The sequence below is a fragment of the Centroberyx affinis genome, unplaced genomic scaffold (genome assembly GCF_046629955.1).
Source record: "Centroberyx affinis isolate AG114_WGS23_722 - 3 ecotype Tasmania unplaced genomic scaffold, CSIRO-AGI_Caff_v1 ptg007228l_1, whole genome shotgun sequence".
Taxonomy (NCBI): Eukaryota; Metazoa; Chordata; class Actinopteri; order Beryciformes; family Berycidae; genus Centroberyx; species Centroberyx affinis.
The window spans coordinates 1-72,089 of NW_027283653.1; the positions used below are offsets into that span (position 1 = coordinate 1).

Sequence of the window (72,089 nt, forward strand, 5' to 3'; positions counted from 1 at the left end):
CCTTTGTGGGTGAAGAAGGGAACGATGAGGTTCCCAAAAGAAAAGGACACGCCTGTGGATAATGGTCGGACCTGGACAGGAGTGGCACCATTCAGATCTGCCTTACAAGAGAGGATAGCCACAGGAGAAACTGGTGAGATGTTTCCCCCTCTCTCTCTCTCTCTCTCTCTCTGTCTCTCTGTCTATGAAGCAGCACTGAGACTAGATATCTTCTCGTCTTTCTGATGTTTAGCCAACGTTCTGTTCTTCGGCTGCCGCTCGAAGTCCAAGGACTTTTACTTCAGCTCAGAGTGGGGAGGAGATGATGAAGGGCCGGGCAGCTAACCCTCTTCAATGCCTTCTCGCGAGACCAGGTCAGACACACACACACACACACACACACACACTCACACTCACCCTAACCCTAAGTCACACAGGTCAGACAGTCAAAGTTTTTCCACTTATAGAGGTGCTAAAGCTTTGTTCACTTGCTGTAATTTCCTCTTTCCCTTAATTATATACTAGCAATTCTTTAGAAATCAAGTAGGAGATAGACATTGCTCTTTACCTTCGTTGGTGTACCTCGAAACACCACAGGATGGTGACAAAGCAATACTCAAGCAACAACACAGCACAATATTAAGGCTGTCAATACACTCTTGGTGTCAAAACTCTCTGTATTTGAATAAAAATGTACTATCCATATTGCAGGAGCATCTTCCCAGTTTAACCACTAATGAGTCCAGTAGTATTACACCAGTCATAGCCTACAATCTCTTTACAGAAATAACATTTAGAGCTGCAACGATTAATCGATTAGTTGTCAACTATTAAATAAAATCGCCAACTATTTTGATAATCGATTAATCGGTTTGAGTAATTTTTAAGAAAAATAAGTTAAAATTCCAGCTTCTTAAATGTGAATATTTTCTGGTTTCTTTCCTCCTCTATGACAGTAAACTGAATATCTTTGGGTTGTGGACAAACAAGACATTTGAGGACGTCATCTTGGGCTTTGGGAAAAACTGATCCACATTTTTCACCATTTTCTGACATTTTATAGACCAAACAACTAATCAGCAATGAACACAATCGACAATGAAAAATAATCGTTAGTTGCAGCCCTAATAACATTAATATTGTTTTTAGGACGATGAAATTATTAGCTAGCTCACAAGTCACTAGACCATATTACTGACTGTCAGCAACAATAGTGACAGTAAAAATAGTGTTTCTGATGGTGTCAGTATATTTTTTTGACCATTGCACACAATAATTTCATACAGTGTCATCTGTTAACTCCAGTATGATAGCCCAATACACCAGGTTTTGAAATGTAAAAAAACTTTTAGTGGTAGAACAATAGTCCAGGTTACTGTTACCATCAACTTGGCCACTCTTCCTAAATATGTTAATGGTGGATTGCCATGGACACAATCAGTGGCAAAACAGAATGTAAAGATTTGTTGAGAACAAATTGTTTCTTGATAAATGCTTTCGGACTCCCTGGGGATGATGGTGAAAATGGCTGAATATATATATATTTTTATTTTATTTTAGGAGGACAAGATTTACGTGCAGCACCGTGTGAAGGAGCAGGCTAAACTACTGTGGGACCTGATTGCCAGTAAAAATGGCTGCTTTTACATTGCAGGGTGAGTCAAAACCCCCAAAAACCTAGCTTCTCCCTCTTTTAAGTATGTGTATTGTCCATCATTTTATGGAAAAAAACAGTATTGTATTGATTTTGGTTCATCACACCATTCAAACACAAATTACACAGAAAGCAGAATCCTCAACAGGGATGTGAGACAATAATAAATCTTCCACCATGATTCCACCTCCTTGAAAATGAGTAATAAGAACATCAGTGATTGTGAATATACATACCTTGTTCTGTTCCCCTCAAGCAATGCCAAAGAGATGCCAGCCAGCGTGTGTGAAGCACTGAAGGAGGCCTTTCAGCAGGAGGGAGGTCTGTCCGTCGAGGGAGGCAGACCAGATGCTAGACGCCATGGAGAAGACGGGCCGATTCCAGAGCGAGACCTGGTCCTGATCACATCACCTCAAAACAGTTCTCGCCTAAATTCACATTCAAGATTTGCGGGGCATATGGACCAGCTGCTCCCAGTGCAACAGTGCAATCAGGCACTATCATTTTGCATATGGACAATATGTGCAGTGGTATAAGTTTGCCTTCTCTAAGCAGATTTATATGGATGCAAGAGAAGCCTATTTGAAATGTTGTTGATATTGTGTAGATCAATAAAAGACATCGGGGTTTAGACATGGAGAAAAATATACAGGAAAGTAAGATGCCTGCATTGCCTAACTGATCTTCAAAAGTCTTTTAATTCCACAGTACCTACTTTGTGGACTTTGAATTTTAAAGTGCTGGAAAATGCTGGAGTTTACTTTGAGAGTTTACTTTGACCTGACAAAAACTTTCCATCACATGTTTTTATAATGCCTGAATGATCTATGCAGTAGATTCATCAGGTAGTGTTCCCAAATGTTTTTTTTTAAGGGGTATTATGAGATGCCAGAAAATAAACTATTCATCCACTTATTGAGCATAATAGGCATATGCAGTATGTATGTACCAGTGGGTTGGAAATGCCAGACTATCAAGAGAAGAAATTAAAATGTAAAATTGTACTGCATAACCATGATATGCAAAGTATTATCTATAAATGCTTATGTAACTGGTTGAATCAATAACTTGTCTTAAATTTTTCCTAAATCTTGGGTATGGTGGAAATTGGACCAATGAAGCTGCAACGTACACTATGGCCAGAAGTATGTGGACACCTGCTCATCGAACGTCCTCATTCCAAAAATCATGGGCATCAATATGGAGTTGTTCCCCCCCTTTGCTGCTATAACAGCCTCCACCTCTTCTGGGAAGGCTTTCCACTATGGAACATTGCTGTGGGGATTTGCTTCCATTCAGCCACAAGAGCATCAGATCTAGAATGAGTTTGAAGGGTTGGTGCAATATGGCACATTTGGGAAAAAATGTTGATGTTGCGGTGATACTGAGGCACTTGCATGACGTTAATGTGAACTGGTAAATAAATGCACCAAATTCCAAATGCCTGTGTGACTTCGACAGCCATGTTGTTTCTTTGTTTAGCAACATAGTGTCCATTTCTATTTTCCAGCAACTTAGGAAAATATGTTTCTATACAAGATAATCAAACAATCATTATTCAAATTTCTGGATTATGTCACTCAGACTATACAATATAAGTAGCTTTGATATTCAGTAATTTCCACTTTCATCCACAAGTTGCACTGTTCTATCAATAACAGTCAATGCTCTACATTTTTTGCCCTCAAGAATTTCAGATGAAACTGCACTAGGCTGCTGAAAGTGAAGAGAGACCAAAAAGTAATGTTGTGAAAAATTGGCTGTAAACAGTAGCTTCTCATTGCAGTTCAGCATCTCTGACAATTTTGGCAGTTTTTTTTATCTGAAGGAGCTATAAACATTTATTATACACAGATTGGATGAGAGGAGGCAGCTATATTTTATGATTTTATGGACTTTTAAGTGCTCCCTGCTGAATATTGTCAGCTCTTGAAGAGAGGGAAGCCCCCCATACAAATGCAATTACACTTTCTGTAAAGCTATATTTCATGACATTTAATAGCCCATTTTGTGGAAGCAATGAGAAAGTCATGTATTTCACATTTCCAAATAAATTAACCAACTTCTATTATACATACAAGTTGCATAATATATCATTACAACTAGGCATATGCATATTACAATTCATTTATTTAGAATGTGCTTTGGTGTGAAACAGCTGACATTTTTTGGCTCAGCATGTTTCAGAGGCCTAGACTCCATCCTAAAAACTTAAAACAGTTATTTCGGAAACATTTTCCATGATCCATCCACACACGCTGATATACAACAAAAGTAGACAAAACAACCTTATAGAACAAACACACACACACACACACACACTGTACTCTCCAGCTCAGTCCAGGGAGGCCTGTTAGCAGTGTTCCCTGCTGATATGTTAGAAACAACTTTTGGCAAGTGGAAACCTCCTCTTCAGCCCGGTTCCAGTCACCCAGGCCCAAATGCTCAGGTATTTTCCAAGATTTAAGAACTCTGGACATGGACAAAGTCTCCATTCAAGAGAGCAAAGCTGAGTAATTGCTCAACCTTAGTTATATAGACTTTCTTCTGTTATAGGCTAAAAGAGGACCAAGAACCTGGGCCCTCATTTATCAACGTTGCATAGAAAAGTTCCTACAAAAACTGTTAACAAATGTAATTTAGAGTGTCCGTACTTTACAATAAAACTGATATTGGCATTAATGTATGTATACTTGCCCTATGTAAACCTGTCTTGATAAATACCAACATGTCTAAACCAGCATGCTTGTGCAGAACCATTCTCTTTAACATAAAAAAAAAAATCAACTTTATCATTCACAATAAATACACAGTGAAATGTCAGACAATGTCCCTTGATTGCTGAATAAGGCTGAATCAAAGAGAATAAAGAGAGGAAACTTTTCAGATACAGAAACATCAATTCCATGTAATTGGAACGTACAGCCATAGCTAAACAGAAGCCAAAAACAGAATTTTATCTCAGAAAAGTTATTACAGTACTAAACAAACTTCCAAGAAAATAAAGGGTTGAGGGCATCCCATGACTGAAAAGGACATCTTATGAAGGAAGAAGTCACAATAAAAGTTTTTTTAAAAAGTTACAAAAAGGATTTCTGATTTTACTCTTTGACAGGATAGATTTTCCTAACCGGCAAAGCTCTCCTGACACAAGAAAAAAATTAACAGGTCTTAAGGATCGTCATGTAAATCCTTTCCGGTTTTATTTTGTTGTGCTATAACAGCTAATCGGTTATTACAAGATGGAAAATACATTATCGTGGTACAGGCAAGGATCTAGGATTTTAGGACTGAACTACATACTGTGATGAGTGTCATTTGGCTTCGTCAGTATAGAGTACTTCAGAATATCAGTGTTTTCATTTCATCTATAGACACCTGTGTGTGTTCGTTCGGCCTTGACAAAGGCCAGTATGGCTGAAACGTCTATTTTCTGCTACTTCGCTCTAGCCTAATATCTTCTACCTTCTGCACAAGTGTGCCTTTAAAATGGAAAAGAAGCCCCGACTATACATTGCATTCAGGTAAAGTGGCTCACTTTTCCACCTGCTTCTTGTAATGTATCTGTTAGCTTCCCTGAGGTAAACGAATCCACTCGCAACTTTGTCGATTCCGCCGCCGCTGACCGTGGTCGTCGGCATATGACCAAGCAGCCAATCAGAGTGACAGACAACAGACAGACAGACGAGACAAACACCAATCGGAACACTGGCATTTCATCCTTAGCAACACCCACGCCCCATAAACGTACCGAATCGTGGATAGAGACAGATTTCAAAACGGAGCGCTTACTCAAGAAACATACCGTTGAATGGAAGGGGGGGAAACCCTGGTGCATACCCAACGTTGATAAATGAGGGTACGGAACCGAGTGTTCCTCCATCTGCACTTCCCTCCTTCCCCTCCCCCACCTGTCTATCTATCTGAGGGCCAGCGTGTGCACTTGGTAGATCTCCTTCGGGAAGTCCATTTGCTGCTCCTCGTGGACGATGCGCAGGCCCGCCCGGCCCACCAGCTTGCGGACGATGTCCAGGTCGCGGCAGACGCTGCTGTCCACCTCGTCCGGCACCACGCCCTCGTACGCCACATTGTCCTTGATGACGACGAGGCCGTTGGGCCGCAGGGCGCGTTGGCAGCGCCGCAGGAACTCCACCAGGTGGTCGTCCGTGAGGTGGCCTGAATGGGGGGGGAAAAGGGGGGAGGAGAGGCGTCACATCTAGAACGTCCCGAGCCTTTGGTCTTACTCTTTGACCTCCGCTTAGCAACGGATTATCTGAATCCAAACGCAGGTACTCATGGGCAAAGGTAACGTAGACCTGTGCCATAGTGACCCAACAGTCTGCAGGTCTTCATTCCTACCAAACACTACAGCAGCTCGTTTCACTGACTAAGACGCCTTCAAACAGAGGAAACGATACGTGAAATCAGCTGCTGTTGTGATTGGTAGGAGGGTCATTCCGTGTCAACTCGACCAGAGCTCGGCGGCTCGAACTTTGGAGATCATTTTTCTCCTGGTGGAAGATATACATAAATGATGAAGAAAGGCCAAATATTAAAGCTCACTGATCATTATTTACTGAGTTTCCCCCAATTTTGTAGAGTGAGGGTCAAAACGATAATTTTCGCCTATGATTTGGAGCAGGTTTAGGGGTCTAAAAGCGACACCGAGAAAGGTAGCAGCTCCACTATGTTTCTTTTACGGAGAGACTTGGAGGTAGACTACAAGATTCTGGCAGATTCAGCACTTGATTTTGTGATGTGTGCCTATGGCAGCAGCCGAAAAACAGAAAAAACACACGAGTGAGTGTTTTTTCTGAAAGCTTAAATATCAATCACTCCAAAAGTATCAAAGATACCTCAATATCCTTTTCCTTCCTGGTTTAAAATAGAAATATCTCAGTGTCTATGCATTTGCAAGGCCCTGGGTGTTTTTTTCTCTTAGATAAATGACCCTTGCAAATGCATGCAGATATTTCTATTTTAAACCGGGAAGGAAAAGGATATTGAGGTATCTTTGATACTTTTGGAGTGATTGATATTTAAGCTTTCAGAAAAATCACTCACTCGTGTGTTTTTTCTGTTTTTCGGCTGCTGCCATAGGCACACATCACAAAATCAAGTGCTGAATCTGCCAGAATCTTGTAGTCTACCTCCAAGTCTCTCCGTAAAAGAAACATAGTGGAGCTGCTACCTTTCTCGGTGTCGCTTTTAGACCCCTAAACCTGCTCCAAATCATAGGCGAAAATTATCGTTTTGACCCTCACTCTACAAAATTGGGGGAAACTCAGTAAATAATGATCAGTGAGCTTTAATATTTGGGCTTTCTTCATCATTTATGTATACCTTCCACCAGGAGAAAAATGATCAAAATCAAAAGTTCGAGCCGGCGAAGTTTCTGAAATTTGGTTGATTTGACACGGAATGACCCAGGAATGAAAACCTGTATACTCTTGGGTCACAATTGCACATGATGGCTCCCATGAATGATCCAGCCCAGAAAAATGCTCGAGTACAGCAGTAAGACACATCATTCCCCCAAGTTTCATCAAAATCGGACGGCCCGGCGACCGCTGAGCCAGACTCACCGATGACCCACTGGATCCAGATGACGTCGTAGCGTCCGTCCTCCGGGAGAAAGTCCTGCAGGCCGCTGCAGAAGTAGTTGCCCACCCGCTTGCCCTCCTCGCCCAGGTAGGTTTTGGCCTTGTCCAGGAACTCCTGGGTCACATCCACCAGGTCCACAGTGTGGAAGAGAGGCAGCAGCAAGCGCTTGGTGATCCGCCCGATACCGGCTCCACAGTCCAGAGCGCAGGCTGTGCCCGTCTTCCCCTCGCCTTCCTTTATTGGAAAGACGGTAAACATGAAAATAGTTAACTAGTCCAAAAAGCTGTAGAATTAGGTGTTAGATTTAAGCGACTCCTAATTTAAGTTTTGTCTTCTACACCAGTGATTCTCAACCTTTTTCACATCAAGGACCCCTAATTTAGTCCACATTAGGGCCACGGACCCCCATTTGATGAGATTTTGTCTCTCGGACCCAAATCTGAGAATATTTTTATTATTAGATATGATTTTGTCCAGAATTCTATGACTATATGTATTGTAGGTAGAGAGATAACAGTGAAACTTTGATCAAAATAGTCATTCTTCTACATTCTCTAATTGTATTAACTTCTTGTCAATTAATAATAAAGTTTAACAATTCATCAATTTGCTGGGGACCCCCTGGAACCTCCTCAAGGACCCCTGGTGGTCCCCGGACCCCACCCCCACACAACTGAGGAACAAGGCTATTAAGGTTCAACCAATAAGGGCTTTTGGCGGCTGATACTGATATTTTGTCATCTTTAAATTTGAACTTTCTTCATGCAAAATTAAAAAAATATTACAAGGATTCAGTGTTTCCCCCAGAATTTTACTCTCATCAGGGTGGAAAAGCCTCTGAAACAGAATTTAGACCACGGGACACTAACACTCTAACTCTAACACTATAATAATAATAACACTACTACTAGTACTAATAACATATTCATGCAGAATTTTGTAGAATCCAAACAAAACGTGCCATTATCAATTCAGGTTAAGGGCTTCCCATGGACAACCAGTATAGGATTAATTCTACAATAAATATGTAATCAATCAACCTGCATCATATCCATCACATCAGAGGTGGACCACACTGACTGGACCAGATCCCATTTTTAGTAAAAGGCCAACATCAACCTGATATAAACTAAATCCCAGTATTTCTTTTCTTTGCTTGAGCTGGCTGGGCATCTCAAAAAGGAGTTTCTTACGCCAAGGAACTTCTGCAGGAAAGCCTTGGACCCGTTGAGGTCGATGTTGGAGATGCTGCCGTAGCCTCCCAGCATGCCGTCCACGGTGGAGGGGACATCCCTCCAGTAGTCCTCCGCATTGGAGTAGAAGCTGGCCTCACTCATCCTGTCAGACCACAGACTGAATATTTCAATCAAGGGAAAATTGAACCCAAAATTACTATTCAAGTTCAGATATATAGGGCCCTATGACATATCTTGTTTTCTTTCATTTTTGGATGTTTTTTTTTCCCATGGAGTTTTTGTTTTAAACTCAAAACCCGCAATCCCAATTTGGTTCTTTCAATCATTCCATGCTTACAGAAGACAAACACCTTTATCCTACAATATTTATTTGAACAAGTATCAGGGTTCCTACACATTTTCAATTCAAAAATTCCATACTTTTTCCCAGACCTTGATCTGTTTTGAAGATTTTGTCTGGTGTTCAATATGATTTACGCAGATAGACATCTTGCCCCTGCTAACTAGGTCATATCACTGTATAGATGGAGATTGTTCTTCACAGCGACAAATATCAGAATATGTGAGATGATTGGCAGGGTTCCTACACGGTTTGCATTTTAAAATTCCAGATTTTTCCCAGACCCTATGTTCCTGACCGGATTTGATTTTGGTGGGTATTTGATATAATGCATGCTGACAGCGGCTGGGTAATAAGAGCGTCCCTCTATCTGAACATTATTCTTCACATCAACAAAAACTGTGGACTCAAAATGTCTCTACAACAACATAAAAGCTAGAATTATGTGTGTATCGGACCTGAACCGCAACATTTTCCATACTTTTCCAGACACTTTTTCAAATTCCCAAACTATTCAAGACCTGGAAATGATCAAATTTATTTTTAATACTTTTCCAGACTTTCCAGACCTGCGTAGGAACCCTGAAGTATCAGTGATAGCTATGAGTACTGACATTTTGCGGCCAGTAGTGCTTCAAGTTATTCTTTGATTAATCCTAGACCAAAACATTTCATACATTAGAGGCACCATTTAGCTTTACCTCCAAATGTGTATAGTACACAGCACTTAGTTAGAAAGGGAACGAATTGGCAGAGTCTCAACCTGAGGGAAAGAAAAAATCTCCAAGTACTCTTTGCCTTATTATAATCTGTTTGTGCCATCACTGATTACTGGCAAAAATGTATGGAAAACAGAATATGTAGGGCTATAATGGAGTATAAGATAGGTAGGCCCTTGCCTCTGAATGCCAAACCTGTATGTTATTATCCACATGCCTACCTGCCTGTACTTAGCGATGAATTGCATAAACCCAACACAACAAATGAAGTGCATAAACACACACACAGGGTCTCAAATGTAGACCAGATCCCCATACTTGTGGCCATGATATTAAACACATGACCAAGCTCCACAAAATGGAAACTGTCAAATTAATACTGATCTACAATAAGGCCAAAGATTCTAGTGGTTCTATAAAGGTGTAGCATGCATCTCTATCCAATCGTACTTGACGTTAGAGACAAATTCTAATCACGACTGACTTAAAGGATAACACTTTACTTTTTCCTTTCTCCATTACTGCCCATGGAAAGTCTAAAAACCCACCAATGTGTTTACCTCCTAGAATTGATAGGCTCCCATTGTTTTCAAAAATACATTAAAGGATTATTAGCTTAGGCCTACTATGCAATCATGAATCTATTGTTGCAGCACAGGTATGACCGGTAGCAGGTTCAGTTCCACTGTTGAATACTACCTGAAGTCTCCCACCACCCCTCCCCCTCACAGCTCAGGCACTTTGTTTAAAATGGTTTAAAATTCCATGACTTTTCCATGACTTTCCATAACGGAGTCAAAGCTTCCTTGCCCTAAACATGTTCTTCCTTCCTGGTTTGTTAATGTAGTTTTTCTAAAGGGGTGAACAGTCTGGTTTCCACTACTGTTGGGCTAAATACCACCACCTAATGTCCTGAATGCCTGAAGCAAGTTGGAAAACACATTCTGGTACATACCTGTATAGTGACCCATTTGTAAAATTCCTTGACTTTCCCTGTCTGGAATGTCTGTAGTTTTATAGGCTACTCACAGTTCTGTGTGAGCTGTTGTTTACCCATTCTGTAAGCACTATGCTGCCCTGCTGTAATTATGGGGCATTCAAGGACATTCATTCTTACACCTATTCACTGGAAGCTGAATACGAAAAGGATGTGTAATCGAACTCCAAGCTGAAACGATGACGTGAGAGGACTGGAGGTCCCGTATCATCATGTAAGGAGCACACACACATACACACACACCAGTAGCAGCCAAATCTGGCTCGACTTGGCTGGAGTTCAGCTGTCACAGCCCGTCTTGTGACCAGGGCAGAGGGCATACATTTCCCCTGAGGCTCTGACCCCATCACAGTGGGCACCAGCAAATGCAGAATGAATGAGATCTTAGGCTTGAAAATTTAACATTTAAAAATGTTAGCTAAATAAGTTAGTTATCGGGTATAGGTTAATTGATCTTTTCTGCCATCATTCCACTGCAACCAACAATATTAAGCAAATTATTATTATTCCATCTTCACTTACCAACATGTAAGAACATGTAATAGGGCTATGTTAAAAGATATTAGAATTGGATATAGAATTGGAAGAAGCAACTGCCACAAACTTGGGAGCTGCAGATATTAGAATGGCCTTGTTATATAGTATAGACTGGCCAAGTGACTTTTATAGAAGCAACTGAATTTGGTCTACACATAGTTGTTTCTCTGCACAAGTATAACTGGTACAGACAACTTAGCTACTTTCAGGCTTCCAAGTGAACAGGGAACCTATTGGCCATTTAATACAATGCAATTAAATTAAAGTAGAATAGTGGCAAGTTGTTCATCTTATAAACACAGCCATTCACCGGTAAACTCTTTAACTTGCCACTACAGCTAATGAAACTAGAGAAACAAATATCCACTTAATGTCCAATATGAAACTTAGCCTATATATCACTGCTGTTCCCGACCAGACAATTTCAACTCTGAAACGTCAATGTGGAATTTGAAAATTGTGTGGTTATATTAGCACTACACAGTAATACAGTATTGCTATGTAGCGCTAATTTAAGTAACGTTAACGCTATGGCCTACCACGTGTTACATACTTTAGTTTTAGCTAACCTGCTACCGTCTGCTGTGTTTCCAGGGTAAAACAACAAGTCTGCGAATTCAATGAGAAAGTTTATAGAAACTTCTCTTCACAGCAACGCTCACCTCGTTTTGTCTCAGTGCCAGGCCCCACACCCTCCTCTAGCCTCCTCTCCTCTCTCGCCTCTCACAAATCAAGTGGCTCCGTGCTTCGGTTTCCTATTTGCGACCATCTCTGCACATGGAGCACGTCATTTCCTTATTTGGTTCCTACAACAAGAAGTGACAACAGCGCCCCTGCTGGCCGCTTCACTCCTGAGGAAAATCTCTATGCCAGTGATTCTCAGCCTTTTTCATATCAAGGACCTCTAATTCAGTACACATTAGCGCCACGGACCCCCATTTGATCAGATTTTGTCTCTCGGAATATTTTTTATTGTTATAGATATGATTGTCCAGAATTCCATGACTATCTGTATTGTATGCAGAGAGATAACAGAGAAACTATGACCAAAACAGTCATTCTTCTACATTCTCTAATTGTGCTAACTTCTTGTGAATTAAATAATGGTGAAGTTTAACACTTCATCAGTTTGCTGGGGACCCCCTGGAACCACATCAAGGACCCCTGGTGGTCCCCGGACCCCACGTTGGGAACCACTGCTCTATGCGTTTTCCCAGACCATATACACTGAAAAACACCTGAGCAGTATGTAGCCTAATAATAATAATAAAAAAAGATATATAATACAATACTATATAATATAATATAATATAATATAATATAATATAGCCTAATATACAAAAAAATAAGTAATAATTAAATTAGGCCTACATTTAAGAAAAACAAAAAAAACAAAATTCCTCATACACAATTTAAGGGTGTAAGAGTCATCCAATTTTTGAAAACTTCAAAGTTTGGAGGGTTCTTAAAAACAGATTATAAAGTACATTTTTAGATTCTTAAAAAGATAAGAACACCAGATAAATATCTCAAATATAATGTAAATGTAACTCACATTTTTTTTCTGAATCGCACCATGCTTGCTTGGGATGGCAGTTTTGTCTCTGATCACCACTGTGTGATTTTTGATAGGCCTGCTATTTTGAAGGCAGCCATTATAAACATCATGCTCTCACATCTTTAATGAATAATCTTAGAAATACACCAAATACAGATTATCCGCCTGGATGAATGATAGTACTGTATCTGCAGCCTTAAAAGGGACTGCAGAGGTGTGAATGTTACTAATGATCTTCTCATGAATGCAGATTTCGGACAAGCTCTCCACATTAGCGCTGCCTGACCTAAGCACAGTTGATACAATTTATCACTGATTGATAGCTTCAGTATTTGGGCTGGCATCTCTGGGACTGCCCTGAATTGATTCTCATCATATTAGATATAATTTTTCAGTCTGTATCAGTATATTTCTTCCACTGCATTGATTACATGTGGCAAGCCTCAAGGATCACTTCTCAGGCCGATACTGTTTAGGCCTATATGTAAACTCTCAACCTTAGAATTTGTTGCCGGAGCATCTTCTTTCATCGCTATTATAATCCCAGTAGGTTGACAGTGTTACATGCTGATGACCAGCTGATATCCCCAAATTTACTCCTAATGTGAGGCAAAACTAAGGTACTTTTTTTTAGGTATTTCATTTCTATCAGTGGTGGAATCAGTGGTTTCCAACCTTTTTGGCTTTTGACATCTTCCAAAAAGCAGTGTGTAGTCGGGGTCACATTTCAGATGTCTATGAGTTGTTAACAGCTCCACCAAATTGTGATTTTTCCCTCTAAACCTCACATGGTTTCATTTCAATAAATGTTCAAATGATCCAATATTTCAGCAAAAATCAAAGATTAGAGAAAAAGTCCAAAAACTGAAAACAGATTTGTGTATCAGAACTTTGTTTTTTCTTCTTTCCTCTCCCATTAATCATCTCACGACCCCTCAGATTTATCTGGTGACCCTTTGGAGGGGCCCGACCCCTAGGTTGGGAACCACTGGACTAAACTAGCTAACTGTATATAAAGTAGTTCAAACTAGCTCCACCTCCAGCAGCTACAACAGTAACATGCTGCTTACACACTGATGCTTCAGTATTAATAATCTAATGATGTCATATATAATAAAATATCAGTCAGAGGGACCAAACCACTACTTTTACTTTAATACTTTAACTACATTTTGCTGCTAATACTTATGTACTTTTACTTAAGTAGGATTTTTCATGCAGGACTTTTACTTGTAATGGAGTATTTTTACATTGCTGTATTGGTACTTTTACTAAGTAAAGGATCAGAGTACTTCTTCTACCACTGATTGCTATTGCTCTTGTTATTATTCCCGCTGTAGATTTTCTTCCATTTCAACTATGTTTTAATTGTGGAACAGCAACAGTCCTGTAGTAAGTACCTCCATGGTTAAATGCCACTTAATTTTTGACAGCAGTTACTAAGGCAGCGAAGAGCAATAATGAGGATCAATGAGGATCAACTTTTAACATTGTATGACAAGGTCCATTCAGTCAGCGAGGCATAATGTATGGAGCTGGACGGTGAGAGTCCAGTACTGCACTGGAACAATCGGATGGTAATTCATGCAAGTCTCGGAGAAGAAAATTTTGATACCAGTCACTGCCGCTGTGCGGGTTTCATTCTAAAAGAAGACTGAGGTACAGGAAAAAGTATTTGATGTTCCTGGTCATCCATTGTTACTGCTGTTTTTGATTAGAAAATTGGGATGAGCTGGCAGGCATGGAAAGGCACATAACCCACAAATAATGGAAAGACACATAATTCATATTTGTGTTATTTGTTCAAATGTAAAACACAAAACACTGTGGATGCCAGGATATGATGGAATGTGTGTCCATGATGATTTTCAAATGAATATCATTTAGTTAATAGGGTATTTCTTAAATTGAATAAGAAGGAAAAACTCAACTTATTATAGACAGGCATTTATATAATTTGTTTTTGCCTAGTTTTATTCTTATAGTAGCCTATTTGCCAGTTTTATTCTCATCTAAACTCATTTAAGTAATGTAATTTTAGCTCAGGGTCATTTAGGAATTATTCTGATTAACTTCTTATCTATTATTTTTTATTGCTGGTAAAGCACTTTGTAACACTGTCTTGGAAAATACTATGTCATTTAAGTTTATTTATTTTTATCTAGAGGAAATCAGACTAACATTTTCTACCATACAATCTAGAAAAAGTACTCAGACTACAATAAGCTGCTGTTGAAATGGCTTATACAATTGAATACTTCATGTTTTGTATCAGTGTATGAAAGCAAAGATCATTATTGACATTGTTTTTCTAGTCAAACAAAAGTCTATCTTGTCTGATTTTCAGGTCGTGAAAAACTCTCAAACTAGATCTCTCTGCATGTAATTTCTTTGAAAAATATCTAAATACACATAAAAAGTACTTTTTTAAAAACCTTTTAAACCCTTTTAGCTATGCACTAAAGAGACTATAAAATACACTACAATGTTACTATATACTATGTCCTTTATGAAAATGTAAAAAAAAAATCATAACTATCTATGTCATCAACTATATCATTTTATTTGACAACTCACAGGTTTGAATGTGAATAACTTTGTCAGTAAGAAACAGGATGTTGCTGAAAAAGGTTCAATCAAGCTTCCTTGGATAAAGGTTCAATGAAAACAACAGGGGGATATCTAACTTTTTAGAGGAGAATTCCAAACATATTAAGCTTTCACTGCAAACAAACAATGAATAAGCATCATGCTGTTACTGTATACCACCTCTAGATGGCAATGTTGTGCTTCAAGCCCTTCAGCTGACACAGCCACAGCACTGCTCTACTGAATGTGATGTGAGATGACATGGCACATGGGACGTTTTTAACCCCATAACATAGTGGCTATGTATAAAACTGAAAAGCCAATCCATGTATGTGCTGGATCTACCAAAAACAGTGTGAGGAAGGTCTGAACCAAAAAAGATAAACATAAACAATTTTCATGAAGCCTACAGAGTGGAAATAGTTAATTATAGGGCTTATTTATTATTTCATACCTTCCATTAGCTAGATCAGTATCTTATATATTTTTAACTACAGTAAATTGATAAATACATGTTCATATGAAGTAATAAGCAGGCAGCTTATCATACCAATAGACTGGATCTGATGTAATTATTGTTTATGCTATTGAACACTCAGCAGTTCAGAACCCACATTGTACAAATAATCAGAAAATGATGATACGACTGACTTGAATATACTGACTTGAAACAGCAGCATACTTAGCAGTGTTTCATCTGCAAGTCAAAGTGCTTTGGTGTCCTTCTTTTGAAACATAATCATTAAATATATACTCTACGCCAATGATTCTCAACCTTTTTCAAATCAAGGACCCCTAATTTAGTCCACATTAGAACATTAGAGCCAGGGATCTCCATTTGATGAGATTTTGTCTCTCGGACCCAAATCTGAGAATATTTTTATCGTTTGGTCCGATTTTGTCCAGAAATCCATGACTTATCTGTACTGTAGGTAGAGAGACAACAAATAATGGTGAAGTTTAACATTGCATCAATTTGCTGGCGGACCCCCTGGAACCCTCCCAAGGACCCACGGTGGTCCCCGGACCCCATGTTGAGAACCACTGCTCTACGCGATACCACTCTTTGATAATGACCAAATGCTGGTGGTTAACTGCAGACGCCCTGCGCAGGCCGCTGCAGGCCGCGCAATTACTGAGAGAAGAAGTGCGACTGCATGCTGGAAATCCTTCCAAGAGAGCTGCAGTGCTGCCCACAGGCCACAGGAGGGCACTGCACTGTGGAGCTGTGATCCACTTGTTATTTTCTGTCTTCATTCTTATGTCTTGCTTTGCGCCTTTGCACTGTTTGTGAGGTCTTAGTGTCCTTGTGAGAGACTAGACTCACTTACAAGTAGCTGGCTTGCAGACAAACAGCAGAATCAGGTTAAAAGTTTGGCGTGGATCAGAGCATATAATCTGTTTCCAGCTGTTTCCATGCAGCAATCCTGACTCGGTATATTCAGAGAGGAATCCCTATGGTGAACTTTAAGTGAAAGGCTTTTTATATTATTTATTGTTTGTCAAATAAAATTGCAGCCCTATTCTATTCTATTCTATTCTATTCTTAAATTGGGCGTACTGGGCCTACTGAACAATACTTGAAGACCCAAATTGTACTCTAAGAAGACATTATGACCTCTGATTTAAAAGTATAGATTCAGTGGGAACACATTTTTATTCAACCATAGTCATTGTATGTGTGTGTGTGTGTGTGTTGTTTTTATATTTATTTATATATTTACAGTACTGTGCAAAAGTCTTAGGCACCCTAGATTTTTTTATATAAATTTTGTCTTAGATGTTTATTTGTTTTCTGCATTAGTGTGTCAGTAAACTGCTCTATATAGATACATACATATATTTTTTTCTTATATTTAGAAACTTTTCATTTTATTATTTTTGAAAGCATCTTCGATTTACAGACTTTTTTTACATGTGCCTAGATTTTTGCACAGTATTGTATTGATTTATTTAGTTATTTTGAGCATCACATTACTGCTATGTCTGCTTACAACTACAGGACATATTTGTACAGTGAGCATCCTATATGGATTTTGATTGTAGGATGCGGTAGGAAAGAGAGAGATCAAACAAAAGTGTGTGACACGTGTGCATGTGGGTGTATCGTGTGTGTTTATATGTGTATACAGTGCACATACAAACACAGCAATATGCAGTTGTGGTCCTGGTGAACACATGAAAGAAAAGACATGTGAAAGAAATGCAACTTGGAATACAAAGTGGAACGGATTGTTATTTAAGAGGGGGAAATGTGAGTGGGACAGATACTGAAGGAGATGATAATAAATTGTATCGTAAATCTTATGACATCAGCATTAAAACGGAAGGGAAGGAAGAAAAAAAGAAGGAAAAAAGACAATGTCAGAAAATGGAACCATGTAAGGCCAAGTCTATTGGAATGATCTTTGCTTGTTTTTGGTTGTGTCTGTGTTCGATTTCTATGTTTTCTCTTTTGTTTGTTCGTTGCTGTTTTATCTATGTGTTAGTTTTTTATGTAGCCTATACATTATTTGTCTATTTATAAAATCTTCTTCCAAGACTTACAGAAATTCATTGAATCAAGAGAAAAAGCTATGGATTTCTGTCTTTGTTTTTCCGATTTTCTGCAGAAAGATACAAGGCTGTGTCTCAAAGGGAGTCAAAAGCTTCAAGTTGTAGGACTGTCTCATTCAAGAGGGAAACATAGGAAGCTTCCTTTTAAGGTACCTGGTTTCTGATGATTTTGAAGGAAGCATACAGTGGTTCCTTAGGTGGAGCAGGATATCCCACAACACCTTGCAACAGATGAAGAAGAATGAAACATCTGCTACATTAATGGTGGGCGGAAGTCCCCGGATTTTTCCCAGGAAAGACCTACCAGACACCGGGTGTGTAGCAAATGCAAAAGCTTTCATGAACTGGATATATTGTAGGTTGAATCACTGTTGTGTTATATCAATTCTTGACAGAGAGTAGCAAAACGGACATTTATTAATTAATTTATTAATATTAATTATTATTAACAAGTCGTGTTGACGGTGTTGTGCAGCATTACCATCCCATTCCATAATTATGGCCCAGAGAGAGAGAGACAGAGAAACACAGAGAGAGAGAGAGAGAGAGAGAGAGAAAGAGAGAGAGAGAGAAAAGACTGGGGCTACATCAAATACAGGTTCTTTTTTTTTTTTTTTTTAAATGTATTTGAATTATCTGCAAATAAAATCTGGCCAAACAATAATCAACATCTTCAATATCTGAAAGCATAAAAAAAAGCTTAAAAAAAACAACAACACATTTTCAAATACATTTCATATACTGTCAATGCCAAACACTGTAGCAGCTTTTATAATTTTTGGGCTCCATCTACTGGGCAGGAGGACTCAGGGCCTTATATAAGAGATAAAGAGAGGGTAGACAAAGGGTAGACTATTCATTTTCTTAAGACTACAGTGTATGATAGTTCTATGCATTTTTTTAATTTTTTTTTTATGTCTGATACATATGGTTGTACAAATGTCTACATTTTGGGTAAGGAGTGACAACTCTGCTGGCTGTGCCCATTGCTGAGAAAATACAATTTTTGCATTGACAAATAGAAAATAATTGCTCATGAATAACTGGTTGCATGACTTTTATCAGAACAGTCATCCTGGTATAGTTCCGGTTCTAAACTATATACACTTCACTGCATTAAAACACTATGAAAACTTAGTTTAGTCACAAGCACATGAAAATAATTACTACCAGTAGAAGAAGGTTTGTTTCTATGTGGAAATGGAATCTCTGTAATGTTTAAGTTCAGTGTAGTATAAAATATATACTAAAGATTCTATGGAGAGGTCAGGTTACATGAGCTTTCAATGCAACCACCAAAGGCCTTCCCCATAGTGACTGATACATCATAGCTTAAACAACTATAAACAACTAATTAACAGTATTCACTATGCAAATTATTGTAAGTTATTATTGTTTGTAAGAATTATTGTAAGTAATTGCCATGGATGATTCTCTATCTCTATCTCAAATTCATGAGCAAATGCTAATGTTCAAAGGGTCAACAAGGAGCCTTTCATATTTCTTATTCATTCTTTTTGATTATTAGAATCCTTTTATTGGCCAAGAATATTTGCACATACAAGGAATTTAGCTTAGTGGTTGCTTGTGTACTTTGTTAAAAGACAGAAAGAATAAAACAATAGAAACCAATAAAAACAGTATATAAAAAACAGTATATATATATATATATATAACAATATATAAATAAACCAAAAACAAATAGAAACAGTAGAAGAAGAAAAAAAAATATGATTTAGTATTATTATATAGTATATATATATAGTATATCATTTAGTATTATATATAATAGTATATTATTTAGTATTATTTAGTAACATAGTATTATTTAGTAATATTCAAACAGTGCAATTACTTAAAGTGTTAAGTAAAAAAGTGTTAAGTTATTGCACTGTTTGAATATTGCACTATGTTCATTTGACTGTATATACTGTACACACAAAAAACAAGATGCACATGGATGAATGAAGTGCTCAAGAGAATGGGATGTGGCCTACTGCAGTGTGTGTGTGTGTGTGTGTGTGTGTGTGCACATTTGTGATATTGCGAGTGCATGCGTGCGTATGTATGCAAGTATTTACAAGATTAAATAGGACAGAGAGTTACGCAATCTCTCATCCCCATCCCCTCTTAACCCAGCGTGCTTGCCTAACCCATTTCTCTCCGAATCCCCTCCCTCTCTATCGCTTGTTTTTCTCTCTCCGTCTGTTTTTCCTCCGCCTCTGCCGATCCCTCTCTCTCTCTCTTCGTCTTAAATGAAGTTTAGCGCCATGTTCGGTTTTTATGAAGTGATCGGTCGGAGAGGGGACACCAGAGTTTGTCCTATTTCTCATCCTCATCCTCTAATCTCACTTTCCCTCTACCTCATCCCATCTCCCTCTTCTCTCTCTTTCCCCTTATTTCTGTTCTGTCTCTTTCCATCCTCTTTCTCTCTCTCACTTCTCCATCTCCCCCGCCCTCACTTTCTCTCTCTCTCAGAGATTGGAAGCTGCTATTTTCTAGGTCAGAGGCAGAGGCAGTGAGGCAGCATGGCTGAGTAGGCGCTCCACTTTCCTGTCGCATCTCATCTGCCCAGTTCACCCTGATTACAGACATAACAATAAGAGAGGGAGGTGGAGAGAGAGAGAGAGAGAGAGAGAGAGAGAGAGAGAGAGAGAGAGAGAGGGAGGAGAGATGAAGATTGAGGGAGTGAACAGAGAGAAGATTTTAGGTGGATCTAAGTCGGGAGAGATGTGCAAGAGAAGAAACAGAAGTTGGAGAAAGCTACAGGAGAAGTTGGGAGATGCAAGAAGTGAGAGAAGAGGAGAAAGACAGAGGGGGAGAGGGAGTAGATGAAAAAGGGGAGAGAGAGAAATACTAACAAAGGAGACTAAAGAAATATACCAATAATAGAAATATACTTCTTACCAAAGAACATTGACATTAGTCATTTTAAAATGATTTCATTACAAGCTAAAGTCATTTACAAGCCAAAAAACTAGTTCAGTAGAACTTCAACCAGAGAAACATCTGTAGCTGACATCCAATGAACAGTTATTCAGTTTCTTGAAACATTTGAGTAGGTGTTCTGCTGAACCTTTTACTGAGGGGAATCCAATATCTGCCAAACATCACTTGGAGGAGTAGTTAGGAGTAGCAATCCTCCTCATCAGGCTGGGTGTTATCTGCCATCAAGCATGTGCTAAAAACAAACTGCACATACTGATCGCAAGATCATGAGGTATCAAGATATCAAGAGAGCGACAGACTCCAAGGCCTGGGCATGGTCAATTAATAAATAAACACAGGTAACACTTTACAATAAGGGTCACTAAGTTAAGGGTTAGTTAATGCTTAATAAGCATTAACTAATGTGTCTGGTAATCATTTACTAATGGTGTTCATGTTAACTAAGGTATTCATTTATACATTATTTAATAGTCATCTTTATAAACTATTAAATAATGTATAAATTAATACCTTAGTTAACATGCACACCATTAGTAAATTACACATTAGTTAACTGTTAAGCATTAACTAACCCTTATTAAGCATTAACTAACCCTTAATAAGCATTAACTAACCCTTAATAAGCATTAACTAACCCTTATTAAGCATTAACTAACCCTTAACTTAGTGTACCCTTATTGTAAAGTGTTACCTAAACACATTTAATGCATGCGACAGGCAAGATTCAGATTCATTATGACATTCGACTGAAATTTGAATATTGAAATGCGTTAGCTTAATGGCTGCAGCAGGACTATAACCACAGAAACATCTATAACTAGCATCCATGGCTACACTAGCAGAATTGTACCCATAGAAATGTCTGTAGCTAGCATTCATGGACTACACTGTAGCACAACTGTAACCAAAGAAACGTCTGTAGCTTTTGCATCCATGGGCTACACTGTAGCAGAATAGTAACCATAGCAGTAAGATTGCTGTTCAGCCTCTAACCAGCAATTAAAAGTCTTGTGCTCTTAAAAGTAATATTGGAAAAATCTTCTGTGTTTCTAACCTAGGTTAGCTGAATGTTTGTCAGTAACATGATTAGAAATCAACCAAATGGACCAGACTTCTTGACTGCAATCATGCCACAACAATCAAATGACATGGGAAAACCCCCATGTAAAGTCAAAAGCACATGTGCTTTTTGGTAACGTTGGAATTCATATGGCAACATTTTATTTCAGTTTATATTCCGACATCACATGACTCGTCACTTGTCACATGTCTTTATTTCAGATGTGAACATTTAAATTCAGAGCTGAAAAGTGTTTTTTCCTATATGTTAACATTTGTATTCATGTTTCCACCTGCCATCAAATAGGACAATATTTGTTTCACATGTGAAAATGTAATTCCCGGCTAAATGGGAAAGACAGCTGAATGAAGAGATACCAGAAAAGATGTGGTATGATATGTGGAAAATACACCAGACCACGACACAATCACTGAGATGGAGAGAATTTATTTGGAAGAATCAAATTCCAACCAAAATTAAAAGTAAACAAATGAATATTCAACAATCATGCTGGAGACTATCTAACCACATGGAACCAAACCACACACACATTTTTTGGAGTTGCATGAAAATACAACCTTTCTGGGATGATATACATTCTGTTCTGTGTGAGGTATTGGGTTACGAAATCCCTCGACCCTGTCTTGTTTTATACCTGGGTCATATGGAAGGAACTGTGAATATAGAAGACCAATACTTGGTCAAGATTCTCCTCGCTGCCGGAAAGAAGGCTATCACTAAGAACTGGCTCAAGACTGATGCACCAAATTACAAACAATGGCTGATAGATGATATCCTAGTGATGGAGAATCTCACATATAGGTTAAGAATGAAGGAAGAAAGTTTTGCAAAAAGTTGGGGAAAATGGCTAATATATAATAAAAAAAATAAAAAAAGGCATAAATAGTAATGTTGTTTAAATATGTTCCTCCCTACAGGCTCTGTTCACCTTTTATTGTATTGTCTTTCCTTTTCATTTACTTTCTCTTTTTTACCCTCTGTAAGTATACTCTAAAAAGAAAACAATAATGCTAAAGTTATAAAAAAAAAAGAAAATGTAATTCCCAACATGTTGCCAAAGTGGCAGACCGCGTCGGCCAATGCGCACCTGACTGCCCTGTCCCGGCCTGCATGAACTCAAGCCGCTGGTGGAACCTGTTTCTAAAACGGCGGATCCCCCTCGGCAGCCCACCCAACCCTGACTGCTGCATCCTGACCTGGCCGTGGAATCCAGATCTGCTGGTGGGACCTTATAATTCTTTCAAAGTGCCTCTTATCCTCCAGGGAGAACTGGCTATGGAGAGGAGCGTCGGAGTCGGCCGACCCGAACCTGACCGCCGCATCCCGACCTGTGCATGGACCCACATCAGCTGGTGGGACCTTATCACTTTTTTCAAATTTCCTCTAGTCCTGCAGGGAGAACCATGGATGCCATAGTTATATGATTAGATGTGAAACAGTGGTCTATTATTCAGAAATCCCTCAGAATGCGTTCATTGGCCTTTCAGAACAGAGTTTTCAACATAGTAGTGTAATAAGTCTAACTAAATTGGTGTAAGTGATGTGTAGGTGAGTGAAGATCCGATCAGTGCAGAGAGTAGGTCTAGAGCAGTGATTCTCAACCTTTTTCATATCAAGGACCCCTAGTGTAGTCCACATTAGAGCCACAGACCCCTTTTGAGATTTTGTCTCTCGGACCCAAATCTGAGAATATTTTTACTGTTAGATATGATTTTGGCGAGAATCCCATGACTATCTGTATTGTAGGTAGAGCGATAACAGTTAAACTGTGATCAAAACAGTCATTCTTCTACATTCACTACCTTCTTGTAAATGAAATGCTGAAGTTTAACAATTCATCAATTTGCTGGGGACCCCCTGGAATGCCCTCAAGGACCCCTGGTGGTCCCCGGACCCCACGTTGAGAACCACTGGTGTAGAGGTTGTGGCTCTGGGACGCCAAAATTTACTGTTAAGTGTAATACTGTGAGTATAAGAAGAACTCAGCATCTCTTTACACAGTTACGGCATCTCTGTTTCGACCCCGGGCTGCATCTCTCTAGAAAGAAAGAAAGAAAGAAAGAAAGAAAGAAAGAAAGCCCTCTGGACATGGGATATGGGATTAAAACTGCTGGGAGAAAAATTGAGACTGCAAATGTTGGGGCATGGTCAGAAACAAAAGCCAACGAGAAACTCCTGTTGAAGGGATGATGAAGGAACGTTAACATGACGAGCAAGCGAGAGAGTGTTGGAGAGAGGGAGTGTGAATGCAAGAATGTGTGTGAAGGCCGGTGTCGGCTGATGGGGTGAGAGAAAGGACAGTGTGTTTATGCCCTCTCGCTCACCTCATGCATATGGTGCACTAGTCATTCTAAATTCATTTACTCAGTCGTGCACTTATGGTCGTTCTTGAGGTGGTGCCTGACACAGCATTTCATGGAGGAACAACATGGCATCCCGACCACAGAGTTCCAGAGTTCCAGGTCACCGGTCCACCATGTCTGGACTCTTATCCCCGCTGGTTTTCCCAATGGAAAACCAGCTCATGTAATAATATCAGGATTTCATGATTAAACTTAGAAATCCTCATCTTCTACTGACCTATTTTCCCTCATAGTGGTGCGCGCTAATGCACGCACAGTTCTCCAAAACCATCCCTTTAGAGAGAAAGAAACAAGAAACGAGACATGGGACTGGTCACGAGAATTCAAATCTCCATAGTCAAAAGTTGAATTCATTTAAATACTGCATAATTTAAACACACGCCTTAAAATATCTCCAGCATTAGGCATTTCTTGTCCTTTTCCTGACTGAAAAAAACTGATCCATGCTTTTGTTTCTTCCAGAATAGATGAATGCATTTGGCTGCCCCATCTCCACAATCGCAACTTTTTCCAAAACTTAGTTGCCAGAATACTCTTTGAACCACAAATCATAATCGCACATAGTCCTAGTTGCTTTTCACTGATTCCCTGTAAATTACAAAGACCCATTCTCTTTCCTTACTCACAGGATACAACACTCCTGGCCCTGGATGTATAAAGCTGCTCAGAGTGAAAAATTTGGCAAATTTAACCCTACATTTATGTGGCAAATGGGGTGGGGATTGAGCCTTGGTCGAGGGCCAGGGAGAGCCAGGAACAGCCCATCTGGACACCGATCCTAATTAATCCCTGTCTATGTACTGTATGTGTGTTTCAGTAGATGCTCTTCATTGAGCCTCTGGACTGAACCACGTAGAGACGCTCATCCACAAGCCTTGTGGGAAGACAGCTTGAAAGGTCTGATTGTGTATAGACTGTTGGAATAGTTCCTGAAATGGGGAGTGTTGATTATAGTACTCAAGGTTCAAATTTGAGTTATTTTGAGTTTGGTTTAGCTTTCCTTGATGCCAAAATAGAAGCCCTCTGTAGTGTCTTTTCTTCTGTAAGAGACTGAACAGTGTAAAAGTTCAGAAGACAAAGGCTTATGCATGAGTCTTGAAAATACTCTCTCTAACTCCTATATTATTTAAGAGTGGTCCAGAAGTCCCCTAACTTGGTTTGAAGTGAAGAGCCTGGTCCAGAAGTCCTCTAACTTGGTTTGAAGGGAAGAGCCTGTGCCTTTCAAGTGAGGAAGCAATGTTTTTTTAATTTTTTAATTTAAAGAACAGCAAAACAATGCAGAGCTCATAAAATCACACTGCCTTGATCAAGGGTTTGTCACTGATTTAGTGAAAGATACAAGTACAAGTACAGAGTCTAAATTGGCTCTCACTTAGCTTCATTAACATGGTCGGAGCAGTTTATGAATCCAGATTAAATTTGGCAGATTGGAGGTGAAAAATATGTGAATTGCCGTATTGCCATATTTCGCATTTCTTAATTCATATACAACAATGAAAAGTAGAAAAAACAAAACCCCACAATGTAATCCAGTGGTTCCCAACTCCTGTCTTCAGACTACTGCTAGTTTTCATTGTAGCTGTCTAATCAGGGACTATTTTACACCTGGGTGAAGCCAGGTGACTGTAATTAGCTACCTGGTAAGGTAGAAAACCATCAGTACTCTGGGTCGAGAGGACCAGGATGGAGACTACTGCTATAATCGAATTCTTCAGAATTCAGAATATTCAGAATATATATTGGTTCGTAATCCACCACACAGCAACAGTCAACTTGCAATGTTGTACCAATACTGTGGAACAGTCTATAGGCAATACTGTGTCATATTGCAGAATATATTCAGCATAATCCACAAGATGAATAGTAGCAACTTTCGCATATTGTAAAACCACTAGGGTTAAATGAGATGGAATAGGTCCTTTTCACAAACATGGCTGCCGTACTTCCGCAAGGTTTAGCTCGGTTCTCACCATTGCCAGCAATGTTAAAAAGAAAACTTTCTGTCGTCCATAACTCTGTCTGTGTCACTTATTTTGTGTTTCAACATAATGTATAACACAATACAGGTGTTGTCACTGACATATCTTTCTGTTTCTGTTGTCAGACGACTGCACAAGCTAACTGTGATCGAGGGTCACAAAATGCTAACTGGCTAACCAAGGCTAACGCTAATTTCTGTACTGTTAGCATTTTGTGACCCTCGATCCAATCACTTTTTTATAGTTGCGCAGTCGTCTGACAACAGAAACAGAAACATATGTCAGTGACAACACCTGTATTGTGTTATACATTATGTTGAAACACAAAATAAGTGATACAGACAGAAAGTTTGCTTCTTAACAATGCTGGCAAACTACATTTTTATGTATGATGACTTTGATTTTGCTTCTGTGATGGTCATAGTTTTGGTTCTAGTGCAGGCTGATTCTGATTTAATAAAAAAAAAAGTATTGTTAGGTTGTAGTATTGTATGTAGTATTGTAGTATTGTTAGACCAGGGAAGTCTTTCCTAAACAGTCAAAGTTATTCTATTTCTGTTTGCCACACAAACTCAGAGGAAAGTGAAAGTCAATGGCTAGCTCAACGCCTTGAAGATGACCGACTATATAAATACCAAAAAAAAAAAAGAAAAAGAGTGAAGGAGAGAGGAAAAAACAAGGAACAAATGGGAAAACAAGAATGAAGGTGAGATGAGGCCAGAAGAGAAACATGGTGCGTGGGATATTCCAGGATGGATAAACGAGGCAAGACCTACAAAAATGAACTTCCAATGATGGTGAGGAGAGATATAGAGGAAGAAAGAAGAGGAAGAATGAGAAATAAATGATGAGAGCTATACGCAACAGAGCAGATAGAGTTGGGATGTGGCTGGGAAGAGGGGAAAGTGACTGATGAAGAGAGGGGAGAGGTGTGGTGAGGGTTGGAGGTGATCCATGTCTTTCTATACATGCTAACACACACACACACACACACACACACACACACACACACACACACATTCCATACTACAATCTATGGTTCTTTTTTCTATTCTAGCTTTTCATGTTGGAAGTGTACTTACATCATGTATCCAATACTGCACATAGAGAGAAAGCAAAAGAGTGAGTTTGGAGAGAGAGAGAGAGAGGGAGAGAGAGACTCAGAGATAGAGATTCACTCAGATAGAGAGAGACTCAGAGATAGAGAGAGAGACTCAGAGAGAGAGACACAGAGATAGAGAGAGAGAGACTTAGAGATAGAGAGACTCAGAGATAGAGAGAGAGACTCAGAGATAGAGAGAGACTCAGATAGATAGACTCAGAGATAGAGAGAGACTCAGAGATAGAGAGAGACTCAGAGATAGAGACTCAGAGATAGAGAGAGAGAGAGACTCAGAGATAGAGAGACTCAGAGATAGAGAGAGAGACTCAGAGAGAGAGAGACTCAGAGATAGAGACTCAGAGATAGAGAGACTCAGAGATAGAGAGAGAGACTCAGAGATAGAGTGAGAGAGACTCAGAGATAGAGATAGAGATAGAGAGAGACTCAGAGATAGAGATAGAGAGAGACTCAGAGATAGAGACAGAGAGAGACTCAGAGATAGAGAGACTCAGAGATGAGGAGGAAGAACAATTTGGAAAAAAAAAATGTAAGAAAAGAAAGGTAGCGAAAGAAAGAAGGGAGAATAGCATGAAGCGAACAGACAGGGAAACACTGATACACAGTGAGGAAGGAAGAAAGAAGGAAGGAGAGGGAGAGGAACTAAAGCCCCAGTGGTGGCTGCTGCGTGGTTAAAAATGCATGGTCCATTTTCTCATTAATATTTCAGGGAGGCAAACTCCCCCTCAACACCTCCAGCCTGCACTGCTGTGCTTCAGGACTGCAGCAAGGCAGAGGGAGAGAGAGAGAGAGATAGAGAGAGAGAGAGAGAAAGAGTTGGCCTTACCTTTACCTCAGCTCTGACACGGATTAAAAACCTTCCTCAAAAAACAGAAAGGGGAAAAAATCTCTCCGTTTGACTTTTTTTTATGGCATGGTAACCCACTTCAGGGGGTTGAGGGAGAGGAGTTGGATCTAGAGCCTATAGCAGTGGCTGAGTAACTAGCAGATGTGTGTTCAGGCTATTTAACCAGGCAAGTTGATAAGAGCATTTCTATTTACAGCAGTGGTCTTGGGGGTGGCTGCAAGGAGAAAGAGGGATACATACTAACTCAAATGAGGTAGCTTTGTAGGCACATTGGAGTTTTTTTTTGGAGTTCTACAAATGTTTCCCAGAGGCAGAGCTTCTGTATGGGCAGAAATACTTTCATTGGTTGGGTTAAACCTCAATGGGCGGAGCCAAAGAACCACCGTTTTTCAGAGCGCAAATTAAGGCAGCGACACAAAAGATTTTTCCAATCATAAACAACAATGAAAAGAGAGCAGAGAGAGCAGTGCACATTTAACTTAAATTTGCAAATTTTCAGTCTCTTGTCATGCACACACTTAAAGGATAAGGCTGGTGTTTTTAAATACATTTCTTATCGTCAACAAATCCTATGAAAATAACAAAATCAACAATGCGTTTGCTCTCCTCCTGTTACTTTCTGACTTCCCACGTTCCCTTTTTAGCCTTCAAACCAGAAGTCACTGGCTCCAATTGTAAGCTAAAAACCTTTAAATACAGCTCACAAAGATATAGTTTCCATTTAAAAATCACTAACTGTTACCATTAAAACTCAGGCTAGTGTAGTTATTACCAAATCAAATTCAAATGGGAACAAATTCTTCATTACGCCGGGGACTATTTTCGGTGCTACGGAACTACTTTCCTGAGATCGCAAACATGTTTACAGCCGACTTATTAAGTTGTTTGAGGAAAAAGTCGGCCGGCCCGGATCATCATGAAATATGCTGCAGAGCAGCAGCATGGCTCTGTGATTTAATGTGTTTTAATCATTTTTTTAATACAGTGGAGTTCTATGGCTGCTGAGACATGGCTTTATTGGGCACCGGCTACATGGACGAGACTTGTTGGCAAAACAAAATCATTGCTGATTTTGCTATTTTCATAGGATTTGTTGACAATAAGAAATGCATTAAAAAACACCAGCCTTATCCTTTAACAACAGCTGTCTTTGAGGAGAACAAATCTAAAGACCATAGACCATATAAAAAAGAATGAGAAAGCGGTTCTCTTGCGAGAATGTGGTTTTTCGTGGTATACCTGCACTCACAAGATGTATTTTGATACCAAAACAAACATGCAACCACAAGCCACAATTGCTGCAAGCAATTGTGGCTTGTGCTGGAAAAAAGAAGAAGAAAAGAGGGACATGACATTCACGGTTCTTTTTCTTTCTTGGCTCAGTCATTGTGCACGTTGGATCTCCATATTTTCCTCTTCCTTGGTCTGTTGCAAACTCCATTTTCATATTGAAAATTTCTGTTAAGATTTGAGTCTTTGACGAGTGCACACCACAGGATTATGCAAAGACTAGCCCTGATACATTCAAGCATGTTTGATTTAATTGTGACTTTGCTGATTGGGATCATACGAGAGAGACGACTCGAGCTCTCTGCCTGAACTAGCTTCGCAGGCTTCACCTCACTTAGTAGCGAGAGTGCTAGGCTTTATAATATTAGCTACCTCCTCTCTTACCCCTTGCCTCTTTCACTGGGCTTTATTTAGTCTCCACCTCGTCGTCATGGTAACAGCTTCTGCATTGAGAACCAGGTGCATTACAACTTCCTGTTGCCAGCTCTGGCCTTCACTAAATCGCTCCATAACCTGCCCAAAATTAACATTGGTAAATTACAAAGACTAAACTAGAGAAAGGCTAGAAAAGTTCTTCACCTCAAGTACTCCTTCGCAAAAATAAAATTGTTTTGTTACTATCTGTGTTTTTAAAAAGTGAACTGAACACAAAATCAGTCATTTGAAATCATTACCATCTTACTTAACCATCTCTATTGATGTTTGAGACATGAGAGACAATTCCCTTGACAGACTGAAATTATATTTTAATGATCACAATAATGTGTACATGGATAATGGGTACATGTGTTGATTGCAACTAACTTCATTATAGTCTGTCAAGGCAATTCTTTCTCCTGTCTCAACTACAGTAGATTCGTCTTCCTCAAGAAATAGATAGGGCTTGTTTCAGTTAAACAACCCGATTCCACGTGCCTCAGTAACTGCTGTACAGGGTTGATTCGATCTGGGGAAGATATCTGACATTTGCTGTGGGCTGTGGAAATGGCATTGGTGCAGTGCCAATGGACAAACAGCCGGTTTCTGAGTCATTTAGATCCTGGTATCCCAGCTGGCATTGCTCTGGTCACAGGAGTCCTAACAGAGGCTGGTGGGGCCCTGGCAGCCAGCCTGCCCTCTTGTCTCAAGAGACCTGCTGTGTTTGGCACTGGCTGGGCAAAATGTGTTTGTGTGTGTGTGTGTGTGTGTGTTGTGTAGACATGTAATATTAATAATAATGATGATAACAATAATAACTTTATTTATAGGGCACTTTTCAAAACAAGGTTACAATGCGCTTTACAAGAAAAGAAAAAATCTGTACAGCTAGAAGAGAAAACTAAAAACAGCAGAGGCATGAGACACTCATCATAAGTAGATTACAAAACAATCAAATTAATTGAAAGCAATCCTGAAAAAGTGAGTTTTTAAGAGTGATTTAAAAGAGGACACAGTGCTGGCAGGTCGTTCCACAGTCTGGGGGCTCTGACTCAAAAAGCCCTGTCACCCTTGGTCTTCTGCCTGGACTGTGGAACAGCCAAAAGGTTCCTATACCTGAGGATCTCAGGCTGCGGGTAGGCTCATGCGGGGTTAAAAGCTCAGCAACACGACTAGGAGCAAGTCAATCAATATCCTAAAATTCCTAAATTTTACAGGGAGCCAATGGAGGGAAGCTAAAACACGAGTGATGTTCTGTCTTTTTGGTCCTCGTGAGGTGTCTGGCACCAGCATTTTGGACCAGTTGTAGTTTGTAAAGGCTTTGCTGGCTTAAAGTGGATACAGACAACTTTTCAACTTTCCCCCCGTTGTCCCCCCCTAGTGGTATTGTTGTTTGCGCCGCTGTTGCAAAGACAACCAGATTGCTTTCTGTTAGAGCCTAGCTCCGTGCAATAGAACAAACCATCTGTCTGACAATATAGTAACTTTCACCACTGCTCATTTTAGAAAGGCCACTGCAAGAAAACGTGTTCTTTGTTTAGATTATCAAACGGACAATGGATCATTTGTTTGTTTCTGGCTGCTAGCGTTAGCGTTAGCAACATGGCTAACGTTGCTAACGCTAGCTACGATAGCTAACGCTAGCAGCCAGAAACAAACATAGTTAGATGTTTATGAATGAGAGTGAATTCGCATATTTATGGTACACACTGGAGCACAGTGGAGTAAAATTACCAGACGGCTAACAGGAGTCACTCCACTCCTCTGATCTCACGATGGCTGTAAATAATGTCAGTAACCATTGTAACGTTTACTTCAGAGCAATATGGCGGCTACCATTGCCTGTATTTCACTTGTGTATTGTGGTTTACTTGACACCAGCAACACCCTCTCAATCTTTAAGAAAAGGCTTCTCACCTGATGAACTGTGTAATAAAAAAAAAAAATATATATATATATATATATATATATATCTTTATCTGCCTCTATGCACTTCATGCACTGACTCTATGCACTGCCTCTTGCTTGTGTTGTATATAAATCTCATGCGTACATCTCTTTGGATAAAAGTGTCTGTCCAAATGGGAAATTGTAATTGTAATTGTCACGTAACCAGTATTGTGCCTTACGTCACGTAACAACCAGTTGTCCAGTCCGGTTCTGGTACACAGTACTACACACTAGTCGGACTACCGGAATCCGCTCTCAAATTCAGTAGTCAGTACCTGAATTTTCAGGTAGTGAGTTCAGTTGTAGAATGCGGTTGTCACTCTTCTTATTAACCGAACTGTGTGAACTTAACAGGATTAAGCACTGCAATGTGGAGTGAAAACCGTATTTAGTTGCAGTGTAGTGGCATTTAGACCATAGGGGAGAGGCCATCTCTTAGTCAAAGACGCCCTCTAGAGGCCATCTCACGAAGCGACATCTCACTAAGTGTTACCTGACTGACTGACTGACTGACTGACCTGAATTTGGCTTGTGATGCCCTCGGCTGCGCCGTGGGAAAAATAATTGGTCCTAACACAGACCCCTGGGGAATCCTACAAGACATCTTTGCATGCAATGACCTGGCATCAATGCCAATGTTAAAAGTCCTATCTGTAAGAATAAAATCGGTTAAAAACAGCGCCAGAGATACAAACCCAATGTTTAAGACGTGCAAGCAGAATAAAATGATCAACAGTATCAAATGCCGCACTCAGGTCTAAAAGCAATAAAATAATAAATAATAATAATACAATCTCTTCTTAAATTGTACTTTTATCGTAAGGAATTTCTATAAACTTTGACTCCTACATTTCTCATTTCTTGCCTGTTATTTTATTCCATTTGTTGTTATCCCTATGGCTGGATCTGTTTACCTTACCTTTCACTTTTTAGTGGTTTTATTTTTATTATATTTTGTATTACTAGACTGAATAGAAATGGCTAGTGCTAGTTGGCAGGCTTGTGCACATTGTATGGTATACCATGACAAAAGAAGTTGTGATTGTTGTCAAGTGATTGCTACCTGTTTTAGTATACTGACATTACATGCAGTCTCGTTAGGATTTGGCAAAACCGCTGGTGGTGCAACCTAGTTCATACTAATCCTCTAAAAATGACTTTATGCCTTAGTTTTGGAATAAACCTACATATAAATAGCTGGGGTAAATCAATCCAGGCCTCTCATTCCACATCCATGGCGTCACAGACCCAAATGGAGGGATAGCCTGGCTATGGGGCATACAAGAGAGGGAGACAGACAAAGGGGAAAAAAGGAGAGAGAGAGAGAGAGAGAGAGAGAGAGAGAGAGAGAGAGAGAGAGAGAGAGAGAGAGACAGCTATTGAACCTATGCTGTTATGTCCCAGCCTTATTGGAAAACAGTCCAAGTTGAGCTCAGCACTGAAATTAGTTATTGATCCCTCTCTCTCCTCCCTGTCCTCTCCCCTCCCTCCCTCGCTTTCTAACTCAGGGACTGCACACATTCCCTTCTGTTGATTCCTACTCTTTTTCATTTAGTCTCTCTCTCTCTCTCTTCCTCCCCCCCTTCTCTCAGTCATTCCCTTGGTCTCCCCGGGCTTTTCCCCCCGTCATTTCTCTCCATCTCTGCTTTCCGTTCCTCGTCCTCGTCTTGCTCTCATTCTTTCCGCATTCGCTTCCCATTTCTATCGTCCTTCCTCCCCGTTTTTCTTTCTCTCCCTCGGTCTATCCATCTCCACTGTTATCTTTCTCCCTCCATTACTTTCTCTCGCTCTGCTTGGTCTCAGTTCTTTTTACCACCATATCCCGCCGTCCTCCTTTCATCCGGGCGTCGCTTTTTCTCCCCCGCAGCCTCCTTCCTTGTTCCTCCTTTCCTCGCCTTTCTTCTCCCTCCCTTATTCCACCTGTCACTCTCCCTCTTAATTCCCTTCCTCCCCGGTCCGACACCAATTCCCCCTCGTTTTTTCTGTCATTCCTCCTCTCTCATCCCCCTCTGCTTTCACCATTCCTGCTTTTGGCTGCATCAATTCGGCAGACACCCACAAGCTACAGCTATAAAACAAAAAAAAAAGGGTGGCGGGCGGGTGTCTGTCTCTCTGGGTCGGCTCCTGCAGGAGAGACAAATCTTTTGGTAATCGGTCTGGAGAATGGGAAAGTGTTGCCATAACTCTTCCAGCATCATTTGATATGGATATGTCATAAATCAGTGATTCTCAACCTTTTTCATATCAAGGACCCCTAATTTAGTCCACATTAGGGCCACGGACCCCCATTTGATGAGATTTTGTCTCTCAGACCCAAATCTGACGACATCTTTTATTGTCAGATATGATTTTGTCCAGAATTCCATGACTATCTGTATTGTAGGTAGAGAGATAACAGTGAAACTATGATCAAAACAGTCATTCTTCTACATTCTCTAATTGTGTTCACTTCTTGTAAATGAAATAATGGTGAAGTTTAACAATTCATCAACTTGCTGGGGACCCCCTGGAACCCTCTCAAGGACTCCTGGTGGCCCCCGGACCCCACGTTGAGAACTGCTGTCATAAACAGTACATCCTGTACCTTGAGGTGATATGATGTAGGCAAGCAAGCATACATGTGGAAAAAAAGTGTGCATTTATGTAGTGTCAGTTAACAAAAACAAATGATGTTAATGCACATTCCCAAATACTTGTCCACACACAAGCATACACATACCTTGTTTCACACAGTGTTTCTAAAGGCTGCAATGGCTGCTTAGTATATGTTGGCATTAAAAGCAGTATAATAGTGTGTAAAGCGAATAGTACTAATGTGTCATAGATAGGAAAATATGCCTTCCATTGATTTTGATGATTCCATGCAGGTGGACTGGACAATCTGTCCTTTCAGTGACCTCAATTTCCATTCCCAACCACCAGGGGCCACTGTGCAACAGGTCTAAAGCTTGCTGGAAGTCGATGGCAGGAAACTTTCCCCCCATGTCATTCACCAATCTAGGCTCTCTCCAATAATATATTAACTCGAACTCCATGGATGCTGATGATCTGGAGTCTGCAGAGTCCACACACAGATGTTGCATGGGTGTTTTATGTAACTTTAAGCCACAGACCAGACTAGAGTCACACACTGGAAAAGCACAGAGGGGAAGAAGGGATATTAGCCTCAAGCTTTTGGGTCTTAGCTTGCACGAGTATTTTCCACAGTTAGGATTAATAGCTGTGCTTCATAGCTGTATCAAGATGCTGAACTCTCCCATAATTATGGTGCGTGCTCTTTGCCTTTCCCCAACATCAACTCTATTACGCCCAGCGCAAGATACTTAATTTACTCTCTGCCTGGGAGAAAGGAGCAGAGCAACTTAGAACAAGGGTATCAGTAGAATACGCCTCAATTCATGGACCAACAACAGTACTAGCAACCACAAGTTGTCCGTAACATTGTCCGTAACATTTTTCATATGAATAAGTTTCCATTTTGCTACACTGCAACACCAATTGCTATAACACAACGGTGAGTCAACTTATACCCAGTTTGTGAAGGCGGGTAGGTCTGTGTTTTACATTTCAAATTTGTTTGGAATAAACAGAAGAACTGGGTAGTGAGCATGAGCAGTGATAGCCACCATGGCTGAACAGACAAAGAAAAGAGCGCCACCTACAGAAACTAAAACTCCATCAACAGAAAATCCAAAGAAAAAGACGTCACAGTACTGGACACAGCAGTGCAATGACCACTTAGCAGCAAAAAAAAAAAAAGAGTCTGGTGATTTGGTTGTGATTGTTGGGTTCAATTCACTCAATTCAACATTTAAATTGAAACAAGAATTGACACAATGATAGAATGAGTTGATTTGCGTTTTTTTTTTGCATTTTGGAGAAAATCCACTTCCTGAATTGATCAAATTGAAACTCCAATTCTTATGTGTAGGTGTACATACAGTACATGTGTTCTGACTGTGTGCTGTGTATTGCTTTGTGCATATGTACCGCAAAAGTAAAATGCTTCTGTGTTTCTTTTGTATTCTGAATGAACTCAATGTGCAGGGTGTGTGTGTGTGTGTGTGTGTGTGTGTGTGTGTGTGTGGAGAAAGTCCCTAATTGTGATCTGTCTATGACTCACGGGGCTCTGGCTACAGAAGAGAGACTCTCAATATTTCCTTTTTTTCTCTCTCTCTGTCCCTCTATCTCTTTGTCTCTCACTATCTCTTACAATTCAATTTTCGATTCAAGAAGTTTTTCTGGTACAACACCTACACTGAAACAAAGAATTGAAATCAGTCTTGTAGTCTGACCTAGGCTTTAATTGCACATACGTGGACCATCAGGGCCAAAACTGTGTATTCAGACCTCAGACCTTTGTTTTGTGAGTCCAGCTTGTTGTCCTGTCTGTCCGGATGATTTTTGCTGCAGTTCCTAAAACAAATTCCTCGATGCATATGCTCTTACAAGAACGTCTGGTCTGAGCCTGTTCTCTTATTGGCCTCAAGGCCCAGTACCCTATGACAAGCCGCCATCAGGCAGCTGCAAGTTCTGGGTGGGGTTTCCCCAAAATATAGTTGCATTCCGAGATGCTCTTGACTAAATTCTCTTCCAAGGGAGTCATTCTAGGCAGTCCGCTGTGCACTTCTTTTTCAAATTCCTTGCAAAAACAGTTCATGTTCTTCTCTCTTTCTTTATTGTTGTCTTTTTTCTTAACTTTGTTCAATTTGTAGGCTTCCCATTGGGTGTGTGTCTCGCTGAAATTATTAGAGAACGCGTGTGGATGTGTGTGTTCGAAATTGGTAAAAACTTTCACTCAGTTAACCAGCTATCTGGTTCTCATTATTTTGGTGGTTTTGGGGTTGACTGTCAGGAATGAACTGTTGAGGGTGATCCAGGAGCTTCTGTAGTTCCTCAGCAGTGTCAGACAGGAGAACCAGATCATCTGCAAACAAGAGACATTTAATCTGTGTTATTCAGCTTGTGAACATTGGCCACTGAATCCTCAAGTGTTCCTATTCATTTACAGAAATACTGAAGAGAACTAAGGTAGGCCTGCAGCCATGTCTCGTCAGGCCAAATATGACGCAAGGAGGAAAGAAGACGAGGCCCTCTGTCTCAGCATGCCTTGCAGAGCAGCCAGACTAGCTGCTATCCCATCCAACCACTGTCCACACCCTGCCTACATGGCGGCTCTCCCTTGTGTTAGCAAAACATTGTTTTATCCCCGAGGAGAAATGCAATACTACACAGAAATATTGATGTTGCACCTTCAGTCCTTGGTGTTCAGAATATATCCAAAGAGTACAGGTTGTCTCCCCACAGAGAAGAAGGCTTTCATGAGTACCTCATTTTGACCTCATTTTGGTTCAGATCTGTTTCCTTTGCATGCACATGCTAGACCTCATGGCCTCTCTTGGCAGTAGTCCCGCTGAGACTTTAGCATGTCACAAAGTAGGTTTTTTCAGCAAACAGAAACAGACTGCTGTCATAAACTCCTAGTTTCCCCGATCTGTGTAAAAGCAGACTACCGGAGAGACAGACCTCTCCTGCCTCAGGGTGATTTCAATGGGCAGAGTATGGTTCAGGAAGGTGGACAACACAAACAACCCTCTGACAGGCTGGGGAGTCATTTGCTAGGGCAGCACAGTAAAGTTGCTTGGTCAGTAAAGCAGAAATCCAAACACAAAAACTTCTTGGAACTCCAAACAGTCCAATTGGTATTGGACCAGTTTGACTGAATAGACCTGATATTTAGGCATCATGTTGTAGTGGACTCAGACAAATGTTGTTTGGTTGTGTCATAATTGGCCTGCTCAGGGCCATATTTTTTTTAATATTATACACAATATGGCCCTATTAAAAAAACACTATTGTTTTTGTTAGGATTCTTCTTCTTCTTCTTCTTCTTCTTCTGCTTCTTCTTCTTCTTCTTCATCACCATCATCATCATCAGCTTCTTCTTCTTCATCATCATCATCAGCTTCTTCTTCTTCTTCTTCATCATCATCATCATCAGCTTCTTCTTCTTCTTCATCATCACATCATCATCATCATCAGCTTCTTCTTCTTCTTCATCATCATTGTCATCAGCTTCTTCTTCTTCTTCATCATCATCATCTTCTTCTTCTTCTTCTTCTTCATCATCATCACCATCATCAGCTTCTTCTTCTTCTTCATCATCGTCATCAGCTTCTTCTTCTTCATCATCATCATCATCATCATCTTCTTCTTCTTCTTCTTCATCATCATCACCATCATCAGCTTCTTCTTCTTCATCATCATCATCAGCTTCTTCATCATCATCATCAGCTTCTTCTTCTTCTTCTTCTTCTTCTTCCCTAAAACGATCTGTACCTCAGACACCAAATTTGGTGGACAGGTTTCAGATCTCCCCCACTACTGAGGCTACAAAATTACACTTATCAGCCAGATGGTGGTGCTATAAAAAGCAACTACATGTTTTGGCCAATAACTCCTGAACCGTAAGGTCTAGAATCAAAAATTAATTTCAGAATTCATCACATCGTTTTCATTTCCTCTGTGATCACTCTTTCTCTCACAAAATTCAATCAATCTCAACGAAATTTAGCACGTTGCAAATATGGACTTTCTAGATTATGGCTATTTCCCAGAATTTTTTAAATCGAAACCTGTGGTTCACAAATAAAGTTGACGGCGAAGGCATACAAACAGGAAGTGAGGCATAATTCCTAAATGCTTGCTGCTAGAGAAACCAAACTTCAGATACATTTTGGACTGACCCCGAAGTATGACAGACCATATTTGGTTGTGCTCTATCACATCACCATCAGGCCAACCTTGCAATAGCAACAATTTTTAAAAAATTCTCCTACATCCTTAATCTCCACCAAATTTTATACACAGCATATTTCAACTGCTTACATCATCTTTGTGTCACAGAATTTTGATATTTGGCTGTGACACAAAAGAAGTTGACAGTGAAGATGCACAAACAAGAAGGGAGGTAGATTTCCTAAATGCTTAATGTTAGACTATCCAAACTTCACACACCTGTTTGCAAGGGGCCCTAAAATGTGTCACACCACTTTTGTTCATGCTGAATCGCACCATCATAAGGAGAAATTGTCAATTTTTCAAATGGCAATATGTCAGGCACCATTTCACCTGCAACTGCAGGAGTGTTGCCAAACTGTTCTGCTGCTGAGATGTAGAACTTTTCCATAATGATAAATCAAGCTTACATTGCCACTGACAAACCATTTGCCCCATAGGCTTCGACTGCACTAATGGCCACTTGTGACTATATTTTTTTAAATTGTATTTATCCTCAACATGTTAACAGGGTAATTGAGATTGAAATCTTTCTCATGTGAGCCCTGGTCTAGAATGCAGCATACTATGGGAGATCCTGCACCAGCTAAATAGAGACTACAGTTCCCTGTGCAGATTTGACCATTATTTTCTGTCCCATGTTCTGGGCCGGAAGTAATCAAGAGCCCCAGGTGAGAAATCAGTAACATCCAGGGTTAGGAATCACAAACAAATTGCATTTATAAATGCACGGCACACTGCATGGTAAAGATGCATGCACAAACACATGATACATATTTGATAAGAATTACCAGTAACAGCGTAGCAATTTAGATTTAGTGTAAACTAGACAAGATGAGAATTTAAAATAGCATTTTCTGTTCTTTCTAAGTAAGACTTTATTGTTCCAAATGGAAGTTAGCTGCAAGACATTGAACATACACACACACACACACACACACACACACACACACACGATAATCAAAAATGTGGTGGCATGGGATGGAAAATGTATCTGTTACAGTTTGGCAATTATACAACAAATAAGAACTTCAATCTCTTTGATTTTGCCTGCGGTGGCCTGAAATTTTTCCTACAAGGTGTGATTAGAGCAGGCTATAATGCTATGGGCTTGATGTATGATCATTATTACCAGTGAGGCTGCTCTAGTGAGTGCCAGTGATCTTGTTTGCTTCTTTCAGAACAGTGCTTGGGTATACATATGGATATACAGTATCTCATACAGAGAGATATGTCAGTGCATCAGGTATGTATTTCACCTAATATCTGTGTTTAACTGTGTAAAGGGGGATAGGATTGTCATAAGTCACCTAGAACCTAGAACTAACTGCTTCATCTCATCTTTATGAGCCTGCTAATCTGTCTCTCTTTTCCATCTCCCTGGTTACCTGTTTTGTTTTTTGTTTTTTTCCTTCCCTTACTTTTTCCTTTTCCACACACACACACACACACACACACACACACACACACACACACACACACACACACACACACACACGCACACATGCATTCATATTACTAGACCTAAAATCCTGATACTACACTTAACCCTAAACCTGCTATAGACTAAAGATAGATTGGACTGGACTGGAGATAGATTGCCCCGTTGGTCAACTTAGCTGTTAAGTGATGAGAACATAGACACCAAAATCATCAATGTTTCCCCGGTAGATTGTTTGCTCTGCTCTATGCTAGAGGCTCTATCTCAAACCTAAGGAAGCTTCCTATTTAGGTAGCAGTGCAGCAGAGCCTGTTCAAGGCTTAGTGTGATGCTCAATAAATTAACTGATTGTGCAGTATCCACTGTATCTATAAACACGACATGGCTTATTTTTCATAGTTAACATGTACATAAACATAACCAGAATATTTTCATCCTTCCATTTAATCTGCTTTGACAAAGCAGATTAAATGGAACGATACCTACAGTTACCTACACAGTCAAACTAGGCACCTTATTAGGAAGTAGTTAGGTATCAAGGAATAAAAAGTTGTTAATGGTTTATATTATATGGCTTGTGAATTTATACATTTTAATAGCTGATGTATCCAAGTTTATTTTTGAACTATTTCTGGTGAGCAACCACGTATTCATCCACAGATTTAGCTGTGCAGTCTCCCATCGCCTACCACCTTCACATCCGATGAAAACAGGAAAAGTAGTCCCTGGTAGTTCAAAGCAGTACGTTATTTTTATCATATGTTGTGCTATTCAAAGTATCAAATGTGACTCACCGCGCTTTTGCTTTGTTTGTCCTTGTTGCGGGTGTGTGGATACAAAAATCCAATAGGCTTAAGAATGCATAGGACCCACACTTTATATTTTGTGTAAATTTTACCAAACTCCTACACAAAACTGCCACACTTACTCACATAATTTAAAATTATTTACCATTTATCTTTAGAGTTGCTATAATTCTAATTTTCTCAATTTTGAGATAACAGTGTATTCAAAAGTGTTGCACTGGAGCCAAAAATCCACCAGGGACACATGGATGATTTGATGTCTATGTTCTCACCACCTGAAGGACAAATGCTCTCAATATACATGCATTTATATATCATCAATCTGTGATATTCAATGTATTCCAGAAGTCGTTTTTTGATGAAGTGTTGTAATTGATTTTTTTGGCGTACAATCTTTCCCTCAACCTGCCTTGTCTACTTCGCCTGCACTGATTTCCTACATTTCCCAGAATACCTTTCGACAACCCCCAGAGTACATGCCTGAAATTGTTGCCTTCAGTATACGTATATGTAGCTGGAGAGAGCAACAAAGATAGTGTTAGCAATAGCATAGCAACTGTAAGACAGCGAGTTTTTCCAGTTGAGAAAAAGTCAGATCTATGCCCCACGACATGTCTTCCGGCTGTGCTGCATTACTACTGTCTACTACTGTCAGTGGATAAATTAGTATTTCTTCCTCTTCTGTGATTGTTGGTGCAAAGAGAGAGAGCAGTTTTCATTGTAGTAGTGCTGGAAATATCTTGAGGTGGCGTTGTCTATGTTTGGCTAGTTAGAAAAATACACCATCAAACAAGAAAATGGGCCCAGAAATGCAAGTTATATCACCAATCGCTGTTTTTAAACGGTGTTTAGGTATTTTAGAGCACATTTTTCCTTTAATGGCTCAGTTGACGAATGGGCCAGTCTCTTTTTTTTTAACCCTTACCCAAACCTTTAGGGTGTCCAAATTCTAAATTCGTAAAGCTGCAATAAGCTATTTTCCGACCACTAGAGGGTGACAGAAACACAGCAAAGCTGCTGCACTATGGAGGCCCCAAAGGACAAACCTAGCGAAGGACCGTGCATAAAGGATAATCGCTAAGCTAACCGCCGTTCCTATGGAGAAGTGTCACCTTTTACCAGTCTCGCTTTGACAGTTTTTTCTCCTGCTTAAGGTTACATGTCCCACAATGACAAGTGAAGAGGTAGGTAGCAAGTTTACTAGTTTAACAAGTTTACTAGTTTAACAAGTTTACTAGTTTATCAAGTTCGCTAGTTTATCAAGTTTACTAGTTTAACAAGTTTACTAGTTTAACAAGTTCGCTAGTTTACTAGTTTAACAAGTTTACTAGTTTAACAAGTTTACTAGTTTATCAAGTTTACTAGTTTAACAAGTTTGCTAGTTTAACAAGTTTACTAGTTTAACAAGTTCACTAGTTTATCAAGTTTACTAGTTTAACAAGTTTACTAGTTTAATAAGTTTACTCACTCGCTTCATCGATTCCACCATTACAAGACGTTTTTCAGGATTGGGAGGGGCAGAGCGCTGCTTTTAAACAGCGAGGGAGGAGACAAGCTAGCTAAAAAGCTAAAAATGAAAAGCTACTGAATGGAGCAGGAGGAGCTTTGTTCCGGTGCGAAATTTGACAACAAACTTTAGAAAAGAGGTGAAAACAGCAACACAGCTGCTGCTGTGTGGATACTGATGTATCTCATTATTTATTTATTTATTTATGGTTTATTTGATAGGGACAGATACAATATACATAGAGAAACTGAGAACAGCTATCCGATGCAAGTATCATAGTGTTTATAGCCTTAGAAGGGCTTTTGTGAGAATAAGAGATTAAAACAGTAAGGTAAAAAGAAGGTAAACCAAGTGCAGCAAGATACAATAGAGCACAAGGTAAAAAAAAAATAAAAAAAAAAGGAAAGAAAGGAGGAAAGAGGGAAAAAAAAGGTAAACTGTGTACAACAAGATACCATAAAACACACATTTAGTAGTAACATAACTGCAGAATACTAGACATGAGTACATATTACATGAGATATTGGTTCATATCATTATGTCTCAATGAAATCTCCACATAGCACACGTTAGTTTCAGGATTGGTTATAAAGTCTGATATCACTTACTGCAGGTTTAACCCTAAACTAAACCAGCAAAATATTGTCACTTTTGGGGATTTTCCTCATATTTCTATACTTATGAGGACATTTGTTCCTCATAAGGAACACCAACACACACCACAAACCAGCTCACACTCCCTATATGTTCTCCGTTCCCTCTGTCCCGTCTAACTCTACCACCTCTCTTTCTCTCTATAACCCATTTCTCTCTCACACTCTATTTCTCTCTCTCCAGTATTACCCTCTCTGTTTTCACTCGCCCTGTCTCTTGCCCTCCTCTCTCCCCCTCCCCCCCCTCTCTCTCTCTTTCTCTCTCTCGCCCGAGCCACTCTGCCTGATTGTATTTTCTTCTCACAGGCTTTTGCTTTTTTTTTTCCCTTGGAGAGAGAGAGAGAGAGAGAGAGGAAAGCAGGGGGGACGGGGGCTGGGTGAGATGCAGTGAACATAGCTTGGGGTAAAAGGGGTTTGGGCGGGGGGGGGGGTAAGGGAATATGTGTGTGTGCGCGTGTGTCTGTGTGTGTGTTAGGGAGGTGGCTGATGGAACAAAGCAGGAATTTAAATAGCACCCCCTCCCCTCCCCTCCTTCGTTACCTCCTCTTCCCTTCCTCTGGCCCTAGCACCCCCTCCCCCCAGCACACACACATGCACACACACACACACACACACACAAACACAGCCACACACACACTTCCTTTCATACGTTTGTTGAGAGAGCAGCTTGGGGGGCGGGAATGGCCACCCCAGAGAGACTGACAAAGATAAGATGTGTCATTCATACTGGGGAGGGGGGGGGGGGGGTATGTCTGTCTGGCTTTTTGTGTGTGTGTGTGTGTGTGTGTGTGTGTGTGTAGGGGCAATGGGTATGTGTACGTGGGGTTTGTGCTACATTAATATATAGAGACACATGTGTGTATGTATGCACACACACACACACACACAAAGTCACCCAAAAATTGACCAGCTACATTAGTAAGGTGAGGGATAGCATGTGTGTGTGTGTGTGTGTGTTTCTGTGAGTGAAAGACAAAACTAAATAGACAAAAATGAAAACCATGATTAGGGAGACACCTGATTTCCGATGTAGGAGTTAGGAAAAATATTGAATTATTGAAGTTTCCTCCAACAATGATGTTGATCAATCACTGTTGCTAAGCGCTCATTGCTGTGGTGTTTCTGCACTGCACTTCCCAGAGATCACCTGTCAATCAAACAGCTAGAATCACTATTGAGTTATATCAATCTGTGATACCGAGTAGAACAAAGCAGACATTCATTTATATTAAAAAATGTTGCTGAGTATTACTTTAAAATGTCTTTTTAGGACATAGTGAATACGTGGCCTGTGAGAAAGTTTGAATCACACACACACACACACACACACACCAAATGTTCAGTTAGTAGGCTATGTGTCAGCATGGTGACTCACCACCACTGTGTGTATGTGTGTGTGTCTGTGTGTGTGTGACGCAGCGGTGAACTAGCTAATGTCGAGAAGTGAGACACAGTCTGATGAAGTCACCCCAATGCCAAGCGACCACACACAAACAAGCCCATAGTGGAACGTAAGACCTCGAACACCACATGGTTAATCAGCACTGTATTTGTTCACTGGCCATTTGTTCAGTGTTGCCCTTCTACCACTGGACCAAGTTTTGGAAAAATTAGCAAGGCCTCTTCTTCTGTGGCACATAAAGTTTGATGGTTATTCGCTTTTTTTTTATGAGAAGCCACGCCCGCCTTTGGCCAATCGGTGTGAAAATTTAATCAGTTCTTCCTTGTCCCATAACCAACCTTTCCACAATGTTTTGTAACTTTTTGCAACTTTTTGAAATATCCTGCTAACAAACAGACGGAATGGGGTTAAAACATGACCCGAAAACATGAATAACTCACATAAATCACACCCAGGGTATATCCTTAATGCAATGGATTTGTTTTACTGAATGGGTTGTGTAAAGTGTAATCAACTGATAGTGTAGTGTATCTGTTTTTATAACCATTTGAATGAAATCGCCTTAGTGCAGAGTAAAATAGTAAGACAAGTCAATCTAATTATAGTTCTATAAAGGTAACGGAAATTAGTTTTGAGTTTCAAAGTGTGCAGGGAGAGGAGTGGAACCATGTAGCCCTACTCCTCATATCAGGAGGATATAACGATATCAGGTACAGATATATGAATATCTGTACCTCATATTCATATTATGTTTCCCTTATTTTGTCTGCGCCTTGCAAATAATGGGTAACACTTTACAATAAGGGTACATTAATTAAGGGTTAGTTAATGCTTAATAAGCATTAACTAACCCTTAATTAACAGTTAACTAATGTGTCTGGTAATAATTTATTAATGGTGTTCATGTTAACTAAGGTATTAATTTATACATTATTTAATAGTTTATAAAGATGACTATTAAATAATGTATAATTAAATACCTTAGTTAACATGAACACCATTAGTAAATGATTACAAGACACATTAGTTAACTGTTAATAAGCATTAACTAACCCTTAATTTATGTACCCTTATTGTAAAGTGTTACCAAATAATGTAAAGAGAGCAGTGCAACAATGATTTTCTGCCTTATGTGATTCACTGTTGATTTGCTCTTTAATGTGTTATTTTGACAGCATTGGCAGATCAGAAGAAGTGATAGCGTTATCTAATCATGTATGTTCATGTATGTGTATGTGAATCATGTATGTGTATTTTGCCGCGTCATTTTGACCCAAAGCAGGGCTGAACTGGATATGAGCAGACCAATGGACACATGGGTTCACGCTAATACAATATTGTCCAGACACACGGATTAAACTCTCTTGCCAAGAGGTCAAAGTGACTAGAAACCGACATTCCGCCTTGTATTGACCATCGTCTTCTTCTCTGTGTTCAACGCCACACGGCCTATTGTTTCCTGATTAAAAAGGGCCGCCTCCAACGCAGCAACAGAACAATCTATGAACGCTTGCCAGGAAAATAACAACCGCCGCCGCCGCCGCGCCTCTTCCCCGCATCTCCTTCCTCCGCTCTACCTCCGCAGGGCTCATCCCTCACTCGTCGCCTCGTCTGGTTCCCCCCCCCCACCCCCCCACCCCCCTTTCTGTTGCCAGGCGACGGAGAGGAAGTACATCACTCGGAGACGTCAAAACCACAGGAAGAGCTTCCAGGAAGTTTAATGTTCAAGGGTATGGGGAGTCGGGGGTTGCATTCCTGAACAGCTCCAGTGGTTTGGCCTGGTCCCTCTGTGTGTGGATAGATAGCTTTGAAGTTCTTTGGACAACACTGTTTGTCAGAGAAAAGAGAAGTGATCCAGTAAAATTCCCTTTAACATTATATTGTTGTTACGCAAAAAAAAAACTCAGTAAACTGTAAATAATCCCATGTGTACAAACCCTCTAGTTTATTTTCCCAAGCAAGGCATCAGTTTTTTTTTTTTTAACATTATACCAAGTGATGCATACACTTTAGTTGTGTATAGCAGTGGTTCTCAACGTAGGGTCCGGGGACCACCAGGGGTCCTTGAGGGGGTTTCAGGGGGTCCCCAGCAAATTGAAGATTGATTGATATTCAGCATTATTTAATTTACAAGAAGTTAACACGATTAGAGAATGTAGAAGAATGACTATTTTGATCATAGTTTCACTGTTATCTCTCTACCTACAATACAGATAGTCATGGACAATAACAATATTCTCTGATTTAAAACGAGATCAAATCTCATCAAATGGGGGTCCGTAGTTCTAATGTGGACTAAATTAGGGGTCCCTGACATGAAAAAGGTTGAGAATCACTGGTGTATAGGGTATTGTGTATTGTGCTGTTTACTTTTATTATTTTATTTATATTTCATTGTTCACTTATTTCAGTCAAATTTAAGAAGCTTTTAAACCTGAATAGCTTGAACCAGATTTATTCTGAACAATACTAATGAACTAAAAGGCAGGAGATATGTGCAGTTATTGCTGCTACATTTGTGATATTTGGAAGATAGTAGACAATTCACAATGTAGAATTCGTTTTAAATTGCTCTCATTGTTAGGAGGCAGTAAAAAAAAAAAAAAAAAGCTACAAATGAAAATTTACTGACCTACTTGGAAAATTGCTCTCAGATTGGTTTGGCTGTACCTACTATCTATATGAACTAATCTATATGTGTTACACAGGTGTGGGGGTTATAGTAATTGAGTGTTGGCTACAGAACACTCTTGCCAGCCTGAATGTCTCTACCATGTGCTTTAAATGATATCAAGTTTTGGGAGACAGAAACTCTTCAACATATATTCAACTTTTATAACGTTATTCTATCCAGCTCAATGTGTGTGGGAAAGAGAAATGAGATTTAGTAGATTTTTTCAGTCTTAAATTCATAGACAACTAGGCAGCTTTTCGGAGTCTTGGCTATTGACTGGGGATGGGGATGGTTTGCATTTGCTGTCTAAAATCATTCAGACTGCTCGCAGCAAGTGACTCATTCCAGAAGATCATTACACCAGTCTGGTCACTTCACAGTCTTCACTGTTTTAACCCCAAGCAAAATGCTACCCAAACCATAATGACAGATTAGGTCCTCTGTCCCACTTATAAAACTGGTGCCGTTGATCCTCAGAATTTCAGGACTATGCCCTTGAAAAAGGGCATAGTCCTGAAATTGTGTAAAACCGGATTCCTCTTGCCTCTGTGATTATAAAGGAGTTGGATGGTCTATCTAAACATGGTGAAAGTATCAAAACGCATGGTTGCCAACTAAATCCACACAATCCATATTAGAAAAGCGAGCCTCTAAACGAGCCGTTTGGACTTCCATAACGTTGTGACGTCACAAAGGTTTGCTCATTAGCATTTTGTAAGAAATAATAGACTAACAAAGTGTTTTTTTCAAAGCGGTTGAGCGGTTGTCATTGTTTATTACCAGAGAGTTTTCCCTACCTGTAGCTGCCGGGCCGCGGCGTCTCACGTTTCACTCTTGAAATGGTTAGCCAATCAGAACAGAAGGATCATTAATATTAATGAGCCTTAAAGACACAGTGACAGAAACAGCCTGTTCTTGGTAAGGCTCAGAGAGATGCTGGAAAATGAACGTGTAAAAATGGATTGAGAGTATTTGGTACATGACACCACACACACAGCTTTAAATGGACCTCAAGACATAAAATATAACACTGGAAAGTGTAGAATATGGGACCTTTAAGCTATTTTTGGCAAGCTTTTAGGACTCTGTATCACCTAGGAGACTCCCCTCCCCTAGACATTATTCTTAAGAAATTCTTCAAAGATCTTATGGGGACTGCTTGCTCTCCATTATGAATAGCTCTGTCTTTATGGTGATTTCAAGAGGGCATGTTTTTAGCCTCTCCTGAAAAAGTCCTCCCTTGGTCCATCAGTCGTTACTACCTATATACCAATTTCAAAGCTACATTTTATATCTAAAATTTCAGTAGTCAATGCAACAACTGTAAGTGGTAGAAAGATAAAACATTTTTGGACAAAAAGCAGTCTTGTTTTTGAAGTCCTAGCAACGGAACCTCCCTCTGTAGAATAATCTTTTGATTAATGCATATTCCAACAAGTATTCCATTTTGGTTCTGCTTGACCACACAATTCATTATGCTGTTGAACATAATGGATATATTGAGAACTGGGTTTGTATCTCTGGACTTGCTGGTTTTCAGTCTCAGTTATGTTTCTTCTGCTTCACTGATCACATGTGGTGTGCCTCAAGGCTCAATTCTTGGGCTAATTCTGTTTTCTTTAAATAAGTTACTTGTTATATAATTAATTGGCACAGCATCTCTCTTTGCTATGCAGCAGATATTCAGCTATATCTCTCTGTTAAACCTAACAATTCCAGTGACTGTTTAGCTAGATGTGTGAACATTTTGCCCCAAAATGTTCTTCAATTAATTACTGACAAAATATATTATTGGCTTTGAACATATCACTAGTCAAATTCCATTTTCTTTTGGTACTTTATCTCCATTCATCAAGCCTTTATATAAGTAGTAGATAATAGTAACTGGATTGATGAAAGGATGCGCCTACCCAGTATTTGTTTGTAGTGCTAAACCAAAGTCATATAGTTCCAACATCAAATACCCAGAGGTAAACAAGAACATACACAAATCTTCAGGACCAAGTTGCCTAATCTCAATTTCACCAATTTATTTTGGCCACATCAACAAACTAACTAATGCTGACATTATTGGGCCAAACATACTAAGGTTTCGGCCTAGTGGCCCACAAATATAAATTGGTGAAATAGAGAATTAGCCAACTTTGTCCAGAAGATCTGTGTGTGTACTACCTGTTTACTTTTGGGTATTTGATGTTGGAATTTAGTAGATATCTTCTTGAGCCATGTTCAAGCTTTGATATATGGACTTGTAAGTGTTTTTAGATCATCCCTTATTGGCTAAAGTAATGCCTTATTTTTTAGGCTACCTCTGAGATGCTGAGGGTGGGCCTTCTTTGCCATCCCAAGGTCCAGGCTAAAGACCAAAGGTGAATAGTTTAGAATCTCAAAATCAAATTCATTTTGGAAATCACTTCTTCAAATACATTTGCACTGACAGGCTTTTGTGTAGTTGGTTTCTTTTTTGTGTGATTCTCAACCTTTTTCATATCAAGGACCCCTAATGTAGTACAAATTAGGCCCACAGAGCCCCGTTTGACCCAAATCTGAGAATATTTGTATTGTTAGATATGATTTTATCCAGAATTCAATGACTATTCAATTCAATTCAATTCAATGATTGTAGGTAGAGAGATAGCTATGGCCAAAATAGTCTACATTGTATTAACTTCTTTTAAATGAAATAATGGTGAAGTTTAACAATTCATCAATTTGCTGGGGACCACCTGGAACAACCTCAAGGACCCCTGGTGGTCCCCGGACCCCACGTTGAGAACCACTGTACTAATATATCTACATGTATTTTCTTCTGGATGCCAAAATCATCTATAATCTCTTTATTGCTGCTTTTTAGTATAGGTCTGACTGACTTTTAATAGCTCTAGCCAAGCAGAGATATTGCTCCTAGTGTGAGTAGACAGAATCTGGTTTTGATGTGAATACATAAATATACTGTATGTCACTGTGCATTGTGTGAATTTCTCTTACCATGTACATTATGAGTTTATTCTGCTGTATTTATGCTATATGAACTGATTCCGTAAAGACTTGGCTGCTATACCTACAGAAAGACAGTAGCCATAGTGACATCGTTTAAGCAGCAGGTGGCACTGTAGTTAAATGCAGCAGTCAGTTTGCCTTGCTCCCTCTCTCCTCTCCACTCCCTCACACAGAAACTGCAGCATCCGCCTGTCTAATATTCTGCCTGTAAAAAGAACAGTCTTAGCTCACTGACTGGAAAACCATCTTTAGGAGGGTGGGAGTACACAAGAAAGAAAGAAAGAGAGAGAGAGAGAGAGAGAAAGAGAGAGAGAGAGAGATATGTGTGTGTGTGAGGGTGAGTCAGTTGCACAGCAACTGAGCATATGAATAGTAGATAGGACTATTTGTGTGAGAACTGTGTGTGTGTGTGTGCACTTGTGTGTGTGCGTATGCTTGTGCAATTCTAATGATTTACTGTGCATGCGCAGTCCCGTCAGAGAGTGTTTCCATTTTATGACTGTGCCTGTGTGTGTGTGTGGAGCTGGCCAGACCCTAGTAGGGCAAGCTGAGCCCTTCGCTTCATGAGGCTTCCATTCTCCACCCAAAACCAAGGCAAAACGCCTAGAGCTGGACATCTCCCTGTTCATCACACTGTTAATATCACACCATAAACGTTAAAAAGAGCATGTATTGACAGCTATTGCTTACTAGTGTGTTTGTTTGTGTGAGGAAAATGGCAGTGTATGGCATGGAGAGTATAAAGGAATCACTACTACTGATACAAGTCGTGTAAGTGTGTATCACCACCAGGTCTTGTAAGCAGTAGTGTGTGTGTGTGTATCTCACACGCCAGCATGTGTCTCTGTGTGCACAAAAAAACCGTCCACGTATGATTTATGGACAGTCAGTAATGTGGCTCTTTTCCCCGCTAGTAAAAAAATTCTCCCTTCTCTCTTCCTCGCTCTCCGTCTCCGTTCTTGCTTCTATTTCCCCCCCCCCCCCTTTCTCACGGCAAAGCGCGGCGGCAGCGTTTCCTTCTCCTCCACCTCACCTCCACTCCCTCCCTCCCTCCCTCCCTCCCTCCGCTCCCCCTTGCTCCTTCTCTCCTCCCTCCCCTCCCCTTCTCTTTCGCTCTGTGTTTGCAGATTAAACGGGCAGCCTGCCAGTTTTTCATATTTCCTGGCAGCAAAGCGGGCCAGCCAACTTCCTGGGGGTGGGGGTGGTGGTGGGGGGGGGGGGGGGGGGGAGGAGGAGTGGGGGCTTGCAAAAGGTTACATTTGCACAATGTATCTATGGAAAAACACAGAGCGAAGAGAGGAGAGAGGGAGGGAGGGAGGGAGGGAGGACGGAGGATGGAGGGAGTGAGGGAACGAAAGAAAGAGGGAGAGCTGGGCAGGCTCAGCTAAACGACTCCACCATTCCGCTATGCTGGGGTAATGGAAAAAGCCCTCTGGGGGAATATTCAGTGCGCGAGAGTATCGAGTTGCACGCCATCATTACAATACTGTCTAAATCCCCCCGTCCTGTCCCTTTCCCTCTTTCTCTTTTCTCTCCCTTCCCTGCAATGCCCCAACCCCAACCTCACCCCCCCCCCCAACCCCCTCCACTCTCCTTTTCTCTTTCTCTCTCCGTCTGTGTGAAATGAAAGTGTTTTCTGGAAGGCTAGCTTTGGGACAGGGGGAGCTGTTCAAATCGTGGCAGTTTGATGTGTGTGTGTGTGTGTGTGTGTGTGTGAGCGAGAGAGAGAGAAAGAGAGAGAGATACAAGGATGGTTGGAGGGTAGTGGGAGTTGTGAGGGAGGTGTGGAGGGGGAGGGGGGGGGGATTACTGCTGCGGTTCATATACAAATACACATCCACCACAAAACAACTCTATGCCCTCTCCTGCTGCGCCGTCAGGGTTGACTGAATGTGGACAGATAGCAGAAGAACAGACAGAGACTAAGACAGAAAAATGGAGACGGAGAGGGAGAAGATTCAACGGTTTACCTCCGCAACAACCTTGTGTTCACTTCTCCCTCCATGTCTGACTCTCTCTCCCATTCTACCTCTAAATAGAGAGCCTGTACAATAAGTAACCAGTGTTGTCTTATATAAATACCTTCATGTGTACTTTTGTCCATGAATATCTTTCTAAAGCCACGCCCAAAATGTCCACACATCTCGGGTTGATGTAGGCTCTACAGTAAAATATCTTCATATAGAAAGGTGCTGAAATATCTTTTGCCCGCCCAGGCAAGTCCATTGTACATTCAGGATGCAAGCATTAGCATTAAAGGTGCATTTTGCACAGTTGGAGACACACACCACCTCTGGTGAATGTTTGTTTGGTCATGTTGTTACCAGCAGTGTTGCTGGGTACCCACTGATCCTGCTCCGGCTAAATAACCCACAGAAAGTTGCATAACTGGGTGGAGATCATATCAACAATCCCTAATTTAGTCCACATTAGAGCCATGGACCCCCATTTGATGAGATTTTGTCTCTCAAACTCAAATCTGAGAATATTTTTATCATTAGATATGATTTTGGCCAGAATTCCATGACTATCTGTATTGTAGGTAGAGCGATAACAGAGAAACTATGATCAAAACAGTCATTCTTCTACATTCTCTAATTGTGTTAACTTCTTGTAAATGAAATAATGCTGAAGTTTAACAATTCATTCATTCACCCCCTGGAACCCCCCCAAGGACCCCTGGTGGTCCCCGGACCCCACGTTGAGAACCACTGACCTAGAGGGTAGTGAAGCAAGCTGGTGACCAGAAGGTCGCCGGTTCGAATCCTAAGACTGGCTGTTAAAATGTGGGTGGGAGAAGAAAATGAGTAACGCTCTCCCCTCCCCCCCTGAGCAAGGCAACTAACCCTTATCTGCTCCAGTGAAGCTGCTCAGAGGCCAGCAGTTGTAGACTGTGGTTGTACTGGGCAGCTCCCAGGTGTGTGGAAATGTATGAATGTGGAGCTGGAAAAGAGCAAGCTCAGAGTTCACTTTCCCTGGATAAATAAAGGTTAAAAAATCTGTTGCATTTCTGTGAGAGAGTGTGGGAGTGCATGTTTTTGAATGTTTGATGTAGATACAATTCGGATTGCTAAGATTGCATTGCTAACATATCGAAAATATATACAAATCCATATATTTTCTATAGTTGTCAGAAGTATTACTTGAAATATGGAAGTTATTGGGAGAGTTCGTTATATAGCAGAAAATCTACATACAAGATCTATAGTTGAATTTTGCCAGCAATGCAACAAAAATGTACCATGTGTTAAATAATTACCACAGAAAACACTGGTCTTATACGGGTAGTCAGTCAGTCAGTCAGCTCCATACAGAATACCATATTTCCTCTAATATTGGCCCGGGCCTTTATTTACCTCAGCTGCAGAGGGTACCAGGCCTTTATTGGAAGCAGGCTTATATTAGAGACAGGCCTTTATTTCTAATTCCCTCTGTTTGATAAGTATATTTGCTCATATTTTAGTACGAAGGCTACTTGTTTTCTGATCTGCTTCTGTTGGGGTTCGTTAGGTAGCCGTTTTTTTTGTTACTGCAATGCATTACCGATAATTACGGTAATCGATGACGGCACGCTCCAGAGACTTCCGCCGGGCAAGCCATCTCGTGGCATACTGCCACCTTGTGGCGCTTGTACGTTACTACAAACTACAGTTACATTATATAACAGGCACCAGGAGTTCCCTGGTATCCACCGTTGTTTTTTTGCCCAGCCTGAATTTGGGGCCGGCCTTTATTTGTTCGTGTCGACCACGACCCTGGCCATTATTGAAGACCCGGCTTTTAATTGACTACCGGCCACTATTAGAGGAAATATGGTAAGATAAATGTGTGACTTTTTCAAGTACCCTTTACCGGCTTTAGCTATTGTATCAACACCAAGTTGTGGCAAGACAGATTCTTTTAGCTAATTCTTTTGGGCTGTCCAGCAGTAGTGAATTGAAGGACTGGTTCATTTGATTTGCCTTTGTAAAAATTACATAGCCAACAGCACTTTTCCCCCTAGAACTGTTCGGAGTGCAGTCCATCCACAGACACTGATTTGAAATTTAGAGTCAGCTCCTTTGGCGAGTTGATTTGACTCGTTCATTGTAAAGTATTGTTCAAATAAAAGATGATTTGTGAATTGACCCATCAGTAGCACCAAACAGATTCTGCAATTACATGTAACATTGAGCTGGAGTACCTAGAGAAGTCATCTATCAGTATGGTTGAGCCAATTTTAAAGTAAAAAATCATCACTTCTTCACTTGAAAAGAGTGGTCTCTCCACCTTTGTCTCTCCATGTCCTTTACTGGAGGCACAAGGTGTTGGTGCTAGAGCGCCTCGCACCTCGAAAAGAGGAGGTGGGGGTGGTGCGTGCAGCACTGAGAGCGCGCAGAGCCTTCTGGCAGAGCTATAATGTGCATGCGACCTCGGGTTTGGGAAACCAGCAATTATTGTTTTGAGCAGAATAGATTTCATGAGCAAGTTATTGACACACTGAAGATCATACAGGATGGAATGAAATGGTTCAGAATTCTGTTTTGCACCAACTTTTTAAAAATCATTGAAAACATGGAGGGAAAGAGATAAGGAGATAATTGTTGAGGCGAGCATTAATGAATTTCTTTTGCGATTTCTCAGGGTCTTCAGAATGACACCAGTTTATAATGAGTTTCTAGTGTGCATAGGGCTTCGTAGTAAAATTACACACCTTAGTTAGCACAGATGAATTGATCTCATCATGAATTGTGGCAGCATTTCTTATACTGGGAATTACATATATGATGTCCTGTGAAATATTTATTCTACATTATTTTCAATGAATGAGAGAATTTAGTTTTAACAATTGACTGCATTTACAGTGGAGGGACTGTTGAAAAATTCATGTACAATATTTTGGCAGATTGAGATCTGGATTAAACCAAGGTTTGAGGTTTGGTATGATAATTCTACATCAATGAAATTGTAAATGGTTTTTCAGGGTGCTAATGGTTGACCTCATCAATGAGCATCATAAAACCTAATTTCTTCCCAAAACTGTTCTTTGAGAAAGCTGCCACTGCCTTTCCTGACTGACTGTAGTAAAGTAAAATGGAAAATTGCAAAATGTCTGAGATGTACAAGATGGCAGTCTTGAACATAGCACTCAGACAGGAAATATTAATGAAGAAAGAAGAGCTTCTTTCACAGCCCATTTCTTGAATACTATTTACTGTGTCTCTACAAATGTACTTCTAAATCAACCAGAATATCTTTTTTTATCTGCTGAAAAACACTGCTGAAAAGTTTTTCAGCAAGGATGTGTACATAAATGAGACTAGATGATGATTGAGTACACAAATCACAAAATGATGATTGAGTACACAAATCACAAAATGATGATTGAGTACACAAATCACAAAATAGCAGTTAAAAAATGACTTTAACTTTCTCCTTTTAAAGAACCGAGGAAGGGAGACAAACCGGGGTTTCTGTTTTTCTAATCCAGAAATGGTCAAAAGTTATATATTTAATTCAACATTAAACAGGGCAACATTGTCCAAGGATGGATAGGCTACTACTAAAAATGTTGACAATTTTCCATTGTAGTGGAACAAGCTGTAAGAAACATTTTTGCTCTAACAATGTATAATTTGTATCATAGTCCTAGTTTAAGTTGTTTTAAGGCCTAATTAAATATGCCACGTGCTTACAACTTCATTCAGTGCATTCCATATCTGCTTATTCCACATTACAGAACTCTCCCACCTAAATAGATCTTTAAATAAGTAACAGATTTCTGATTGCATAGACTACTGTCTGATCACCTCAACAATACAATTCAATTACCTAGTTCCATAACGTTACTTAAATACCACAAGATAATAACGTTACCTACCGTTAATGTTTGTAGGGCAGCAGAAGACGTGTTACTGTCCACAAATCCGTTACTAACACAGGCGAGTTTGCAACAAATTGTGGAATATGAAGTTTCACTTTTGTTTTCACACCTCAGACTGTGGATTGAGTACAATGCTGCTGGTCTGCTGGTCTGTGCATCTCCAAATGACAAACATGACGCGCATCACAGATCGACTTAGATACATTCCTATACGCTGACTTGATTTTGTGCCTCTTTATGGGAAACACTGCATCTCAGAGTCAAAGACGCCCTCTAGAGGCCATTTGACAAAGCTTCCCACTAAGCGTCCCTGACTGACTGACTGACCTGAATTTGCCTTGTGATGCCCTCAGCTGCGCCGTGGGAAATATACCCCACCAAGAGTATAAGGAGCATAATGCTATCAGTAATAACACTTTTCTCAGTTAAATCTTAGCAGCAGATCTTTAAAAAGGAAAAGCACTGGTGAACATTTCTTTGTTGTGTCATCTTCCGACCTCCACAGGAAACGTATTGTTTCCAATATTGTTTTTTTTTAGCACAATATTGAGAGGATATGTTGAACAGAGAGAATTGGGCCAATCTCTTTTCAATCTGAGTTCTCTCCTCTGCCTCCTGCTTAAGACAGAGAGGCCTTAACCATACAGAACAATTCACACAAATGGACACATGCGTGCACTCTTACAAAAAAGTCAACTGAAATCTCCCAAAAACACTGGAATCCCTCATTATCTTCACGGCAGAATAAATACACTGTATGCAGACACTCAATTCAATTCTTAAGTGAAAGGGAGTTTATACCCACAGCTAACCAGTCCCACTTTCTTTTCCCACCCTTTCTCCCTTCCTTTCTGTCTGTGCATCTGTTCACTCCTGTAGCCACACAGCATCTAGACAAATGCAATTACAGACAGTGCTCGTATGCCGGCTTCCATGCCTCAGCTATCAGATTCACAACTATTCCTGTCACAGGGGAGAGAGACATAGAGGGAGAGAGAGGTTAGATAGGGGGCAGAGGGAGAGAGTGTATAAGAGACAAGAATAGGTATAGACGTGGATGGAAAAGGAGAAGATGAAAGATGAGATTTGGGGTGGGGAGAGACAGGATGGAATAGAAGAAAGATGAGAAGATGAAAGGAGTATTAATATTAACCCATGTCTTCCTATTTGATTTTAATTTAATTTGATTTACAAATAATAACACTAATCATACTACTACAACTAATAATAATGAACAGCTTTATTTATATAACATCAGTCGTGATTTAAAAGTGTTCAGTAAGATCTTGAAATCAATTCTGAAAGTTATAGGTAACTAGTGAAGAGAAGCAAGGATTGAAGTAATGTGGTCTCTCTGTTTGGCACCTGTTATAACCCTGGCAGCTGCATTCTGTACAAGCTGGAGGCGTGAGAGGGACTTGTGACGGAGGCAGCAATTGAGGGAGTTGTAGTAATCTAGTCGAGAGAAGATGAAGGCATAGATGACCTGGCCAGGTCGGGAGAGGATAAGAATGGTTTGATTTTGGATTTACCAGTCCAGTCTTTGTACTGTCTTAGTTCATTTAAAATGGTAATCCTTGAGCTCCTCATTTTTTGTTTGTTTGTTTTTTTATTTTGGGAAAATTTTTGGTGTCAAGCAGTCATTGCTTTAGTGTTTTTTTCCCATCACAAGGCAAATTGAGGTCATGCAGTCAGTCAGTCAGGTAACACTTAGTGAGATGATGCGTTTTGTCAGATGGCCTCTAGAGGGCGTTTTTGACTGTGAAATGCAGTGTTTCCCATACAGAGTCACAAAATAGTTGCTCATTCTATAGAAATGGATTTAAATCAATCTCTTATGTGCCTGATGTGTGCATCATGTCATGTCTGTAATTTGGAGATGTACAGACAGCAGACCAGCAGCACTGAACTCAATCCACAGAGTCTCCCGTTGTGAAAACAAACGTGAAACTTAACATTCCACAGTCAGTAACAGGGATTTGCAGAGAGTAACGTCTTCTGCTGCCCTACAAACCTTAAAGCTAGGTGACGTCATCTTGCGGTATTTAAGTAATGTTAGTGGAATTAGGTGATTTAACCGTGTCGCAGTGCTTCAGTGCATAGAATTGAACACAGAATCTGTGCTTGTTTTTATTTTGTCTCCATCTTTGCTGCTCAGCGTTCATCGCTGTGGTGTTTCTGCACTGCACTTCCCAGAGGTCACCTGTCAATCAAACAGTGTGTCCAGTACTGTGACGTCTTTTTCCTTGGATTTTCTGTTGATGAAGTTTGAGTTTCTGTAGGTCTTTTCTTTGTCTGTTCATGCTAACTACCCAGTTCTTATACTGATACTTAGAGTTACTTACTTATTTTTCTCCCAGGAAAGACCTACTCCACATTAGGTGTTTAGAACAGCAAATGGAAAAGATTTCATCAACTAGGTATCGGTTGAATCACTGTTGTGTTATATCAATCAGTAATTGGGAGTAGCAGAAATTGACATTTATTTATATGAAAATGTTATTACTTTAAGTTAAACATTTCAGCTATTAACAAGCTTTTGAAAAGCTTTTGTTAATCTAGTGTCTGTAATAAAGGCTAGGAATGTTGACATTATTTCTTACTTCCTTCTTTTCTGATAATATTGACTTTCTTTTTTTTCTTCCTTTTTCTTCTTCCTTTTTGTCTGTTTTTCTCTCTTTCTGTCTCTCCTAACTAGTCTTTCTCTCCATCTCTGCCCTGTCTTCTCTATCCTGACTTCTCTAAGCCCACCACACATCCAGCTCCCAGCCCCTCTCTCCATCCCACATCCACTGCGGCATTGCCCTCCCACCCTCTAGCTGACACTGACATAAAAGGATGTGTGTGTGTGTGTGTGTGTGTGTGTGTGCTTGTGTGTGGTGCAGACTGAGCTGTTCTCCCACTGAAACAGACGGGATGATTTCACCAGGAAAAAATGTGCTCCCTCATTCCCTCTTGCCTGCTGCCTCACCCCTCCCTCTTTCTCTTCTCCGTCGTACAGAAACTCTTTCTCGCTTCCCAGTCTCCTCTTCAGATATCTCTCCTTTTCTCTCTCCTCTATCCGTGCCTTGCCTCCCCCCTCTCTTCTCCTCCCTATTTTCTCCTTTCCTCACCTATCCTTTCTCCTTTGCCTGTTTACTCCTCTCCTTTCCTGTCCTCCCCCTTTTCTCCCTTCCTCTTCTCTACCGCCCTCTACTTGCCCTTTTCTCTTTTACTCTTTCACTCTTTTCTCTCATCTTCTTTTGTCTTTTCCTCTGCTCTCATCTCTCAGTTTTGAGGCTGTTTCAATTTGAACAATTTCCATGATTTTCCTTGATATGCAAAGCCTTCTGCTAGTTTTTAAACCCCCGTTTCTGCCCTCCTGCTGTGGACCATGATGTTATAGGCCCTGCAGGATCCTATGAGATAGTCAATACCAGGGCATCCAGATGACATACCCTTGTCAACATGACTGGTGCTGGGTGACCACAACCTCCAGAGACTAGATGGTGCTGTACTATGGCAACACGGTGCTGCACTGTCTGTCTGTTGTGTCCTTATGTGCTTGGATGTGGAACCCAGCATATGTTTAAGTATGGCAAGTTTGAACTATTGTATATCAGAGATAATATGCCGAATATGCCACCGAATATACTACCTACTACCCTATACATTGACGTGGGTACCCGGAAGAGAGACAATCACCGCTGGCCCAAGAAGAGAGGGAAGAGACCGGGCGTTCTAGTACGCCTCAGGCACCATATTCATCGCCCAGCTTTTCTGAGTATTATTATTTTCAACGTTCACTCCATGTCTAACAAGAAGGACAAACTGGCCGTCCTCATCTGCACCTAGCGTGACTTTGCAGATTGCCCTGTAATGTGTTCCTGACACCCCTTTCCCACCAAATTGGCTCTGGTTCTTAAACCGGTTCCGTTCAGGATTCTTGGAACCTTGGTGCTATCTAGCGAACCAGCCCGCGTTTCCACCAGTTTTGAGCGGAACCATTGTAATCAAGGATGCGTCATCAATGGAGGGCGTTGCATAATGCACACCTGAAGTAAACAGTAGTAGTAAGATGGCGGATTGCATTGATTACCTGCAAGCTTTTGTTCTGTTATTATACCTGTAGAATATGACACGCCCACTGATGCCGTCACGGTTTGCACTTGAAAACCTGTAATTTTTTGGTTCTAGCTGGGAACCAACTGTTCGGATTCTGAACCAATTTATTTTTGGTCGAAATGCTCTGATCGGTTTAAAATTAGGTGTGCGAACCAGAACGGAACCTGTTCCATGTTGGTGGAAAAGGGGTATCAGAGACCTAGCTGAATGAGAGGATCCCGGAATCCGCTCTCCAGTTGCTGGGCTTCTCTCTCTACCATGCCGATCACACCAAGGATGCTTTTAAACAACGAGAGGGTGTTTGTTTTTACATTAACCAGAGATGGTGTATTGACATTAAAACTGTGTTGCAAACTTGCTAACTAGACTTAGAGACTCTCACATCAAGATGCAGACCTTACTACCTGTCAAGGGAATTGCGACTGCTGTCTACATTCCACCGAGCGCCACAGCTTCAACAGCAATCCAGCGGTCGGTTGATCACATCACTGCAGTTCAGAACTCCTCCCATATGCAGTCGTGCTGGTACTCAGTGATTTCAAACATGTCTCCGTAAGGATGCCGTTGCCCAAGTTTAAGCCACAGATCACTGACCACAACACCATCTTCCTCATTCCCAGATACTGCCAGAACCTGAAATCTACAAAACCCACTGTCAAGTGTGTCAGAAAATGTACTTCTCAGTCAATGGACATGCTACAGGACTGTACCATGTGTCTACATCCACACTCAAGTGCTGTGCAGACTAACCCACTCCAGTGCTCACTACTCTTTTCAACTGGTCAATGAAGTTTGCCATGGTACCAGCATGTCTTAAGTGAGCTGTGATTATCCCAGTGCCCAAGAAAAGCAGAATCACCTCTCCTAATGACTATAGACCAGATGCTCTGACTTCAGTCATCATGAACATTTTTGAACAACTAATGCCGCTTTTCCACCGCATGGTACCGGCTCAACTCGCCTCGACTCGACTCTACTCGCTTTTGGTAGTACCACTTGAGTTTTCCACTGCAGATAGTACCCCCTCAATGTGCCCCCACAACAACTGGTCATCATAGCGACACTGCATGAAACTGCCGTGACGTCAGCTTCAACGTGATATCGAAGGGATGGTGTTCTTGATTCTCGGTATGTGGCTGTTAGTCACAGCAAGGAGACAGATTTTATTTCAGAAGAGGCTGAAGGCAACAAGACAAAATACTGCTCTCTGGTTGCTCAAAGGCGACGCAAGAGGGTAAGCTAACCTGGTAGCTAACGTTAGCATATGTCCCGTGTTGCGCAATGATGATGATGATTCTCTCTGACCAATCAGTAGTCTGCAGTGTTATCACGTCACCTTTTGGTATCACCTCTGCTCGTTTGGAACCTCGACGGAGGTGCTACCAAAAAAAGTACCAGGTAATATGGTACCTGGTACCTGGTGCTTGCCCAATGGAAAACCAAAAAAGGCGAGTAGAGTCGAGTCGAGTTGAGCCGGTACCATGCAGTGGAAAAGCGGCTTAATATCTCAAAATCTGTCCAGCATTGTTCTTGCATAGGTAAAGTAGTAGTTGTAGGCAAAGTTTATTTATATAGCACCTTTCACAGAGCAAAGTCACAGTGTCTCACATGAGTAAAATAGTTAAAATAAGACCAGAAAACAGTAAAAAACAATAAGACATAGTGACATACAAAACAATACGACCTAAAAACATACAGAATTACAGACACAGTGGCTAAACAAAGGCCAGTCTGAACAGATGAGTCTTTAGCTGCTTTCTGAACGTGTCAGCAGATTTTAATTCCAATGGAAGAGCATTCCACAGTTTAGGAGCCACAATTTCAAAGGCTTGATCACCTTTAGTTTTAAGTGTAGAAGACCTAAGTGACCTACTTGTAATGTAGGGATGGAGTACGTTGCAGATGTACACAGGTACCTGACCATGCAGGGCTCTATATGTGATTACAAGGACTTTAAATTAAATCCCAAACTTGATGGGAAGCCAATGTAAAGAAGATAAAATGTGTGTGATATGGAATGTCCTGCTGGACCTGGTCAACAGCCTTGCAGCAGCGTTCTGAACCATTTGTAGACGGTCCAGGGATGACTTGCTGAGTAACGTGAAAAGGGAATGACAGTAGTCCAGGCTGGATGATATAAAAGCATAAATAATAATCTCCAACTCAGGTTGTGACACAACAGACCTGAGGCTGGCAATGTTTTTTAAATGGAAAAAACATGTACAGTCAATAACTTAATATGTTGATCAAAATACATCTGATAAAAAAAAAAAACACCAAGATTTACAGATGAGGAAAGGGACCCAATACATTGAACAACCTTGGAAACAATACTGTCAGAAGCAGTGGTAAGGACCTCAGTCTTAGGCTGGGATGAATTGAGGGAACTGTGAATTGGGATAGTACCTGATTTAGTGGGTTTTTTTTGGTTGGGCTGCAGCCGACCCAAACAGACTCTTTTTTTATGTCTTTGTTTGTCCCCATCTGGGAAAACTGGCGACCACTCCTAGTTTTTTTGGATTGACCTATAATAATAGCCACCGCCAAAGATACAGTCATTAGCAGGGTGGCAGTAGCTGTTCTTTCACGGAGTGATCTTCATGCATGCGTTAGCAGATTTGCTCCCTGAGTAAGAGGTGCGGGCTGTATGATTTGAGTGGAAAACATGATTTGTGGTTTTGCAGGCATGTCTTTTAAGATTAACTAAGAGTGACTCCTTTTCTTCTAGTTGCTTTAGCTAACCTGTGGACTATTGGGGTGGGCTGTGAACTGTCGATGTGGACCAAATTACCAGTAGCCCTGTATGTATGGAGCCAGTTTGTACCCGTTTAGTCTTTGTAAAAAAGGGAATTTGACAATTGTGATAAAGAGACTATTTTTGATTAATTCCACTTACTGTGTGTGTGTGAATTGGGGATACCTGAAAGCTGTCACCATTGTGTGGGAGTTTTAAACCTTGCATAGGTAATCGACATTGGTGACAGGCATCTGCTGCCCAGGATAGGGCAGCAGATGCTGACGTGTAGGGACCAACTGAAATTGAAAATCTCCTATCTGAGAGATAGGAGGAGAACTACTCCAGGGCACTCCCAGAGACACCCACCCACTGCCTAAGCATTTCAATCAGAATGCAGTGATCTATAGTGTCGAAAGCTGCGCTAAGATCCAGTAGTACCAAAACGGAGCAATCACCCACATCAGAAGACATCATGATGTCATTGGAGACTCTGAGAAGAGCTGCTTCAGTGGAATGAGTCAGACAGAGCCCAGACTGGAACTTATCAAGAATGTTCTGTGTATTCAAAACAGCAGTGAGCTGCTTGGCAACAACTTTTTTCAACACAGTGCAGTTGAGGGCATCATGAGGCAAATTCAGGTCAGGCAGTCAGTCAGTCATCTGTTGCATCGTGAGATGATGCGCTTTGTCAGATGGCCTCTAGAGGGCGTCTTTGACTGCAAGATGCAACGTCATGTCTGTCATGTGGTCATGCACAGTCCAGCAGCCCAGCACTAACTCAATCCACAGTCTCCCAGTGTGAAAACAAAAGTGAAACTTAACATTTCACAATTTGCTTCAAGCTTCTCCTGTGTTAGTAATGGGATTTGTGAACAGTAACCTGACACCATGTTTTTTGCTGCCCTACAAACTTTAATGGTAGGTAACATTATTACCTTGTGGTATTTAAGTAACATTTGTGGAATTATTTCACCGATAACCGCGTAGCAGTGCTTCAGTGCATTGAATTGAATTGAATTGAACACATGCGCCATGGGTCTATACAGGATCTGTGCTTGTCTAAAATTGTAGAGATAAAAGGCAACTTGGATATAGGCCTATAGTTTTTGGGGCTTCAAGCCGATCAGTCCGTGGGGCTCCCTTGGGTTCTGGGTCCTGCGTTACCCTCCCTCTCCTCCTTAGCTCTTTTAGTCTCTTCTGTTAAAGGTTTCTTCTTTTGTTTTGTTGCAGAGGGTCCAGCAGTCGGAGTCCTGTGTTCCATGTTACCACCATCTGCCATACTGATTAACTACTGATTAATTCACACTGTTCAATCTAAGCAACTAGCCTTCATTCAAACTGTGGCTGTTGTCCTCCTGGTTTGGTGATGCACCTCCTTTCTGCCACAAGTCAGTACGACACTTTTCACGCCACTACGTACCCGCGAGATACAGAGAATGAATAGACTGAAAGCAACACCAAGCAACCAATTTTCTCTTTGATGGTCTCATTTTCTACTGACAAATTTTTATGGTATCAACATGATTTGGAGGATGATATAATCAGATATAAATTATACATGTAGGGGCTTTATACAGAGAAGTTGGTAAAATATCTATGAGGCTTGAAGAAGGTTTCCTACTACCTCCCAGATCAATGAGGTCTTGAAGGGAGATAGGAGAGAAGCAGTCCAAGATTGACAGCCGAGATGGGCAGATGGAAAAGGGAGTGGAAGAGGGGATGATGTTTTCCCAAACATCTCTAATCTTCTCCACAAAGAAAGACAGTTACTGCAATCCTCAGGAGGTGAAGGAGTAACAATGTTGTTGATAGTGTTAAACAAGACTTTAGGATTTACTGGAAGATATTAGGTTAGCAAAGTAAGAAGCCCTTGTAAACTCAACCATATTGTTAAAATCAATTAAAAGATCTTTACAATAGAGATGGTGAATTTGGAGCTTGGTGTATATGGGGCAAATAGAGCTGTGGATGATGCTATTTCCTTGTGCTTGCGCTCAATTTTTAACCATCTGGAATGTAAGTCCACTTATGCTTGGTTTCTTAAATGTATTTTAGCTCTGCTTTTAATTTAATCCCACTGACCTCACTGACTATCAAACTCTCTTATCGGCATTCTCCTCCCATCTAAAAAGTGCCAAGACCACTTACTATCAGGAGAAAATCATCAGCGCCAAAGACGCTTGGAAAATTATTTTCAGCTTTTAATTCACTCCTCAACCCTCCACCACCTCCACCCTCAAGTTTGCTCGCGGACCCTCAAGTTTGACCTCTTCGCATCCTTCTTTACTGATAAGGTTTCTACCATCAGTAATCAGTTCTCTGAGCCTGACCAACTCAGTATGCTGCCACCAGCTAACAGGACCTCACTCCTGTCTTTTTCCCATCTCACTGAGGAGCAAGTCTCCAAACTTCTGCTTGACTCTCGTCCCACTACCTGTCCATTGGACCCCATGCCCTCCAACCTCCTGCAGACCATTTCACCCACACTTATCCCTGCAGTCACGCACATCATCAACTCCTCACTTACAACCTACACTCAGCCCATCCCAGGTTGATAATTACAGGCCGGTTTCACTACTCACCTTCCTTTCCAAGACACTTGAGCGTGCAGTCTTTAATCAAGTCTCTGAATTCCTTTCTGAGAACTGCCTGTATGATCCTAACCAGTCTGGCTTCAAATGCGGACACTCTACCGAGACTGCGCTCTTGTCTGTAGTGGAAACACTGCGATCAGCCAGAGCTGCCAGTCAGTCCTCTGTCCTACTGTTACTTGACCTATCGGCTGCCTTTGACATGGTTAACCACCAAATCCTCAAATCCTCCTCTCCACACTCGCTGAGCTTGGCTTCTCAGGATCTGCTCTCTGCTGGTTTGAGTCCTACCTCTCAGGGAGATCCTTTAGAGTGTCTTGGAGAGGGGAAGTGTCTAAATCCCACTGCTTGTCCACAGGGATACCTCAAGGGTCAGTGCTTGGACCCCTTCTCTTTTCAATATACACCACCTCACTGGGTGCAGTGATCCGCTCACATGGCTTCTCATACCATTCATATGCTGACGATACCCAGCTCCTCCTATCGTTCCCGCCAGACGACCCCACAGTCTTGGCACGGATATCGGCATGCCTCGCCGATATCTCGGCTTGGATGAAGGAACACCACCTTCAGCTTAACTTGTCAAAGACTGAGCTCCTTGTCATCCCAGCCAGTCCCTCTGAACAACAGATCAGTATCTAGCTCGAATCAGCTCAGCTCATGCCCACAAAGTCTGCCAGAATCTTGGGTGTCATGATTGATGACCAACTAACCTTCAAGGAGCATGTGGCTTCTGTTGCTCGGTCATGCCGATTTGCTCTGTACAATATCAGGAAGATCAGATCCTACCTGTCTGAGCATGCAGCACAACTCCTGGTACAGGCGCTTGTAATATCACACCTTGACTACTGCAACTCCACTGGCAGGGCTCCCGGCATGTACGCTCAAACCCCTGCAGATGATCCAGAATGCGGTGGCACGTCTGGTCTTCAACCAGCCCAAAAGAGCACATGTCACTCCGCTATTCATATCCCTCCACTGGCTCCCAGTTGCTGCCTGCATCAAGTTCAAGTCCTCCCGCTCACTACACTCTGCCGAGGAGCGGCGCCTGGTGCTGCCACCACAACAAGGCCCTAAGTCTCTAGCCAGACTCTTCTCTTCTGTGGTTCCCCGGTGGTGGAACGAGTTACCAAAATCCATTCGATCCGCAGAGTCCCTCTCAATCCTTAAGAAAAGGCTAAAGACCCAGCTCTTTAGCGAATACCTTCTCACCTAAAGGCCCGTGTAACCAAACCAAAAAAAAATAAAATAAAATTTTTGCCTCTATGCACTCTATGCATTGCCTCACAGCACTGCCTTGTAGCACTGCCTCGTAGCACCTATGTCCTGTTGGACCAGAACTTAGCTTTATAGCACTTACACTCATTGTTCTCTCCTGACTAGAACCTTGCTTATGAAAATCTCATGTGTAAGTCACTTTGGATAAAATCGTCTGCCAAATGTGAAATTGTAATTGTAAAAGAGATGGTGATTGACTTTAGAAAGAAAGGAGGGGATCATCCTCCACTCTTCATTAAAGGCCATGTTGTGGGGCTCTTTCCGGTTCCTCAGGACCACCATTCAGGACTCATGGGACCTAAGCATTAGCCTTGTAATCACTAGAGCACACCAGAGACTCGATTTTCTCCAGCAGCTTAAAATGTTTGGGGTCAGCCGGGAATCAATGACTCATTCCAACAGAGCACTAATTGAGAGTGTGCTTGAAAGAGCCCAGCTTGAAAGGATGGTCCACTCTGCGAGCAAGATTATAGGCTGCAACCTTCCTTCAATATCTGAACTTTACACTGATCACATAAGAAGGAATGCAAAGAAAATAACCACAGACCTCTCTCACCCTGCCTGGAATTAGAAGTCTAATCATAATTCATTCAGAATTTGTTACTCACTGGTTGATCATTGTCAGGAAATCAACATATGTCTAGCACCTCAGACAGCAGTTTAAAAATGTCAGTCTGGTAACCCATTAGACTACAGGACCACAGCATGTGGGCTAGATCTGCAGGTGCGTTATGACATCTATTGCAAGTGTCACCAATATCGGAGTATATTTTAGAAAGTCTGGCTTTTGTATAATATATACGGTGGAGGATGTTAAACTGTAATAGACCCAGTCAGGCACATGAAGTGCTTCCATGTACTCTATCCAATGCACCACAATTTCTTCGGGTATGTCTTCTCCAAGCTCTTGCTCCCAGTCCTCTTTAACCTTTGTGAGTGGAGAATCTTTGAAGGAAGTAATGGTATCAAAAATGCAGGCAATAAGACCCTTCAAATCTGAGGGGTCTCCAAAATGGAATCTAAACCTGTTCTTGGTGGCATATTGGGGAAAGTTGTGTTGTACGTTTGGACAAAATGGCAAACTTGGAAGTATTGGAATAAATGTGAAGAAGAGAGGTAGAATTTTTTTTTGAGAGGTCCTTGAAATTAGCAAAGACACCATCAATATACAAGTCTTTGAGATTAGTAAACTCTGACCTACACCAGTGAAAAAAGGCAGGGTCTGATCTAGCCCAGACGAAAAGGTAATTATGGCATATGAGGCTTTGGTATGACAACCCCTCTAGACCAAAATATGACCTGAGCTGCGAAAAAATCTTTAGAGTTGACACAACAGGGTTGTGATAGTAGTGGGTTGAAGAAAGGTGTAATTTGGATGTGGCCAACAGAGATGTTAAGAAACAGGAGTTGGCCTCAGTTTGGCAGCAGTCTGTTTTGGGGATCTGAATCTAGTACACAACCTTTTGTAAATTTCCTGCCCAATAATAGTATCTTAAGTTAGGAGGAGCTAGATCACCTCCAGACCTGTGTCTTTGGAGGAATTCTTTCTGTATTCTTGGGTTTTTGAAAATCTACTTTAAGCTTGTCAACTAAAAGTACAAAATTATTTTCAAACAGGCCACAAGTAAGTCACAAGTAATGCTGATGCCCAAGTAATTAAAGCTGGATGTACATATTTTAAAAGGTAATTGATTATCTAAGATCTGTAAGGCTTGCTGAATTATCAGGAAACATTCACTTTTTGAGAGATTGAATTATAACCTGAGAAAGTGCCAAATCTGCGCAGTGTCTCCACAATACTAGGTACATTGGATATGGGATCTGAGACATACAATAACAGGTCATCTGCATACAATGACAGTCGATACTCTGAACCCCATGTGTGGATGCCATGCATTGAAGGTGCAGACTTAAGAATGATGGAGAGAGGCTTGATTGCCAAAGCAAACAGCCGGGGACCAATAGGGCATCCTTGCCAGGTGCCCCTTGTTAATGTGAATTGTTGTGAACACATTGCATTAGTTATCACAAATGCTTTAGGTGTGGAGTAAAGAAGGTTGATCCAAATCATAAACTTAGGCCCAAATCAAACTTATTTAAAACTTCAAATGAATACCCCCTGCCAAAAGCCTTCTCTGTATCCAGGAAGATGACAACTTCAGCAATTACCATGAACGCAAGAGAATAGATGACATGCAGAAGGTAGCAAATGTTAGAAGTGATGATTCCATGTAAAACCTGTTTGGTCCGTTGAGACTATATCCTTCATGACAGGTTCTAGACAGAATGCCAGCGCCTTGGCCAGTAGTTTGTAATCAGCATTCAATTCATCCAAGTCTTCTGATGCCATACGATCACTGTGAGTGGATTTTTTTTATCCATTATGTAATTCAAAATGACTTCTGTAAGGAGTAATTTTATGTTTTTTTTTGTTTGGGAACTTTTTTTGGAACTCTAAAGATCAGTCCTCAAAGTCTTCAGTTGTTTTGGAGGAGGCTGCTACAGCGTTGTGCTGGCAAGCTTTGTGAGTGGACTAAGACACACCAGAGTTTCAACTGGCATGGGGGTGAGTAGATAATGACTGAATTTTCATTTTTGGGTAAACTATTCCTTTAACACTTACACTAGAGCTGTACTATTAGCTAAACATTAACTAATGTAGGTGAAGGAAGAGAAGTATTTCTGTTGTCAGAAATATGTTGGCTACACATTTGGTAAATATTGGAACATTAACATGACAATGGCAAGCAAGCTAACTACTTGGCTGTTAACTGATAACATGTTAGTACTATCTGCTAATTTAAAGCCAAATTAACCATATCCATAAAGCCAAGCCCAAGGACAAAATATGCATCATTGTACATTACCTGTGGTGGCTACTGTTTCTGAGGGCTTGGAAGGCGAGCTTATACAGTAGATGGGGACTGTAGCTAGTACTAATGGGAACTCAATTATTTGTGGTTCTCTCTGGTGGGCATATAATGAGGTAGACTTTATTTATTTCAGTTAAGGATGTGTCTGATAACAGATCAGTGAATAAATGTGTAGATGCACGTTGTGGATGGTAAGGTGTGGATCACTCTTGTCATGGATAGAATAATGGTGGTGTGCGAGAGAAAAGTGGAAGGGGGCCCAGAGTTGAGTCCTGTGTATAGGGTCCAGAATTTCAACCAGCACCCCTGCCCATGGCAGCAGTATCTAAGGCAGGTTCAGCACAGTTAGTTACACCCCCAAAAGCTGTGAATATAGGTTTTTGGAAGGGCCAGAAGATGACTCACAGGAGGGCAACATGGCACTAGACTTTGGCATGGATATAATTAGAGGCTGCTAGAACGGGAATGGAGGGAGAGGACCTTCAGTATTGTTGAAGTGGCCGACAGGAATAACAAATTTAAAGGGCCTTTTACACCAACGAAAGATGGGGGTAATGTAAGCGTGAATTGATCAATACTTCTTGAGAAGTCAGTCAAATCAGTTAGGTCAAGGTAGCAATCAGTTTGTAAAACCTCAGTGCCAGTGTCACTAGTACTGCGAAGTATGATCTGGGGTGTCATCTGATGGTATATGAGATGCCCACAGTAAATGTAGATAACTTAAAGAGAATAGTTATCTTCTATGTTGACAAATGGCTAGGAGTTCAATGCTGTCTTAGCAGTATAGCACTGCATGGGAAGGGAATATTTAGGTTACCTATAGCCTAACAAAGGAACTCCACTGTGTAAAAACAAGCCGAGAGTTGACCTTACCATGAACGAACTAGGAAAGAGTAGGGAGAGAGCTTTTTGGAAAGAATTGTGGAATATAGAGGCATCTAGGATTAAAGTCAAGACATTATTGCCTTTACAAACAAAAGTTGTTAGGAATTTGTCTTGGTGAGCTCATAGACACAGTTGTGCAAAAGATACATTTCAAACATTCACAACAATAAAAGGGCCTAAAATCGCAAATTGTATAAAAAGAGCCTAAAAGTTTGTGTTCCTAAAGTGCAAGAGTGCATTCATTGTAAAGTGCACACCCCAAGCTAGGGTCCAATCAATTCAGACCATTAACTGTTCAGAGCCCAAATAGCCTCAAGGAACATTCTCCTCTTGAACTGTTCAGTTTAAACCTAAACGGTTTGAACCTTCTCCCCAAAGGGAGAGGCACAAAGAAGCAAAAGGCTGGGTGAGAGCGGTCACCGATGATCTTCAAAGCTTTTTGATGAAGGCAAGCTTTATAGATTGAGCTGAGAGATGGAAGAGTACAACCTGTTATCCTAGATGCAATCTTGACAACTCTCTCCAGTCGTTTTCTCTCCAGGGAGGTCAGACTGCAACACCACCCTGTCATAGTTAATGTGTTGCTATCGACTTGAAACCTCAATCAGTGGTTATGTAAAGACCTCACATATCCACAGCAATGCTCGGAAAGTTAGTGTTTCCCAAGGCGCGTTTGGTGGCATAAGTGTTTAAAGTTACAATATCCATCCCTTCACCTTAAGGCAGGAAGTGTATTGTTAGTCCCTCCCTTCTCCCCCTTATGGTGAAGACACACTGCAAGTGGTTTCTGCCAGGCAGCCGCAAGCGGTGGGAAAAGTTGAAATCAGTGAACTTTTAACCCTGAGCCAATAGAAAATCACAGGGTGGTACCCAATCAGACTCAAAATATCTGCCGAAAAAATTCTGCCCCTTGCTAAATATTAGTTCCTAGTTCCACATAACACATTCAAATCATGGAGAAGAAGTTGATCATTGCCATGTCAGGTTTTCTCGAGCTTTACGACCCAGCTCTGCCTTTTTACAGAGACACAGACTGAAGGAGCGCTGCTTGGAGAAAAGTGGCACAAATTGTTGGAGTCTCTGGTGTGTACATAGCTGTTATGTACAGTGTAACGTCAGGCAATGGAAACCAGCTCCTTCACGTGCTATGAATGTCTGTGTTATCTTGGTCAGCTGTTGGTCTGATGTATTCTGATTCCCCAGCATGATTCTTGATTACAACAGTTATATGAAAAGTAATGCCCATAATGTGCCAAGTAATCCTTCCAAGTCATGGTTGTCTGACCCTAAAATTGTATCTATGGTCTTCATTAAATTAAAAATAATGTGCCCAATACTTATTCACGTGTTTCATTTTCATCAGAGGAAATTTGCAAAAAGAGGTGGAAGAACCTGAGAGACTCCTACAAAAAGTAGAAAAACAAGGAGAAAGAAATGAAAAGGAGTGGAGCAAATGTCCTCAAAAATTAGGCCATGGACCGCCCAGTGAGCTCCCCCAGCAGCCAGTCAGTCAGCCAGTCAGTCAGCTGCCCCAGCAGCCAGTCAGTCAGCCAGCCAGGGCACAACAGCAGCAGTAGGGGACCAGGTAGGCAACCAGGCTGCTGATGCTCTAGAGTGGCCACCGTCTTCCTCCACCACCCAGGCAACCCCAACCCCTCTAGATGAGGATTACCTTTTTTTCAAGGCATTTTGCCATATTTTAAAAGGCTCCCTCCCTCCAAGAAGCCTGCAGTCAAATTCCAAATCTATAAA

General features: G+C 40.8%; 1 protein-coding gene and 1 pseudogene across 2 annotated transcripts; one reads left to right on the forward strand and one right to left on the reverse strand.

Moving 5' to 3' along the window:
* Positions 1-6: 6 nt before the first annotated feature.
* On the forward strand, positions 7-2,234 carry LOC139639402 (NADPH-dependent diflavin oxidoreductase 1-like; annotated as a pseudogene).
* Positions 2,235-3,638: 1,404 nt separating this feature from the next.
* Positions 3,639-11,787, reverse strand: LOC139639403 (N-terminal Xaa-Pro-Lys N-methyltransferase 1-like). Of its 2 annotated transcripts, none has more exons than XM_071513494.1 (4): positions 11,689-11,787; positions 8,431-8,575; positions 7,219-7,471; positions 3,639-5,809 (listed from the first exon to the last, which is right to left on the reverse strand). In XM_071513494.1, the coding sequence occupies exons 2-4, from the start codon at positions 8,572-8,574 to the stop codon at positions 5,553-5,555; spliced, it is 654 nt and encodes a 217-aa protein (XP_071369595.1). In that variant the 5' UTR covers position 8,575; positions 11,689-11,787; the 3' UTR covers positions 3,639-5,552. The 2 variants fall into 2 exon arrangements, with proteins under 2 accessions (XP_071369595.1, XP_071369596.1); XM_071513495.1 differs by having other exon boundaries at positions 8,431-8,590; positions 11,689-11,785.
* Between the last annotated feature and the right edge of the window lie 60,302 nt (positions 11,788-72,089).

What these genes read in the sequence shown, in the direction of transcription:
- LOC139639403 (XM_071513494.1), bottom strand. Translation starts at nt 8,574, where the DNA reads ATGAGTGAGGCCAGCTTCTACTCCAATGCGGAGGACTACTGGAGGGAT. An exon ending in TCCTGCAGAAGTTCCTTGGC is followed by an intron (nt 7,472 to 8,430) that starts GTAAGAAACTCC and finishes TTTCCAATAAAG; the next exon opens with GAAGGCGAGGGGAAGACGGG. An exon ending in CTGGATCCAGTGGGTCATCG is followed by an intron (nt 5,810 to 7,218) that starts GTGAGTCTGGCT and finishes CCCCCCATTCAG; the next exon opens with GCCACCTCACGGACGACCAC.